The following is a 72,089-nucleotide window of genomic DNA, read 5'->3' as shown; positions in this document are numbered from 1 at the left end:
GAACTTCTATAGGTATTATTTTTCCATTTTACAAATGAAGAAGAAACTGAATCTTAGAAGGCATAATATTCCAAAGTTTACTCAGACCAGTGGCTCTGCTAGAATCTAACCCAGGTCTAAAAAAATTCCAGAGCCTGTGCTTCTCAGTCACTACATTGTACCCTTTCATGAGCCTAATGAGGTATCTCGAAGCAGTAAGCAGCCCAAAGTCACTACAAATTATTATTCCATGTGGCCAGCTTTGTCACACATGATTGTTGACCCTTCATCTAGAATAAGAAAACCTCAGTTGCTATATATTATAAAACAAACAAATAAAAGTAAATATCCATCAGAGAAAATAGAATATATAAAAATCCTAAACAATATAAACACAAGTGCTATGATTTCATGTGTGTTAAGCAGCAAAGATATACTCTTAGAATATTAATTTGACTACTTACGCTTACATTTTCTAGGGTAATAAAGTAAGTAAAGCCTTTCTCTTAAGTATACTTGATTAGAGCAATTAGAACATAATAATGAGCAGTTAACATTATAGCACGTTAGTTTACATCATAATTCTTTCATTTGTGTTATCTCCCTTGTTCCTGTAAATAACTATGTGCTGGGTAGGGCTGGCATTTTTTAATTTTCATTTTACATTGTGAAAACTGAGTTTTAGATTGTCAGAAATGGTTCTCAGACCCTTCAAAAAATCCTGGATGTGCATTCTGGCACAAGGCAGTCAGAAAAAATTGTTTTGCATTCTGACAGGTACATTATCTTTCTTCTATTGTGACTTTGACATGCTTCTGACATTACTTCATTATCCTAGCTGTCATTGCTTTTTGCTTTGTCCCTGCAACCTGATTAACCCTATCTGGGATTTGGCCTTTTTCTGAATTCATCCTTGTTGTAATGACTGCTGATACCATTTTGTCTTCTGCACTCCCAGCTTAAGCACTCATCCTCTGCCTCTTTGTGTGACAAGTCTCTGGAACTTTGTCATTCCCACTTCTGTTGTCTTCAGTACTCTGGCAAATAGCATGTTTTCATAATAGCTGAAGAAACCAAGGCTCAGAGAGGTTAATTAAATTATCTAGTACTACACTACTAGTAGGTGTCAGGATTGGAATTTTAATTTTTGCCTCTCTGACATCAAACTGTATATTCTTCCTATTAGCTGTACTACAAATTATAGTTATGTTCAAAGTCTTGAACGTGAGTATCTGCACGATGCTTTGTATTAATTCTAATAATGATGCTCCAGAGCCCAAGATAAACCTCACCTGTAACTTTTCCATGTTAAAGACAGAGAACAGTGGAGTTTAGTAAATTGTCAAAACGAGATTCTAAAGTGGACCCAAGGATCATTTACATTCTTACTTCTTGTTCCCCATCGACTAGTTGTTCCATCAACTAGAAGTCAGAATATCATCACAGCACGGATTATTTTAAAATTTACCTAACACAGTTGAATGAAGAACATGTCGCAGAGGCAGTCCCGCTCCTAAAGGAAGGTGTGATTACAGTGAAACAAGCTGTTTGCAAATAAGTCATGTTAATTTCCCCTGACACTTTAATATTTCCTTTTGTAAATCATTTAAATTTTGAAAATGTTAGCAGTACCACTTTTGCAATTATATATTAAAGAAAAGTAGATATCTCTTCAAATGTTTGTTCCACTCAAAACACGTTTGATCCCATCTGAGAACTTTGATTCCCTTTGTGATTGGCTTCCTATTGAGTCAAATTAGTGTAGATTAATTTTGTGCTTTTGAAAACTATAGATTAAAGTGTCAGTGAATACATTATTCTAATCACTAAACACACATTTCACAGAAGAAAGGCCACAGCTTTAATAAAACAATGCCTTGAGAGTAATGCTTTTAAATGTTTAACAAACACAACTTTCATAAATCACGCAGAGCAAAATTCCTGAGCAGGGCAGCTAACACAATGCCTCACCCAGGAGAACTAAACAAGGCCATTCTTTGGCCAAGCTTGGAAGTCTTTTAGATTTGTTTTTTGTGAAGACAAAGACTTTAGGAAGTGATTTGATGGCCAGCTCTGCTCCTGTGCGGGTTGACTGACTTTCTTGTAGTGAGTTTTCTCATTCATAAACAATTCTCGCTTTTAGCTGGGGGTTTGATGGTAAGCCTCTTAACTCTAAGTTGTGAAATAAAAGGTTTGCCCCTTATTAAAGGCATTTCAGGCAATAGTGTATTGTATTTGATTTTATTAAGTACAATAGATGTTACGTACCCATAGTGATTATATACCAACAGGTAAGTTAAAGCAGTGGTTAAAAGCACGGATTCTGGAGGGGGACTAGCTGGGCGTGAATTCTGTCTGGCACTTATTAACCATATGTCCCTAGGCAAGCTACCTCTTTGTGCCTCAGTTGTTTAATCTGTAAAATGGAGAAACTGACAGTACCTGTGTTATAGGTTTATTGTCACAATTGTGTATTAACATGTGAAAAGCATTTGGGACATAAACTGGTACATGGTAAGCACTCAGAAAGTGTTAGTTACTGTTATAGATGAATATGCTAGGTTAACATGGCCACTTGAATTGAAAAATCAACAAAAATGTATTGAGTACGTACTAGATATACTAAGCTGGCCTCACACTATGTAGTTTGCCCCTCGATCTTGTTTGTTTCCCTCTTGCTTATGGATTTAGTAGGCCAAGGATGAAGCCTAGGCTGACCCATTCCCTAAGATGAGTAAATTGCTTGGAGCTGTGATGTCAAATACGACAACCACTAGCCACACGTGGCTATTAAAATTAAAATTTATATTAATTGACATGGAATAAAATTTAAAAATTCAGTTCCTCAGTCACACTAGCCACGTTTCGAGTGCTCAATAGCCACATTTGGCTGGTGTCTACCATACGGAATGCTGCAGATACAGAATATTTCCTATTTTGCAGAAAGTTCTATTGCCTAGTGCTGATGGAGAGTTTGGTAGTGTTATCTCTTTTGTTCCATCTTAACATATAGCAAATATAAACACCTTCTAACTTACCAATGAGATGCATTCTGCAAGTTCATTTGCAAGTTGGTGGGAACTTTGAATAAAACTCCCTATGGACCAATTATATTAAGATTGTGGCAACATAAGGCATTTGAAGAGACAAACGACTAACAAACATAAGAAAATGTTCAAGCTTATTAGAAATGGAAATTATAACAATGAGCTTAGTTTTGATTATCCAACTGGAAAGATTAAAATAGTGGTCAGGTACAATGCTGTTAAGTGTGTATTGAGGCAAATTCTTGTGGCTCTTTGGTCAAACTTATCTGTAAAACAATTTGGCAATACATATTAAAAGTCCTAAAATTGTTTGCACTCTTTAGCCCTGTAATTCCCCTTCTAGGACTTTAATATAAGAAGATAATCAGAGATGCCTCTAAGATTCAGTACAAAGGTGCCCATGACAGCATTAAGTATAGTAACACTTAGAAACAACCCAAATGTCTTACAACAGGGACAGGGTTAGGTCAATTATGACTTTGATATATTGGAACACTGTATATCTATTAAAATGTTTTTTGTAGCATGTTTTACAATGTAGGAAATACGTAGAAATAAATGAAAAAATGATATTTAATACTGCCTGATATAATTAAATAACTACAATATCCTTAGGACACACTTGAAAAGAAACTAAAATATTAATAGTGGTAATCTAAGTTTTATGAGATGGTGTGTGATTTCTTTTGTATATTCTTTTATGCTTTCAAGTTGTTTACAGTGTGCATGTATTCCTTCTATCATCAAGAAAAAAAAAGAGTACATCAAAACTATTTCCTACAGATTGTTGATAGTGAATCCTGATTTGCTAAGGCTTACTAGTTGGCCCGATGTAATTATCAAGAGTTCCCTTTTTAATTCTCAAAAGTATCCCAGTTCATGTGATAAATAATACAGTCACCGTAAGAATAAGTGATTCTTTATTGAAGTAGGGAAGATATACATCATCTCACCTGCTTCTTTTCATATTGGCTTAGCTCAGTACATTCAATATTTCCCCAGGCCGATCATATCAACAGTATTTCTTTGGCTCTGATGGTTGGTCTCTCAGAGAAACTCTAGCTCTCATCTCCCCATACAGTTAACTCACTGACAAACTATTTCTAGGAGTCTAGAGATAGCTCACATTTGCTCAAAGACAGTTCTCTTTGCCCTTTTAATTATTGCAGTAAGTTGTATTAGTGAGAAAATAATTGATGCCCCTCTCTACTGAACCACTTCCAGGCACCTCTCTACTCACCTGTCCCTGTGGAACAAATATACTGTTTTCCCTACTGATATCAGGGCTGGCCACCACACTGGCACTGACCAGTGAAAGGTGAGTGGGAGTGAAAGTGATGCTGTCACTTTAGAACAGAAGTTTTAAGCACCAGCACCTTGCTCTTCTTTCTCACTTTCACTCTGCCCCAAGAACAGAACATTCCACATAGAAGATGCCCCTTCAGCTGTGGTACTCGAATGAAGAGGCTGTGGAACAAAGCCACCCCAAACCTCAAAGTAAGACAGAGACTTTTTTGAGTAAGCCACTGTGATTCTGGGATTATTTGGCAATGCAGTATAACCTAGCCTAAAGTGAAGGATAGTTTTCGGTATTTTTCATTTTCTTTCTCTTCTATAGTGGCTCTCTCTCGTGGTCAGCCTCTGATGCCATGAAAGGCACATACGGTTTTGAAAAGCCATTGATATGCTGGATCAGCTGATGCTGCAACACTGGAAATTGCTATAACAATGGAAATGTCTTGCCTCATATCTTCTGAGCCTGAAGTAGTGCTGTTGTAAAAGCTGAGCTGTAGTGGATACATGCTGTTTTTGTCTGATGTGCCTCCTCCCTCCTTTGCGAAGTGGTCTTCCTTTCCTTCAATCATGTTGTTCTATTGGAGGTGCCACTTCTGGATTCCTGCCTCCTCACATGGGAGTCAACACGTGACCTATGCCCACTCATTCACGGTATTCCATTCCCCTAGGCCCAGTGATTTGCTCAAGGGGTACATGTGGCTAAAGTCTTCTCTTTGGGGACTCCTCAGTTTCTAGCTGATGTAGAAGATGCTTTTCTTACTAGCTGTTGGAGCTAGAATGGCAGGTAGCTGGAACTGCTCGTGAAGTTTCACTACCATGTGGAGATTGTCTATATGTGGGCAGGGAGGGTAAAACCAAGCCAGGATAAGTGCAGCTGAAAGAGAACCATAGAAAATTTAGGGGAACAGAGTGGAAAGGAGTAAGATGGCAGGAGAGAGGGAGAAAGAGAAACAGAGCATCCACCAGTTCTGAACTGAGTCATTCCTGAATACCTCTTCACTTACTCTCTTCTTATTTATATAAACCAAGACATTTCTATTTCTCTCAAGCTGGTTTGGGTTGGGTTTTTGTTTCTTGAAATCGAAAGAGACCTAAATAATACATGAACCGTGCTGGGCAAAGCCACGCAGAAGCTATAGTGTTGCTGCACATTTGCCAGTATCATTGACTCTACAAATGCCACAGAACCTGTGATTGGTTCAGCTGTAAAGCTGAGGACTATCCTGCCCCCCTCAGCTTTGTGTGGCACAGGTTCCAGAGAAGAGCTGCCCCTCCAGCGTCTGACTGGGATTTTAATAGAAAGACTCTTCATTCTTACTTGGCCCCTTCTCTCCTTCAGGTTCAAGCATATGACTAGAGGAGCCGGATCAGAGGATGACTTGAGAGACAAGCTCCGTGTAGTATCCAATCCCAAACTCCCAAGCTATTAATCATAGCTCTTTTCCTTTTTAATTTTTAGCTAATTCCCTTTTGAACAGGACACTCATATTTCCTATTTTGTATTTTTCTTTCTCAAAGAGGGGCCTCATATTATTACCTTTACAGCTTCAACCAACAATCCTTTCTTAGGAAGAGTGAGAAACAGAGTGAGGGTAGCCACAGGGAAAGAAGGAAACATTTGCCACAGAAAAGCAAAGAAAAGTGCAGAAATGTCAGCTTTATTTCATCTGATCTAGACTCTTAATCCAGAGAAGCAGGCTGCTGAACAAAGTCAGAAAAACAAAGAGAATAATACCAGATGAAGAACTATGAGCTACACGCTTTCTCTCTGAGCCATGTCCATCTTTTGCTAGGGTATCTTCTCCCTCTGAAGGAGAAACAACAGAAGATGAAAGGAGATAACCCACTGGGACAGGAACACAGTAGACTTTAGGATTCTGAAAGTGATTACTGGAATTAAAACCATAACTTACTAGCTCCAGCCTCTCTCCCACAATATTCTTGAGCTAACTGCATATTCAAATATAACAGCCTCGTTAACAATATGATATTCAGACAGGTTCAACATGCGACCTTTCCTTAGATGCTACAGAACAGCAGAAAAGAAGCACGACAAGTAAATGGCAAGTGAAAAATTCACATAAGTGCAGTGATTTCTCCTATATGCAAGGGAATTAGACAATTCTTGGTTTCTAAATATCATTTCCCAGTAAAAGGAACTAGTCTCTTTGAAGAAACGATTGATAAAGGTTTGGGTGAGAGGAGGAACCAGGTGAGTGAATGTACTAGAAAGCAAGGAAGTGCACAAAGACTGATGGAGGCATTGAGGGGCTCCTACTTCCCAACTTTGAGGAATTTAAATATCTAAAACAATGTTTACATGGATTTTAACACATGGAACAACAACAACAAAAAGTTTCCAAGTCCGTAGACAAGGAGAAAGGGGAGGGAGAGGGAAAGTCTATTTTTACAGAGGAAGGCTCGATCAAAAATGTACAATTCAGGGGGCTGGCCCCGTGGCCGAGTGGTTAAGTTCATGCACTCTGCTTTGGTGGCCCAGGGTTTCGCCAGTTCGGATCCAGGGCGCGGACATGGCATCGCTCATCAGGCCATGATGAGGCGGCATCCCACATGCCACAACTAGAAGGACCCACAACTAAAAATACACAGCCATGTACTGGGGGCCTTTGGGGAGAAAAAGGAAAAGTAAAATCTTTAAAAATTATATATATATATATACAATTAAAATGGGGCTGGCCCCATGGCCCAGAGATCAAGTTCTTGCACTCTGCTTCAGGGGCCAGGCGTTTTGCTGGTTCAGATCCTAGGCACAGACATGACACTGTTCATCAAGCCACACTGAGGCGGCGTCCCACATAGCACAACCAGAGGGACCCACAACTAGAATATACAACTATGTACCAGGGGGGGCTTTGGGAAGGAAAAAAAAAGGAAGATTGGCAGCAGTTGTTAGCTCAAGTGGCAATCTTCAAAAGAAATAAATGTTATTAATGACAAAATTACAAAATCACCTTTTTTGCAATCACTGATATAATAATTTATTCAGGCAGGGATCATCGTCATTGCTCTAGCCATTGGGTGAAAGTTAGTTGTTGAATTGAATATTTATATATTCTCAAAGTATTTTTTTAATAATGTACAAATCTAACGAGGACCACCTTAATCAAATGATTAAACTCAGCACCCCTCTTGACATGACACAATGAGAAATATACAATGTTAACTACTTTATTCTGAGAAAAATGTCTAAACTCAACCTATTCGTAAGGAAATATTCAAACAAATCAAAATTATAAGATATTTTATAAGACAACAGGCCCAGATTCTTTAATAAAAAAAGTCATTATCATTTGAGACAAAATAATTAGGAAAGGGAACAGATATAAATAAAAAGACACTAAAGAAACGATAACTAAATTCAGTGTGTGAATCTTGAATCAATTCTGGATCAAAAAAGTGGTAAGCAGCTACAAAGGACATTATTTTAACAATCTGGGTAATTTAAATATATCAGCCATCTATTGCTATGCAACAAACCCAACCCCAGTGGCTTAAAAAATAATCTATTGTTTCTCAGGCTTCTATGGACTGGTTGGGTGGTTCTTCTGTTGATGTCGCCTGTACTCACTTGAGCAGCTGCAGGGACCGCTGGATGGCTGGGCGCCTCCTTTCACATGCTCTGTTATTCTCAGGGAGGCCAGTCTGGGCTTCCTCTGGTACAGCGGCCTTCCAGGAGGGCAGGACACCAAGTGCATAGGCTTATCTGGTCTCTGCTTGCCGCAGGTTCCCTTGTTGATGTTTCATGACTCTGGAGAGTGGGAGGAGAGGTTCATAGGGGCCATTAATGGGATAATCAACCACAGATATATATTAGACAATAGTTTTGGATCAATGTTAAATATTTTGGATGTGTTAATAATACTGTGGTCATGAAGGACAATATCTAATCTTAAGCAGTAAAGGCTGAAGCAGTTAAAGGTAATGTAATGTAATGACTTATGTCATGATTGGTGGAATTTACTTTCAGGTACTTTAGGGAGAAAGGAAGGCGGGAGGGAGGGAAGAGAGGGAGAGAGAGAGGAGTAAAGAGAGCAAAGTGTTAATAATTATTAGAGTTAGATGAGAGTATACGGGTGTTTATATTACCATCCTTTCAAATTTTCAAATCTGGGTTTGTTGCACAAATTTTCAATAGGTTTGAAACTTTGCAAAATAAAACTTGGTGGAGTTTAAAAGAACCCCTGGTGACCTTGCAAAAAGCAAGCCCACCCCTTTTCGACCTTTGAGATCCTACACTCAGTAGGTCTCGGATCTGCTTGTGTAACAAAGACTAAGGTGACTCTATGAGTCCACGGTCCATACTTTTAGAAACACTACACTACACTAGAAAAACTAAAATGGGCAAATACACCTTCTAAATTACAAGGAGGACAGAAGGTCAGAAAATACAGATTATATAGAGAAAGAGATGGAAAAAATGGAAGTTATTAAAAATGAAAAGATAACAAAATAAGATGGAAGAATGAAAACCAAATACAGTGTTTATAAGGATAGCTATAAATAGAATAAACTCATTTGTTAAATAAAAAGACTCTTACATTGGATCAAAAAGCAAAACTCAATTATATGCTGCTTACAAGCAACTCATGGAAAGTTAAGTGAAAAAAAGGCATTCAAAAGACAAAGGGTGGACTTTATAAAGAAAAATTTTACCTTCTGTAATGAAGATATAACTGGAATAAATCTTTCTGAACTAAGTAATATAACATGAGAATTCAAGAAGTAAACCCACAGTAAATACAAAAGGAAATTAATAGAAAAACAATACTTTCAGGAAACATTAATGGACAGATTAAATTAAAAAATAAATACTTGGTTTAAAGGGTGTGAAAAAGACAATATAAGGTTGATTTAATACGTACACGCTGAATTTAATAACCTGAGAACAGTCATGGCATCTTATTTTCAAGCTTCCATTAATTTACAATTTACAATTGTAAATTGTAATTTACAGTCATTTATAGAATCGATTCTATCTTAGTGCATAAAAACTGCTTCAATAAATTTTAATAAATACAAAGAATATAGATTACATTAATTATATGAAAAACAAAAATTATAAAAATAAAATTTAAAAACTTTAACCACCTGGAAAGTTTTAAATGCTATCTTCATTATTCTTGTGTCAAGTAGGATATTGAAACAGTGAAGAATATCGAGAAAAATGAAAATTAAAACTATAGATATCAAAACTTATGACTTGTCTACAACTATATTCATAGAAAAATTAATAGACTTAAGTACCTAGAAAAAGAAATAGAATAAAATATTGAATTAAGAATTTACCTCAGACTAAAAATAAGGAGGATTTAAATGATTGAAATACAAAAGTTAGATAAACAGTAGAATTGATAAATAAAACCAAGAATTAGTACTTTAAAACAATAATAATAAAATAGAAAAACACTCAGTAGCACAACCAAAACACTAAAAAAATGTGCAAGGATATTGAGTGCTCTTGAATAGGAAGAGTTAATATTTGAAAGATGTCAATTGTCCCTGAAGCAAATTTGCAAATTCAGGGGCTGGCCTCGTGGTGCAGCAGTTAAGTTTGCACACTCCGCTTTGGCAGCCCAGGGTTTGCCAGTTCAGATCCGGGATGTGGACCTACACACCACTTATCAAGTCATGCCTTGGCAGACATCCCACATATAAAACAGAGGAAGATGGGCACTGATATTAGCTCAGGACCAATCTTCCTAAGGAAAAAAAAGAAAAGAAAAAAAGAGGATTGGCAGCAGATATTAACTCAGGGCTAATCTTCCTCAAAAAAAAAAAATTACAAATTCAGATGCTATCCAATCAAAATACCAACAGATGTGTTGTTGCTGTTGTGTTTGTCTGTTTGCTTCAAACTTGATAGACTTAATCTAAATTCATCTTGAAAAGTAAACATTTAAGAATAGCCTGGAATAACATGAAAGAGAAGAGTAATAATAGTGGGCAAGCTAAATAATTTTAAGATACATCATTAAGACACAGTAATTACGATCCTATGGTTCTGGTACAAAAAATGATTATGTAATCCAGAGATCGAGTCAAGTGCCTACAGGAATCTGGCATACATTTAAAACATTTCAGACACGGAAGAAAAGCAGAATTATTCAACAAATAGTACTGGAATAGCTTATGAGGTGTTTGAAAAAATAATATAGGTAAATCTTCACTCCTTACTCTAAAATTAACTCCATATGGATTAAAAATTTAAACATAAAACATAAAAGTAAAAGTGCTAGAAAAAATAACAGAGATTAAAAAAATTATTATTGAGAGTGTGACCAAAGTCTGTTAAAGGGAACATTGGATACACTTCACCATATAAGGATTAAATGTATGATAATCATCAACAAAAACAAAATAAAAAGTAAGCTGGGAAAAATATTTACCAAAAATTACACCACAGGCAAAGAGGTTAATCCCTTTAATATACAAAGGGATCCTATGAATTATAATTTTAAATCCCAAAACTTCATAGAAAAAATTGTCAAGAGATATGCAAAAGAAGAAAAGTCACAAGAAAGGCAATTGATCCATTCTGCTCACAAATTCACACACACTTAGACACACTTACATGCTTAGATGCTGTTTTAATCACATCGTATTGGGAGATAATTAAGAAACTAATAAGCATTATTTTGGCAAGTATGGAGAATCTGTTAGCAGGGTTAAAATTTAGTCACAACTTTGGCAGAGCATTATGGCAATATCTACCAAAATTTAAAATGTGTATCTATCTCGTAATGCAATAATTGAACTAGGAATATGCCTTGTAAACATGTACACATAAGTGCATAAAAATACATATGCAAAGGTATTAATGGCAGCATTTTATTTATTTATTAACATACAGCAAATACCCTAAAGACCTCGTGTGTATGTGTGTGTAAGAGAGAAATTGAGAGATTGGGAGAGAATGAATCAAGGTGCTATTTAATTTTCAGTGTTTTCATTGTTTTTAAAACAAACTTGTTTTATTGATAAACAAATCAACCTACTTAAACAAAATCTATGTCCATTCCAGGGAGAATTTAGATGGACATCCTAAGCTACATTTAAAAAAAAAAGAACCACATTTAAATTCGGGCCGAGTGGTTAAGTTCACGCGCTCTGCTTCTGTGGCCCAGGGTTTCTCAGGTTCAAATCCTGGGCGCCGACATGGCACTGCTCATCAAGCCATGCTTGGGCGGCATCCCACATGCCACAACTGGAAGGACCCACAACTAGAAATATACAGCTATGTACCAGGGGCCTTTGGGGAGGAAAAAGGAAAAAAATAAAATCTTTTAAAAAAAAAAAAGAACCAGAATCTTGCTCTTTAAAGAACTTTTTAATGTAGTTTTAAACTCCGAACGACATGAATAGCAATTTATGTTGATTAGCTTCTCTCTCTCGGGCAAGTAAACTGCGTAAGAATGCACCATTTTGGCCCTGCTGGATATCTCAGAGCCTTTTCTGAAAAGCTTGCCTGAATGAACAGTAAGTCAAACAGTTGGGGCTGCAGAACCCAGCAAAAATCACACAAAAGCTTAGGAAAATTACGTTTTCTTCCTTTGATTTATGACCTTGAAACATTTTTTCAGGAGGATAAATCAATCCCGCAAAGCATCGAAGTTAAGCAATAATTAGACATTTAGAATTTTTGCAACAGCCATAGAAAAGAGATCCACATGTACATAAAATAGCGCAGCATGGAGAGAGAACCTGGTTTCTGCCAAAAAACCCCTCCTACATCAAAGTGCCCATACCAAGTTGCCTTCCCAAATTCCCCTCCCAATAAAATGCACAAAAATCTATTGGAATACATTGTGAGATTTAGTTTGATATATATTTTCGTAACACATATTTAAGAAACATGTCACATTTCCATATTAAAGTTGATGGTTTTATTACCAAGACAACGCATATAAGTGCTTTTAAATTTCACTTGAGGGTCTCAATAGAAAGCCTCACAATGAAGATAAGTGAAGAGACAGGACTCTAAATGATTTTTGTTGTGTAAATGAAGAGAAATGAAGATTCCGGAAAATATTTCAGCTTATGATTCGAGCATGTTAGACGTGTCCAACTTTCCTATCTCCGTGGAATTTGTTTCACGGTAATTTTCCACTAGTCATTTCAGAGCTAAAATAAACATCAGGCTCGTTTGCTGCCCCACTTTGACGTCAACCACTACCTTAGTGAAACATCATTCTGAACCCAGGAAACAGGAACTGAGGACCCAGCTTTCTCAAGCCAGTCTACCAGTGCTGGTAAAACCCTTGGAATCCATATTCAGAGTCCATCCAATTATAGCAAATGATTACTTCATAGCCTACTGGGAAAACATTCCAGGCTCTCGGTTCCAAAAAGTTCTTCAAAAATAACAGGGCAAACAGTCCCAGGTCTCTGTGACCTACGATGTCTAGTGAAGCCGAAGAATTATTAGAGCATCTTAGAGAAACCTGAGGCCATTCGACCCAATGATTTAGTAATGATGTCTCTGTCATTGGGTCAGAGAATAATGTGGTCACTAGTTTAGTATTTATTCAGTAATTCACCAGAGCTGGTAGCACTGGCTGTGAGAATTTTGTCCTGAATATTCTAAAGCAACACAGTCTTCTGTTTAAATAACTCTAAAAAGGGATTTATTTTCTGATGTGTTCAACTTCTAGGAAATTAAAACGAAAAGCTCCACATAATAAAGTCAAAAAGTAATGAATTACCCAATGACTAAAAAGCAGATGTCAGATTGGGAAGTAGACTGATACAAATGAGATGTTAGATAGATAATAGTTTTCTCTCAGTTCAGATTTTAAAAGTCTATAAATAGCAAAGTATAGTCATTTCAGAGGAAAGATACAGAGTAGGGGAAAAGAGAGAAAGCCCAAACTTTAAAAAGTTTACATTTTTTTTTAGCATAAAGACTATCCTAATTAAACCTACACTGGCCTCTGGTGGTCAAATTTGTAAATGTATTTATACAGATACATTGAATGAATGATTATTTAATATACATCACCAACTAAAGGTTAGGCAACCAGATACCTCACTTTGACTGTTGCATTTTAACCAACTCACCCGACTGCATTTCCTCTAATTATTAAAGTTGAATAACTCCTCTTTGGAGAGGTCCCAATTCTTTGAAACTTTTCAACTTACTGCAGGGGCCATCAGCAGTAAGTTGTATCAGATGATCCTACTTATATACTTGGGATTTGGGTATTCATGCTTGTTACAACTTACGCAGAAATAACAGGAAAGCATATTTTTCTGGATTTCTTATACTGAATTTTAAGAAATTTCTTACACTACTGAATTATTTAATGCCTGATATTATCATACATGTTAAAATGAAAATTTTAGGAACACAGACATATTACCATTATAGAATATCAGGATTTATTTAGTTTTTTTTTTGAGGAAGATTAGCCCTCAGCTAACATCTGCTGCCGATCCTCCTCTTTTTGCTGAGGAAGACTGGCCCCTGAGCTAACATCCGTGCCCATCTTCCTCTACTTTATATGTGGGACGCCTGCCACAGCATGGCTTGCCAAGCAGTGCCATGTCCTCTCGGGATCCGAACTGGCGAACCTCGGGCCACCAAAGTGAAATGTGCGTACTTAACCGCTGTGCCACCAGGCTGGCCCCTAATATCAGGACTTAGAATCTAGCAACCATTCCTAGTGCTTTTGGGGGGTTACTGTGTGTAAACGTTACACACATCTTACAGTACTGATCCTTAAGAGAAAAAAGGATCTGTAATTCATTACAGCTTTAAGAAATAGAACATTTTTATTCCAAGTTTACTTGGAATAATTTTTCTATCTAGAGAAAATCGAAGCCTGCATTCTAGCAAGGTTTTCTTGGTTGTGTAGTTTTAACATCATCTTGGATAATTTTACAGGGGAGCCAATAAAATTTCTTTTCACTAATGTACACCTTGAGGCTCAAAAAATAACGCAGAAAAATGTATAAATAATTTTGACTCCTCTTTTTATTCTAATCATAAAACATCCTTTTAACTAGGGGAGATATGACAGAAATTATGTTTTACTTTTGTTCTTCCTCATAATTAGAGGATTTAACATGGTTTTCTGTTATACTTTATAGTTTTTATCTACCATATTAATTGGATGTGAGCTATTATTAAAAGACAGTGAAATTGTAAATTGCCTTGAATTTTAACGTCTTAATTTTTTCTCAAATAAATTGTGTCTTTCAATGTGAAAACTAAGCACCAAATGAGGCCTTTAGGATTTGGTTTGTTTTAATTCATTCAGTAAACACATCTTGTGTATGTACTTCATAAAAATATTGTGTTGGCTCCCTGAATCAGTGAGGGGAAACTACAGAGATAAATCAGAAATGTGCCTTGAGATTAAGATGCTTGTAGCTTTGAGGAGAGACGAGAAGCATCTGTGATAACGAGAGTAGAAGGTGGAAGGTGAGGAAATGGGTAAGTACTGGAGGAGAAGTTTGAGATGGGAGGGCAGATGAGGTAAAGCTTCAGCAAAGAAATGACATCCAAGCGACTAGCCAGGTGGCGCAGTGGTTAAGTTTGCATGTTCTGCTTCGGCAGCCCAGGATTCGCTGGTTCGGATCCCAGGTGCAGACCTAGCACCACTTGCAGGCCATGCTGTGGCAGCATCCCACATATAAAGTAGACGAAGATGGGCACAGAGGTTAGCTCAGGGCCAGGAAGATGGGCATGGATGTTAGCTCAGGGCCAGTCTTCCTCAGCAAAAAGGAGGAGGATTGGCAGTAGTTAGCTCAGGGCTAATCTTCTTCTTCTTCAAAAAAACAAATGACATCCAAGCTGGGTACATAACCTGAAATATATGCTTCTTTTGAGGAGTTTGGCAGATGATAAGCTAGAAAGAGGAGCATATATATTTTTTTAGAGTACATGCAAATCAAGAAAAAAATTACCATTTTAATAGATTAGAGGATAATGAAATAAAATGTCAATTCATTGAAAATTACAACTGAAAAATGTTAAAACAAGGCAAATTAAATGAATGACATGCTATTTTTAGTCTACTGTATATTAACTTTTTAAAAGTGTTTTAAACTTTTTATTAGGGAAAATTTCAAACATTTATGATTGTGCAAATGATAGTATAACGAATCCTAAGTGCCATCAAACAGCTCCACGTTACCAGTGAATGTCTGAGTTTGATCACTAAAAGCCCCACCCACTTCACTCCACCCCTGGATCATTCTGTAACAAGTCCCAGACATCATTTCATTTCATTCATAAGTAGCTCAGTTTGAATTTCTAAAAAATAAGGACTCTGTAAATAAAATATCATTATCAAACCTAAACATATTTAGAGATAACTTCTTGTTTAGCCAGTTTTCAAATTTCCAATTGTTTATTGTTGAAATCAGGATTGAAATAAGGTCCAGGTAGTGCTTTTGGTCGACATCTCAAAAGGTGTTTTCAATCTATAGACCCTTCTCTTTCTCTCATGTATGTACACCTACACACACATATGTGTGTATATATATATGCAGCTAAATACCCAATATCTAATATATATGTACACAAATATATGTGTATACACACACACACATTTGTTGAAGGAACCAGGTCATCATTTGTCCTGCAGTTTCCCACACTCGGTATTTTGCTGATTTTATCCCTGTGGTGTAAAGGACACAATTCTCTTTTCCCTGGTTTGTGTATATTGGTAATTAGAGAGTGTTAGAAGGGATATCTGAGGAATGGAGTTTGTGTTAGGTGTCTTTTGGGGGAGGGTTAAGGAAGTGAGGCTTCGCTCTGGATTGGACGCTGTCAGAAAGTGGGGGTAATTCTATGATCTGGTGTCCTTCTAAATCTAGGAGGCAGGATGACTAGAGAATGGCTCAAGCTGTACTTGGTAAAGCAGCAGCAGTCACTCATCTCAGCCACGAGAGGTATTTTGTGGTTTGGACAGTATTTATGGTTTGTCAGGTCACAGGGGGGCCTTGTCTAATGTTGATGTTCTGTGAAATTGTCTGTTCAACAGGAGAACACCAAAGGCCGAGCTGAGTACCAAGCCAGCTCCTGGATATCAGGGCTGCTTTTTTCAATATTCACCTACCTCGATCCAGCAATTCAACTCCTCAGTAGATGCCTAAGAAGAATGAATGCACATCCATATCCACAAATAGTCTTATACAGGAACGTTCATAGTAGCTGAAAACTGGAAATAATCTCATGTCTATGAACAGGAGAATGGATAAACAAATTGTGGCATAGTCATCAAACACAATGGAATATTACTCATTAATAAAAAGGAACGAACTATTGACACATACAACAAAATATTTGAGTCTCAAAAACATTATGTAGAGAGAAAAAAGCCAAACACTAAAGAAACATATTGGGTGATTTCATTATTTGTATTGTAAGGACAAGCAAAATTTGTGACAAGAGAAATAAGAACAGTGTGCCTGGAGCGGTTCGTGTGTGTGGTGGGCTGGGGTAGGCGGTGAGAACTGGGAAATTGACTGCGAAGAGTCTTGAGGGAAATTTCTTGGGTGACGGTAGCAATGCTTTAAACTTGATTTGTGCGATGATAACACAAATGTATAACTGAAAATTTCTCAAAGTGTGCATTTATTGTATGTAAATTGTGCTCAGTAAAGAAAACGTAATATTCAATTAAAAATTTCTATTTGGGGGGCTATTATTGTTGTCTCCCAACATCCATTCTAACCTTCACTTATTGTGTAGCAGCTGTGAAATTTGGGAGACAAAGATCACACATACCATGAGCTTTGGACCTAAGCCAATAGCAGAAAGCTCATCTTCCTTATTTCAATAATTCTGGGAAGATATAATCAAAATGGTTTGAGAAAGCAGTCTTCCGTTTCCCAGATGTGACCACAAGATGTGCCCTAATTGCTTCTAAGGGAAACCAGAATGACTCTGAATCTGAGATCTGGAAAAGGAGTACTTCGATTGGACAGCACTGGGTCACGTGCTTACTTTAGCAGCCTCTGGGAGAAGAAGATAGAGCATGAAGATAGTTCTAAACAAACCAAACTCGCACCGAGTAGAATGGGCTCCAAGTAGAATGGCTCTCTACAGAAAAGACAGGAGTTTCTAATTAAAAGGAATGGCCAGATGCACCCTCTCCCCCCCAAACAGGGACCATACAAATATGCTATGTTGTACTTGGGAATGATGCTGTCAAAATTTGTTGATAGACATGAAAATATGTCCACAATATATTCAATAAAAAAGCACTTTTTCAAAATAGTATACACAGTATAATCTAGTTTTTGCAGTCTAAGCATATGTATATATCTAAGCAGAAAAATTTTGGAAGGATTATATCAATATTTTATAGTTGGTTAGATAACTTTTGATCAATAGTTTTAAAATTTTCTAACTTGAACTTCATTACTTTCATAATAAAAAATACTTTTTTTTTTTTGAGGAAGACTAGCCCTGAGCTAACTACTGCCAGTCCTCCTCTTTTTGCTGAGGAAGCCTGGCCCTGAGCTAACATCCGTGCCCATCTTCCTCTACTTTACATGTGGGATGCCTGCCACAGCATGGCGTGCCGAGCAGTGCCATGTCCGTACCCGGGGGCCGAACAGGCGAACCCCAGGCCGCTGAGAAGTGGAACGTGCAAACTTAACCGCTGCGCCACAGGGCAGGCCCTGAAAAATACTTTTTAAAGAGAAAAATATTGCAATCAAGAGGTATCAAGTGATGTGCCCATGGTTTCATTGCTGGTAGTATGTAGGTGTCCCAAAGCAATACAATGATTTCTCTATTGTCTGCCGATTATGATGTATTTTCTATCACTATCGAAAATGTAACATTTCCTTTGAACCTGCTCTTCATTAAAATGTGCTGTTCCAATTTGCTTTCAGTCTCATCTCAGGTGCTAATCATTTTGGGGTGAGTACTCAGGCACGGGGCTTTAGACACCAAGCCCTCACAGTTTCTCAAAAAGAGTTCTTCTTGACTACCTTTTCTCTAGCACGTCACTGGAGTTAGTAGTGAAAGTTCCACTCTGTTCACTGGGGCTCTAAGACAGAGATGAGGAATCTTCTCCATAGATATCTATACATCAGAAAGGAATGCAAAACTACTTAAGAACTGATTGCAAGATTAGACAAGGGCAACTATCCACTTGCTCTTTGCCCGCCTCCCTTCCTCACTACAAGACCTTGTTAGTAGTTGTTGCTGAAGAGGGATAACGTCAGTTCACATAAACCAGAGCATCTCTTATCCATGTTCCATCAACCCGCAAATTTCACAAATCGCCTCAATAAGAGTAATCCTCAAGGCTCCCGCCAAATCTTTGTCTTACAATAGAATATTTTGAACCAAATATAAACATTGTTTTTGAAGATTGTCTTGACATGGTTTTATTCCTCTTAAAGTTTATGGAATTTTATTTTATCTCACAATAAACTATTTTATGTATTTTAAAAATTTGTCATGAATGAATTGACCACCCACCTCATAATGCTGTGCCCAGTTCAAGTAAATGACAACTTATTCTACTTCTTTGTCTTTCAAGAGCTATACATCATGTTTCAGATCAGGTATGATCCAGAGGAAAACTTCCCAAGAATTGCACGTTCCTTTGTGTGCTTATAATCAACATGTTTCTACTAAAGTCTCAGACACATTATAAAACAATCTCCACAGAATAGTACTACCAAACAGTGTACTCAAGTGTTTAAACTCAAATTATTTTTATGGTTGAAGAGCTAAATACCATAAAATGGCTTACAATATGTGTGACGGTTAATTTTATGTGTCAACTGAACTGGGCCACAGGGTGTCCAGGTATTTGATTAAACACTATCCTAGGTGTGTCTGTGAGGGTGTTTCTGGATGAGATTAACATTTAAATCTGTGGACTGAGTAAAACAGATTGTCTTCCCCCATGTCTCCCCCCATGCCTCATCCAATCCATGGGAGGCCTGAATAGAACAAAAAGGCTGAGTGAGAGAGAACTCACTCTTCATCTGCCATCTTTGAGCTGGAAAGTGGGTCTTCTCCATCCTTTGGAGGACCTAGCCTCAGACTGGAACTCAGAGCACTGGCTCTCCTGGGTCTCAAACCTTCAACTCACTTCCTCAGGCTTTTGTACTTGGATTATATCTACACCATTGAGCTCGCCTGGGTCTCCAGGTTGCCAATTGCAAACTTGGCACTTCTCAGCCTCCATAATCATGTGAGCCTATTATTTATAATAAATCTCTCTCTCTCTCTCTTCCTCTTCCTCTCTCTCTCTATAAAACTCCAGCATCAAATAAACAAATGATGAGTAAGTCACATCCCACATATTAAAGTTATGTTTTTTAATTTTATTTTTCACTTTCTTTTGGATTCTTAAAAAGACAGAGTATAGGCATACCTTGGCGATACTACAGGTTTGGTTCCAGACCACTGCAATAAAGCGAATGTTGCAATAAAGCAAGTCACACAAGGTTTTCTGGTTTCTGAGTGCATATAAAAGTTAAGTTTATACTATACTATAATCTATTAAGCGTATAATAGCATTACGTCTAAAAAAAATAACATACATGCCTTAATTAAAAAATACTTTATTGCTAAAAAATGCTAACCATCTCTGAGCCTTCAGTGAGCCGTAATCTTTTTGCTGGTAGAGGGTCTTAAAAAAATGCAGTATTTGCAAAGCACAATAAAGTGAAGCACAATAAAACAAAGTATGTTTGTAATTGTCTGCCAGAGAGACACTTTGTCTTCAAGAGGGAAAAAATGATATGGGTTCCCACTTGAGGACTTCAGTTAAAAAACAATCGAGTTCATTCTGATGTCCTCTGTTTGCTAGAAGAATCTTACTGTCAACATCAAGAAACTTTTGAAAAAATCCTATTATTTTTCTTATCTGATTTTTGTCACAGCTTGTTCTGTACAGAGATGTCTGCCTACAATGCTTTACGCAACGGTCCAGGTTATCTGGTTCATTTCTTTCTTAAAAATAAAAAACAAACAGAAAATCCCTTGACACATTCTATTTTATTTCACAGAGGAAGAGAGGTATGCCCTGACCCATACTCTCTAAAGATGAAATGCTCAACTCTGTTGAGGCAAAAAACTACTTTCTGAGAATTTGCAACATGTAATTTTTCTGCTTATTCTATGTTTGCCTTGCAGTTTAGCCAACATCTCTATCTTAGCCGTAGTACTGCCAGTACTGAAAGTCATGGGTTGCTTCTGCACATCTTATTTTGTGCAGTGTCTTGTATGGTCCCTGGATTAGATACCTGTATTCATCTCCTAGAGAAGCCACAACAAGTTACCACAAACTTGATGGATTAAATAACAGAAATTTATTCTCTCACAGTTATAGAGGTTAAAAGTGTGAAATTAACGTCTTGGCAGGGTTGGTTCCTTCCAGAGGCACTGAGGGAAAAGCCCTTCAATGCTTGTCTCCTCGCTTATGGTGGCTTCCAGTAATCCTTGGCATTCCTTGACTTGTGGTTGCATCACACCAATCTCTGCCTCCATCTTCATGTGGCTTTTTCTCTGTGTCTCTGAGTGCATCAAACCTCCTTCTCCTTTCTCTTATGACAGCAGTCATTGGATTTAGAGTCCATCCTAAAACCAGGATGATCTCATCTTGAGATCCTTAATTTAATTACATCTGCAAAGACTTTATTTCCAAATAAGGTCACATTCATAGGTACTGGAAATTAGGACTTGGAAATATTTCTTGAGGGGCCATTATTCAATCTACTACAATGCCTAATTACTTTTTGATGCCTAATTATTGTTCATGAAAATGTGACAAAAAATAAGTTGAAATTAAAATGTAACAGAATGCTAATAAGAGAACTTCTGCTTTTGGCAAAGATGGAGTAATAGGAATCAGGTTAATCCTTTTACCTTAAAGAAATTTAAAAAATGGGTAAAATATGTGAAACACTGGACCACAGGCAGCACAGGACAGTAATCCCTCTCAGAACAGGAAACAAATAAGTCGAGTCCTACAATTCTCCAATTTTACTGCCTAGAGAGAGTTTGCAGGCTGCAGTGCAGTAAGGAGGAACACAAACAGAGCCCATGAGTAGAAGAGACAGACTTGAGAATTTGGGGAGGTTGAAGCAGGTAGAATATACAGGGTAAAGTACTAGAGTTGGGAGAGGGAGGAGAGGGAGGAGACAGAGAGAGTGAGAGAAAGACAGAAAGAAAGAAAGATCAATCTAGAGATCTAGGGATCCAGAGATATGTAGAGGGTTTCTCAATCTTCAGCTGACTAATGATCAGCACATACAAGGGAGAAAATATTAGAGACTGGGCAAAGAACCATGGAAAAGGAGCAGGTGGAAAAAAATCCCCCAAATGACCTAGGTCTTGGAAGATTTCATATGCACCACAGCCAAAGTAATAAAAACAAAGACCAAAAACAAACAAAAAAAAACCCCCCAAAACATCATAATTTACGAGGCATCTGAGTACCAGAGTACTCAGAAGAGAAATACACAGTAATGGGATAAATAAGCCCTAAATATTGCTATGACTCTACCTAACAAAGCTTAAGAGCAAGTTGTGAAAGGATCAAACCATTTCTAAGAAACTATACTGGGTCCTAGAACAAAAGTCAAAAATAAATAAATAAATAACTAGCATTCAACCACAGAAAAGGTACAACGTCTGGCATCCAAACAAAAATTAGCTGGTATACAAAGAAGCAAGAATATAAAACCCATAATGAGGAGAAAAATCAATTTACAGAAACCTACCCAGAAATGACTTAGACGATATGATTAATAGACAAGGACATGAAAACAGCAGTTATAAATACCTTCACATGTTAAAGACAGTAGAGGAAAGCATAAGCATATTAAGACATACTGAAGATATAAAAAGGCCCAAATAAAACTTCTAGTAATGAACATGTGTAAGATGGAACATACACTGAACGGAATTAATAATAGATTGGACACTAAAGAAGAAAAAATTAGTGAACTTCAAGACAGGGCAATAGACATTATCCAAAATGAAACAGAGAGAAAGTAATTGAATAAAAAGTAAACAGGAAATCAGCAAGATATGGGAAAAATTCAAGCAGACTAACATATGTGTAATTGGAGTTCTAGAGGAAGGAGAAGGGAATAGAGAATAATAGCAAGCTAAAAACCTAAAGGAAACAGAATAAATAATAGAGAAGAACAGAAATCAATGAAATAGAAAAGAAAAATACAATAGAGAAAATTGAAGGAAATCTAGAACTAATTTGTTGAATAGATCAAGAAAATTGACAAACTTTTAGGTAGAATGTTCAGAAAAAGAAAGAGAAGAAACAAATTACTAATATCAGAGATGACAAAGTGGACATCATTATGGATGTTACAGATATGAAAGGGAGAAATAATATGAAAAATATTATGACAATAATTTCTATAATGAATATGAAATGAGAAAATTCCTTGAAACACATAAACTAGGAAAGCTCACTCAAGAAAAAATAGATAACTTGAATCACCCTATATTTGTTAAAGAAAATGAGGCCTAGACAGTTTCACTTTTGAATTCTACCAAAAATTTAAGAAAGAATATTATTTCCTAACAATTCATTTGAAGCCGTACTACTCTGACATTACAGACCAATATTACTCATTAACACAAAAGCAAAAATATTAAACAAAATTTTAGCAAATTAAGTCCAAGAATATACAGAAAGGCTAATAAACATGACCATGTAGTGTTTATCACAGGAATGCAGGGTTGGTTTAACATTTGAAAATAAATCAACATAATTCATCAGACTAACAGAGAAAAAGAAAAATCATATGATCATCTCAATACATGCAAAAAAATTTTCACAAAATAGAACATCCTCTTGTGATGAAAATTCTCAGTAAAATACAAACAGAAGGTAATTTCCTCAACCTGATAAAAAGGATCTGGGGGGCCAGCTCTGTGGTTAAGTTCGTGTGCTCCGCTGTGGCGGCCCAGGGTTCAGATCCTGGGCGCAGACATGGCACTGCTCGTCGGGCCACGTTGAGGCGGCATCCCACAACCCACAACTAGAAGGACCTGCAACTAAGATATACAACTATGTACGGGGGCGGGGTGGGGGGGGTTTGGGAAGTAAAGCAGGAAAAAAAAAGAAAAAGATTGGCAACAGTTGTTAGCCTAGGTGCCAATCCTTAAAAAAAAAAAAAAAGAAGATTGGCAACAGTTGTTAGCCTAGGTGCCAATCTTTAAAAAAAAAGAAAAAAGCATCTGGGAAAAATGCTACAGCTTACATTATATTTAATGGTGAAAGATTGAATGCTTTCTCCCTAAGACTGGGAGTGAGACAAGTGCGTCCCCTTTTACCACTTCTATGCTAGATGCAGTGAAGGTCATAGCCAGGGCAATAAAGCAATGAAAAGGGAGGAAAGGTATGTAGGTTGAAAAAGAAGAAGTAACACTCTTTATTTGCTAACATGATTCTCTATGTAGAAACCCCTAAGAAATCTGAAAGAAATCTATTAGAGCTAATAGTTGAGTTTAGCAAAGCTGCAAGATACAATCTGTGCTTTTTAAAAAGAAATACTATCAAAATAGAAATCTTTCTTACACTTCTTTTGGTTTCATTATGAGCAACGAGTTTGGCCTTATTTTATGGATTATCTTTTATGATCAGGTTACCTTACTATATTCCCTCACAGTCCCCTGTAATTTTTCTTTATAGCCCTGTAAGATTTTTATTTGATTTCTTTGGCATTTTCGGATTAAGCTCCATGGCTGCTTTATTGATGGATCCCAATGCCTACCCTAAGTCTCAGATGCAAAGAAACCACTCAATATATATTTAACGAATGAATAGTAAATTACTAAGGATCCATTTTAAAAGAATTATTGGCTAATAAATTTTGGACTATAACTTTAAGACATTCTTCAAAGTACATAGCAGAGTACATGTTTTTTTCTTACGTGCCATGCACTGACTACTAGGTTCTTGAGACACAAAGACGAATAAAACAGCTTCTGCTCTCAAGGAGTTCACAGTAATTTTAACTATCACATGCATATAAAGCCAATGAAATTCCCAAATATTCCTGGAGAAAAAGGAGACAAAACAGTCTTCTCTGTTGGGAAAAATTATTTGAGGTAAGTTTCATAAAATCAAAACTTTGAGGTACATGTGAAAGATTTATGCATTCTTTAGTTACGTAAAGTATGAATGAGTTATAAACAGTGCTTACAAGTACCTTCTTGGTAAGAGAAGGAAAAAAACAGTCAATGTCTTAGCAGTACTTATTGGGTTCTTCAGGAAACCATGTGGAATGCTTTAAAAAATTAGGCTGTAGCTTATTACAGCCTGCCGTCTCCACTCAAAAAACTACTGTCACCTTCCTCTCCAGTTATTTCCAGTGATTTATTCCATTAGGTCTTGTAGGAAAATCTTCATTTGGAAATTGGGATTTTTGTTTGTTTATTTTCATGGGATTTTGTCAACATGAATTTTTTAGAGATTTTATTTCTGAAAAAGAAATAATTAGTCTGCAGAATCTGAAGTTAAAATAGACCTGGCCAGGGGCCAGGCCTGTGGCCAAGTGGTTGGGTTTGCACACTCCACTTTGGTGGCCGTGGGTTTCGCCAGTTCAGATCCTGGGTGTGGACCCAGTGCCACTCCTCAAGCCAACTGAGGCAGCATCCCACATAGCAGAACTAGAAGGACCTACAACTAGGATATACAACTATGTACTAGGAGGCTTTGGGGAGGGGGGGGGGGGGGGGGGGAGGAGGGGGGGGGGGGGGGGGGGGGGGGGGGGGGGGGGGGGGGGGAGGAGGAGGAGGAGAAGAAGAAGAAGAAAAGAAAGAAGAAGAAAAGAAAGATCGCAACATATGTTAGCTCAGGCACCAAACTTAAAAAAAAGACTTGGCCATCAACCTCTTGGAGATGATTCAATATGTGGAAATTAAGAGCTTTGAGCCAAAAAAGAGAGACAATATGATGCCCAGTTATTATTTTATTATTTTTTGCAGAAAAAGTTCCATTTAAATAGATTGGTTTTAAGCATTTCATTTTTTTCTCCTAAAACGTCTTCACAAAATCAAATGAATATCTGTTCTTTTATTTTCTCTCTCTTTCTCTAGGAGTGGAAGACAGAAAATTCTTTTTTATTTGTAATAGCCCAGTTCTTCAAAATATTTTAAATATTAAGGTATAGATAATGAATACAAAAAATTTAGAGCACAAGTGTGATAAGAATCATCAAGAGTATTTGTAAACCCTGCAAATTCACACTTTCCACCTGCAGAGATTATAATTCATGAGGCCACTGCAGGAAATCCAAGCACATACATTTTTCTCAACATGTAGAAAATGGAGGTGATCTAGTTTAAGCAGTTTAATATTTTACAACCCCTCAAAAGAGAACGTTATAGAATGGAGATGGACTCAAAGGGTAACTAAGAATTCTTCTTAATTAAACCATTAATTTAAAACATAGTGAATTTCTGGAACATGACACATCACACATTTAAGTATAACAATTCCAAATGTTAATCATTTTTGCTTTAGTTGTTATTCTGAATACACACATATGCTTTCTTCCATGAGGGAATGAATTATAATTGCTTTAGATCAGTAAAAATTGTTTGAACATGCCTATAAGATAAAAGAAATCAAACACAGAAGGGTACATACTACATGAAATTTTAGAATAATCAAAGGTGATCTAGAAAGAGGGCAAACAGATCACTGGTGGCCTGGGGCAGGGGGTTAATTACAAAGGTGCATAGGGATCTTTTTAGATTGCTAGAAATGCTCTACGTGTAGGTCATGGTGGTGATTACATGAGTGTACATATTTGCTGAAGCTCATAGAACTGTCCATTTAAAATGGGTGAATTTTATTGGATGTAGATTGTACCTCATTACAGTTGATTAAAACAGGCTATAAGAAATGTGTGTGTGTGTTTTTTAATGAGGTCAAATTTCTAAAACAACTTTATCAGGTAGCTCACTGAATCTCCAGCATGACTAGCAAATTGGGCTTGGAGGCCACCTGGTCAGGAACAAACTTACATCCTAGCTGCAAGGGAGGCTAGGAAAGTGAGTTTCTGCCTTCTACCTTTAGGAGGTGGGAAGCTTAAGTTGCAAAATTTCTCAACTTTGTCTCCATCTTTGTCTTTTTTGCATGTACATGCTTGTTTTGAAGTTTTCAAAAGTACTAAAAAGAATAAAGAGGGCAGAAAGAGAAAGCAAGAATACAATCCCATTTACAGCCACAACAAATACAATAAAATACCTAGGAATAAATATAACCAAGGAGGTAAAAGACTTGTATGCTGAAAACTAAAAGACGTTGTTGAAAGAAATTGAAGAAGATATAAAGAAATGGAAAAATATTACATGCTCATGGATTGGAAGAATTAACAGACTTAAAATGTCCATATTACCTAACGCAATCTACAAATTGAATGCAATCCCAATCAGAATCCCAACGACAGTTTTCAAGGAAATAGAAGATAGAATTCTAAAATTCATATGGAATAACAAAAGACTCCAAACAAAGTAATCCTGAGAAAAAAAGAACAAAACTGATGTATCACTCTTCCTGATTTCAAAATATACTACAAAGCTATAGTAATCAAAACAGCATGGTACTGGCACAAAAACAGACACACAGATCAATGGAACAGAATTAAGAGCCCAGAAATAAACCCACACATAGATGAACAGCTAATTTTCGACAAAGGAACTAAGAATGTACAATGGAGAAGGGAAAGTCTTTTCAATAAACAGTATTGGGAAAACTGGACAGCCACATGCAAAAGAATGAAAGCAGACCATTATCTTACGCCATGCACAAAAACTGATTCAAAATAGATTAAAAGACCTGAAACCATGAAACTCCTAGAAGAAAAATAGGCAGTACATGATTTGACATCAGTCTTAGTGGCATCTTTTCAAATACCATGCCTCACTAGGCAACGGAAACAAACGAAAAAATAAAAAGTGGGGCTACGTCAAACTAAAAAGCTTCTGTACAGAAAAGGAAACCATCAACCAAATGAAAAGACAACCTAACAACTGGGAGAAGATATTTGCAAATCATGTCCGATAAGGGATTAATATCCAAAATATATATAAGAACTCACACAACTCAACAACAACAAAACAAACAACCTGATCAAAAAGCAAACAGAGGATCTGAACAGAGATTTTTCCACAGAAGATATACAGATGGCCAACAGGTACATGAAAACATGTTCAACATTGCTAACTATCAGGGAAATGCGAATCAAAGCTACAAGGAGACATTATCTCATGCCTGTCAGAATGGCTTTTATTAAAAGAACAAGAAATAACAAGTGTTGGAGAGGCTGTGGAGCAAAAGGAACCATCATGCACTGCTGGTAGGAATGAAAATTAATGTAGCCACTGGAAACCAGTATGGAGATTCCTCAAAAAAACTAAAAATAAAAATACCATATTATCCAGCTATTCCACTTCTGGGTATTTATCCAAAGAACAAGAAAACACTAATTTGAAAAGACATATGCACCCCTATGTTCACTGCTGTATTATTCACAATAGCCAAGACTTGGAAGCAACCTCAGTGCTCATCAATGGATGAATGGATAAAGATGTGGTGTACACACACACACACACACACACGCGTGTGCGCACGCACGTGCAATGGAATACCAAGCCATAAAAAAGATGACATCTTACCATTTGCAACCACGTAGATGGACCTTGAGGGTACAAGCATAAGCTAAGTGAAATAAGTCAGACAGAGAAAGACAATTACCATATGACTTCAGTCATATGTGGAAGATAAACAAATAAACACACAGATATGGAGAACAGATTGGTGGTTACTAGAGAGTAAGGGGGTTGAGGGGAGAGTGAAAGGTGTAAAGGGTCATAGTGTAATGGATGACAACTAGACTTTTGGTGGTGAATGTGATGCAGTCTATACAGAAGTCAAAATATAATGATGTACACCTGATATTTACATAATGCTATAAACGAATGCAACCTCAATTAAAAAAAATAAAGAGGAAAATAACATTCATCCATATTCTCTTTATGCAGACTTAATTATTATAACATTTAGACACATGCTTCTGAGATTTTTTGCTGTTGATTCTTTAACACATATTAAAGAACATGTATATGAATTCATTGCCATAAAAATTAGTGTTAGAGCTTTCTCTCAAGATCATCTTGACCCCAGTGTCCCCACTCTGATCTCATTTATCCTCACTAGAAGCAAAGTTTTCTTGTATATGTTATTATTATGAGTTTGGTGTATATATTTTTCTAATCTTTTGCATATATATGCATTTGTAGAAAATACATATTACTTTGATTTTTTTCTTTTTTTTTTTGAGGAAGATTAGCCCTCAGCTAACATCTGCTGCCAAACCTCCTCTTTTTGCTGAGGAAGCCTGGCCCTGAGCTAACATCCGTGCCCATCTTCCTCTACTTTCTATGTGGGACGCCTATCACAGCATGGCTTGCCAAGCAGTGCCATGTCCGCACCCGGGATCTGAACCGGCGAACCCCGGGCTGCCGAAGGGAATGTGTGCACTTACTGCTGCACCACCGGGTCGGCTCCCATTACTTTGATTTTTAAAATTGACCTAAATGATATCATACTGTGCACGCGGTTCCAGAACTTGCCTTTTTCACTCAATGTGTTTTTCAGGTCTACTAACACTAATACATCCGGGTCTAGTAGTTAGCAGCTCTGAGTATAAATAGACCAGTACAACAGGAATTAAAGAAGAAGTGATAGCTCAGGGGAAACGCTGTATTCTTAATTCTTTAAAAGTCATTACACATTTTTGTTCTGATAGTAGAAAATTCCCGTAAGCCGGATACCAGCCTCATTGGGCTGCTAATTCTCCACTTAGTGCCGTGCTGCCTCTGTACACAGAGGGCAGACTCTCTTCAGTAGGGATAAGGTGCCCTTCCAGATCAGGTGAGACAGAAAGCCAAGCCAGAAAAAGTTAAAAGAAACACAAGAATTTGGCCATGCTAGACAAGAAAAAATAAAACCTCAAAACCTCGAGAGATATAGGCATTAACTTCCTAAGGCAAGCCAAGAACGTGGAGATCTGGCAGATGCCCGTTCTGACTCACCTCTACGGGCTAAGCTGCTTGGTAACCATTTTGAGAAAGCTTGTTTTCCCCACACCGCTCGTACTAACAGGGACACTGGCATCGTCTGGTAACAGAAACTGCATAATGGTGAAACATTTTTTTTTATTTTCCTTCTGCAGTTGCTTTACTTCACATTTAAAATTTTACACGTAATTGGGCAATCTCAACTGAAGAATAATTAATTGCTATCAATATGACATTTTAAAACATATTTAAGTGAGAAAAACAGCTTTTGTATCATGTCAATTTATTCAAAGTTATCAACCTAATTAATGCCATTTCCGGTTAAAATTAAAATGAGTCTTCGTAAGATGTTACAGTCAAAAGTTTATTTATATTAGCAATTCATCAATTAAACAGGGACTCTAGTACCATCTTTCAATCGCATTCATATAGAGGAACAGTAAGTGGTTGTTTGGATGGGGTAGTTGGAGGGCAATAGCTCTTACAAGGTATTCTCCTATCTGTAGACACATTTTCTTTCTCAAACAACACATAATAACTGCCAAGAATTATATAATATTTGCCAACTGCCAGACACTCATGAACATACTTTACAGATTTTAATTATTTGAACCTCACAGTAACCATGCGAGATAGATTCTAACATCATCTTCAGGTTACAGTGAGGAATCTGATACAGGGGCTCAGGGACTCACCCAATGTCACAGAAGCATGATGAAGCAGAGGTGGGTTGAAACCCATACGGGTTAGCTCCAGCATGCATACACTTAAGCAGAATGCTATTCCGTCTCTCCCGCACAGCCAGGTAACATACTATCAGGGGGGAGTGGGTGAAATGTACACTTCACTAAGGCTTCTATCTTTCTGAGAGTTTGGGATCCAGTGTGATTAACGTTGTACTAGCAGTTCCACTTCAGTTTTCTTAAAGAAAGGAAACCAGTGTGTCTGTCATTTTCTTTTGCCTGGTGGAAACCACCAGTGAAAACAGGAAGAGAACCTCCAGCTAAAACAGGGACTTTAGAAAAGTATATTTCATAAAAAAAAAAATAAATTATACATGCAAAGGAGTGTTTGGTCCCTTTAAATTCTCACTCTGATAAGCTAGAACCTCACTTCAAAAACTGTAGCATTTCTCTCAAATTTGGAAGGGTACATACATATATGTGCATGTATTTATGTGTGTGTACTTGTGTATGCATGTATGTGCATTATACACATATTCTCAATACTGGGAAACTTTTGTTCTCTGAGGATGGGTTTTAACTGGAGAGAATCAAAAGCATTTTGAGCTAAGACGGGCGGGTAATGTAAGGTTGGGCAACATTAATGTGAAGTAAAAATAAATTTGGGCTAAATATAATGAAATGGCCTTTTTAACATTCAGTTACCAACTCTGACATTTGCTTTTCTAGCAAAGGATCCAGATATGTTTGGGGTCTAATTCTATCATAAGGTCATTAGGTAAGTCTCCTCCTCCCTCCTCTCGCCCTCACTTTTCTGCCTCTCCTCATTAATGAGGGTAATTTGTTGGAAATTTGGACATATATAGAATTCTTTGTATGTGAACTCCACCTTGTTTTCTAGATTATGCAACACTAAGTACATACTGTGGTAAACGGAGCGCCCTCCGATGTAATGCTATAAGAATGTAGACATTTTAGTCACCTAGTAAAGTCCTACCTTCATAAATAGTTTATTAGAAGAATTTTTCATTTTTATATTTGACTGAAACTCAGTTTTCCTTTATTCTCACATTTATGGGATGAAAAAAATCATTTACCCACTCCAAGACAGGCTGAAATCCATTTGCTGTATGAAAATGAACTCTGTTCTCAGCACAGCTGTCTAGCGTCCAGCAGCGGTGTTCTCTTAACCACTGCTGCCATCTGCTGGTCGTGTGATTGTTAGAGTTTAGAAAAAGCAGTGCATAGCGCTCCACTCAAGATGATGCAAAATGCAAGTATCATTAAGAGGTAGTTTTGTAGACCCTGAATAATAAAAAAGAATAACCGTAATCAAGAAAATCTGAATCAAATACACAAAAACTACGGATTCTCAAGATTGCTAGGGACCTTACTAAGCATCGCTATAGTCAACTGTATGCTTTTTGCTCTCCCTCCAAGTAATCATCCAAGTTCTCATGAAAACCCACAATAACCTTACTCATTCACCCATTCAGTAAACACATGTGGGCTCCCACTATGCATCAACAAGTGCTAGGGTTAACATGGTGAGCAAAATGTGCCCTTATTCAGCTAATGGTATAATACGAAAGGCAGGAATAAAACAATTATAGAAAAGAATGTTACAAAGTGAGAGGAGTGTTAATAAAAAAACAACATGGTTGTTTCTGAGTGTGTTGCAAAGGAATCTTAATGAGCTGTTTTGGAGGGTGGGGAGTTGAGCTTCTGACTCTAAGTATCAACGAACTGGGTAGGGAAAGAGGGCAGCGGGTAGAGATGCCCGGCAGAAAAAATTTTATGTGCAAAGCTCTGCTGTAAGAGAAAGCATAATACTCGCCAGAGACTGAAAGGTCAGTGTGACCAGAGCATGAGAGTTAAATGGAGCAAGATGAGGTGGATGGGCTATGGGCCCAAGTATACAGGGATCTTATAGGCCATAGGTTCGACTTTCGAGATTTATTTTTCCAAGCAGTGGGAAGACAGTAAAGGAACAAGCACAGCTGGATGGGGTGAAGAGATCGGATTTGCATTTCATAAAACCCACACTTTTTTGCAGATGGTGAACAGATTGGAGTGGGCCAGAATGGATGCAAGCAGACCAATAAGGAGGTGACTAGAGTTTTGGGGAGTGATGACGAAGTGCAGATGGAGTTAGAGATCGATTTAAAGGGTGAGGAAGAAACAGAGAGACTAAGTTTGATTCGTCCAGCTATGCATGGGTGCACTGGTCCTAAAGATGGGAAACACTGAGAACCACCTCCCAATGTAGGCAGCCCATCTTTAGATTAATAAAGAAATACCTTCCTGTGTTAAGTAGAGATATTTTATTTCCTGTATGTTCTATCTCAGGGGTACAGATAGATCAATTCTAATCTCTCTCCCACAAGATAAACCTCAAATCTTGAAAAATAACTGTCTTATACCTCTGAAGCATCTTTTTTCCTGGTCAATATTTAAGCTCCTTTGATCATTTTTCATATGGAACGGTGTCAAGCTCCCTCAGTGTCCTGGCTGTTCCCCTCTGAGTGACTGCCAGGTTGCCTACATCCCTCTAAACACAGACCCCAATACTCTCAGGAAAATTTTGAACTTCACCAAGTAAAACAGGACTAGCATCTCTAATTTTAGATATATGGTTTAAAATTGCATTGAGATTGCCTGACAGTCAAACTATATAATACTATTATTAGCTCTTATTAAGAGTGATGCCAATTAACACATAGCCAAAACACCAAAAAATGGATATCCTCTTTTTTCAAGTTAATAAAGAATTGGGTTACAGTGGATTAACCAGCTTCTGTTTGATGAGCACAGAGAGGTCTTTGCAAGTTGAGTTTGGGCCAGTTCAACTGTATGATTCTCTGTGAGCATCAACACTATCAGAAGTCACTCTCCTCCACGTTCTCCAAGTGAGTGACAGCACCACAAAGCCTTGTCACGTATGGAGCAGCTTATTTACACACACACACACACACACACACACACACACACTCCCGCAATAAGGTTTTAAGGTTCCCTGACATCTTTTCCTTAGTTTTAAAGACCTGCAACCTTTAAGTGCCTACCTGGTGCAGAGTAGGCACTTAATAAATATTGGTTCAAAGAATGAATACATTCAGGTGATTTCCAAATGTGCTTTCTGAATTAGACAATTGATGGCATCACTGAAATAAGAAAAAACAATATATGGAGCCTCAATTATCAGCACTTTACAATTTAATTATGTGAATACTTTGCTAAGCTTTCTATTTTATTGTCTATGTAGACAGAAGAATAGTTCTCAGGAGTAAAATATTTTTCCCCTTTAAGAATCTGCCCAAACTGCCTAGTCTCCTAGAAAAAAAGATCTATTATATTTGGGCAATTGCAATAGGTTTCCTCTGTCAAAGGTGAATGTCAACTCTTAGAAAAATCATGTTAACACACTCCCCAAAGCCAAAAGGTTTTAACTTGGATTTTTGAAGCAGCTACTAAAATAATGAGTCATCTCATTCTTTATCTGGGAGTAGCTACCGACCTATAAATTGTTGGGGCAATAATCCCCCTGTGTTGGTATTACTATGGACATACTGACTAAAGTTTGTTGCTAAAAATATAATGGCTATCTAGCTTAAAATAGCTAAATAAAAAATTCTAAAACAAATTTCCCAAAGAGGAAAGGATATGAGATATAAAAGATTGTCAGAAGCGCAGAGCCTCCAGCTGGAGCAATGATGGTATTAAAACGAAATAAAATCATTAAACTGTTTCACACACAAAGTGCGTGGACTCAGATTAAGTCCTTACTGCTAAAGGTCGTAGACTTTGTGTCTCTTATGTGTCTTTGAGGACTGCTTCAAGACACAACTGAGATGACCTAAAAGTCATAAAGATAAACGTTTTGCTTTTATTTTCCTCTAGGGTTTTATCTTGTTTCTAAGAAAAATAATTTTTAAAAAAATTCAGATAGGATTTTGGTTTCACTGTTCAGCTGATACCTCTTAAACTAGTTGGCATGTAAAGTACTTAAAACTTTCCTTTAAATCAGCTGTCCAGAGGCAAGTAGGCATCTGCACTGAATAAGTGTCACTGGACACGCCTTAAAATTTGTTTGTAGACAGATTTGTAAGGTTTTTTTTTTAACGCTAGAAAGATCAATAAAACTCACTCTTTGCTTTCAGCTTGGCCCTCCCTCTCTTTATTTTTACATTCATACTTGGCCAAACTTGAGAACTCACTCTCAAAATTCCAGATAGACCACCACTGGGACTTTACAGGACTCTACTGAATGTAATTGGAGACGACCGCCTGGTAACAACCGTGAGTTGTTCCGTCAGGAATACGGTGAGTCTCCTCATTCGTTCTGATATTCTTGTGTGTCCTATGGTAAACTGCTGTAGTAAAGTAAAAGGTTTTATAAATCCAGCACATTCCTTGTTATTTTCTTATATTTTTATAGTTTTTGTAGGTATTAATAGCATTTATTTTTCTCTTTTTAATTGGTTATTTGTGGTATATTAGAAAGCGATTGATTTCATATTACTCTTATATTTCAGCACTTTACCAAATGATGTTATTGGATCTCAAGATCTTCAGCTGATTTTTTTTTCTTTTTTTTTTTGAGGAAGATCAGCCTTGAGCTAACATCTGCTGCCAATCCTCCTCTTGTTGCTGAGGAAGACTGGCCCTGAGCTAACATCCGTGCCCATCTTCCTTTACTTTATACGTGGGACACTTGCCACAGCATGGCTTGATAAGCAGTGCATATGTCCCCACCCAAGATTCGAACAGGCGAACCCCGGGCTGCCAAAGTGGAGCACACAAACTTAACCACTACGCTACCGGGCTGGTCCTGATTTTCTTAGACTTTTAAAGACAATAATGTCATATGCAAATGACAGTTTTCCTATCTATATCTATTCCTCTTATTTCTTAATTTTATCCTCCCACACTGGCTAAGATCTCCAGAAAATACTGAATAATAGCAGTGATGGAAAATTCTTTGACTTCCAAATTACAGAGAACTTTTTTTTTCAGCTTTATTGAGGTATAATTGATAGAGAACGCTTAGGTTTCACCTTAGTTATATATTTGCTAATGTTTTTTGATAGACATCTTGTATCAGTTAAAGCTTCCTCCTATTCATAGTTTTACTAAGACACTGTCTTCTTAATTAAAAACTGGTTTTTAATTTTAATAAATGCCTTTTGGATATATATCATCTAGTTTTTCTGTTTATCTAATATATAATAAATTACATTAATTAATTTGCATATTATGAACCATCTTTGCATTCTTGAATTAAACCTTACTTGGTCGTGACATCATTCTTAAAAGTTCCTCCTCTATTTGGTCTGAGCTGTCTTTTGAAAGATACCTTTAAAAATTTATTTTTAAATGTCTTTTAGCATCTTTTTAGAGGACTCAGGAATTAACACTAGGCTCAACGGTTAGGGATTGTCTCTCTCAAGGGAGTTCTTGTCTCCAGGGAAGAGAATTTTTAATTCAGTATTGTTATGACTGTGGTAGTGACTAAAACAATTTTCAAATGCTTTATAATAAATCTATTCTTAGTTTGTGCTTCTTTATACCTATCATTGCAGATAAGGTATGGTCACTCACTTGCTTTTTTCTAAGGCGTCAGCACGTTATACTGCATAATACCCAATTCTTAAATAGAAATTATTATCCTTTGTGAGGCAGATGAAATATCTGCAAAGAGATTTCCAGTGTGTTTTGGGCATAAAATTATTATTTGTGGGGGACCAGCCTGGTGGCATAGTGGTTAAGTCCACACACTTGGCTTCAGCAGTGTGGGGTTCACAGGTTTGGATCCTGGGCATGGACCTACACACTGCTCATCAAGCCATGCTGTGGTGGCATCCCACATACAAACTAGAGGAAGACTGACACGGATGTTAGCTCAGGGTCAATCTTCCTCAAAAAAAAAAAAAATCTGAAAAAATTATTTGTGGAAAGCAACCCTATCTAAAATAAGTGAGAAACATGTGCATGGAAGTAACTTATGTGTCTATAAATATTTTAAGTTGTCTCATATATTTAAAAAAGAAAAAATTAAGATCATGATACAAATATCTTCTAAACAAATTTATTATTTATTTAACCTAAGAATCTTCCTTGTACTATCAAATTATGGCTTTCTAAATCAAAACATTTCATTTAACATGAATGAAACGATGTTTTAAATCTAAAACTGAATAATCATTTTAAGTATTAGCCAGGGATACAGTTCACTTTATGGTTCCCAGAAATTAGCCACATCAGCTCTTCTTAGAACCAGGAATTATTTGTTATTACAGCTGCATATTAAGACAGAAAATATTATGTCTATGCTGCCTTGACAGTGTCTCTGGATTTATATTGTTTTTAATAAAAATGATTACAAAATACTCTTCACACATATTCCTCAACTGAAGAATTTTTCTACAAATAGAGGTAAGTGGAAAAAATTCTAAAACAATTTTTAATGAAAATATACACACACACACCTTAGAACTATTTGATGAATGCAATTTTAAATCATCATCATTCACGCTTGAAAGGGAAGTGGTGGTTGCTACCTGTTACCATAACTGTTTTTCTATAAAGTTGCTGGTTTGATATGGAGGCCTCTGGAAGGCACGAGAACCAACAGAAAAATCTATTCCTAAATTCCATCTGCCTCAAGGATATTGTAATCTTTGAGATAAAAAACCTTTCATCTTGTTTATCTACCATATTTTACACTAAACAAAATTTCCTGCTATCCCATTTCATTGTATAATTTAACCAAAATCTCTTAAGGGAAAATAAAGTCAACTAAAGCATTTTTCCACTGGGAGTAGGGTGGAGAGAAACACGTTTCATAATTATCATATCTTTCACGTTTTCTTTCCTAGTTAGGGATGATAACATTTTGAATATCTGACCTGTCAACTCCATCCACATGTTTTCTGCCCTGGACTTAGGAGTCACAGTTTTCAGAAAAATAATACAAATGCAATATTAAATACTCTTCTTATCTGGATCTATACCTGTTTTCTAAATCCGTCCTTTCTTGCACATACCTGTATTTCCTTAAACATGAAGACACCCCACATTGCAGCTATAAATCCGGGACCCTTAAATAAAAATAAGAACTTGAATTAAATTGGTTATGACTATACTCTGAAAATATAGCAAATTGAACAGCTGACTATGTACTTAAACAACTTTCTATCATAAACACAATATAACAATATCGTCAGGGAAAACGATTCATAATCTCAACCCTAACTCAACATTAAGTTAAATTAAGTAGCATTAGGTAAAAAACAAAGAATTTTTTTATGTAATGTTTTCATTTTTATTATAATATTTTGGGCCATATAATGCTTTTCTTTAGTATAATCTATTTATAATAAAATATTTTAATAAGCAGTTTTTTTTTTCTAGTGAACTAGTCCCTTAGGATACTAGAAATGGGAGTAATAGGAAAAGTTGCAAATTTATAACTTTCTTTGGCATGAGATAATCTCATAACTGAAGAAATTTTAGTGTGTACTTTTGACCCTGACAAATAATGTACATACAGAAGTAGCATGTACTTAAAAAATTTTTTTTAGCTGATACTACTGCACAGGAATCAACTATGTGTAACATTAAACTCTAGTGAATGTTGAAGGTAGTATTATGGGAAGATAGAAAAACCACGTAAGGAAAAATAAACAATGGGTTAGTGGCAAGAGACAAAGGCAGCAATGAAATAATACAGGACACAGGAAATGAGGAGAAATAAGACAGAAAAAAAGGATGGTTCTGCAGTTTGAAAACTTGAAGCTATTGAAGTTTGTTAATTTTTTTAGCTGAGAAGGGAAAAATCTGGCATTTGGATTAATCGTAGTCTTTGTGGAGAAGGTGTATTGTATCAGCATTTTTATGATTCCTTTTCAAGTCCTGCACAAACTCTGGAAGAGTTCAAATAATTCCAACATGTGTTTTCCCCCTCCATTTCTCCAAGTGTCTAAAAGGCTGGGTCAACAGTTTGACTCCAATCCTGGTATGTAAGCGAAGTGATAAAAATACATTACTCTCTGTTTATCAGCATGTGGAAAAGTCAGTATCAAAAGAGCCAGAGAAATAGGTCAAAGGAACTGTCTTTTATCAACGACGTAAGGTCCTAAGCTTCCAAATTCAAACCAAACAAGAAGCATCTGGGTCCTCTAGGCAATTCTGTACTAACTTTGGGCAGGACAGGTGGAAACAATAGAAGAGAGGATAAAATATTAATGTTATCATGCCAATTGCTCAAGAATTTTATCCTCTTTAATCTGGAAATTTATTTCTCTTCAAAGAACACAGTAGAAAACAATATCAAAAGGTATCACTGACCATTGAGCCTCTTTGGCTGATGATCTTCTTTTTTTTTTTTTTTTTTCTACTCAAACTATTTAGTCAGAATGATTTTATTTTATTTTTTTATTAATGTTATGATAGATTACAACCTTGTGAGATTTCAGTTGTACATTTTTGTTAGTCATGTTGTGGGTACACCACTTCCCCCTCCGTACCCTCCCCCCATCCCCCCTTTTCCCTGGTAACCACCGATCAGATCTCCTTCTCAATATACTAATTTCCACCTATGAGTGGAGTCATATAGAGTTCGTCTTTCTCTGACTGACTTATTTCGCTTAACATAATGCCCTCGAGGTCCATCCACGTTGTTGTGAATGGGCCAATTTCGTCTTTTTTTATGGCTGAGTAGTATTCCATTGTGTATATATACCACATCTTCTTTATCCAATCATCAGTTTCTGGGCATGTAGGCTGGTTCCACATCTTGGCTATTGTAAATAATGCTGCGATGAACATAGGGGTGCAACGGACTCTTGAGATATCTGATGTCAGGTTCTTAGGATAGATACCCAGTAATGGGATGGCTGGGTCATAGGGTATTTCTATTTTTAACTTTTTGAGAAATCTCCATACTGTTTTCCATAGTGGCTGTACCAGTTTGCATTCCCACCAACAGTGTATGAGGGTTCCTCTTTCTCCACAACCTCTCCAACATTTGTCGTTCTTGGTTTTGGATGTTTTTGCCAATCTAACGGGGGTAAGGTGATATCTTAGTGTAGTTTTGATTTGCATTTCCCTGATGATTAGCGATGATGAACATCTTTTCATGTGTCTATTGGCCATATTCAAATCTTCTTTTGAGAAATGTCTGTTCATGTCCTCTGCCCATTTTTTGATCGGGTTGTTTGTTTTTTTGTTGTTAAGCCGTGTGAGTTCTTTGTATATTATGGAGATTAACCCTTTGTCGGATAAGTGGCTTGTAAATATTTTTTCCCAATTAGTGAGCTGTTTTTTTGTTTCAATTCTGTTTTCCCTTGCCTTGAAGAAGCTCTTTAGTCTGATGAAGTCCCATTTGTTTATTCTTTCTATTGTTTCCCTCAACTGAGGAGTTACAGTGTCCGAAAAGATTCTTTTGAAACTGATGTCAAAGAGTGTACTGCCTATATTCTCTTCCAAAAGACTTATTGTCTCAGGTCTAATCTTTAGGTCTTTGATCCATTTTGAGTTTATTTTGGTGTGTGGTGAAAAAGAATGGTCGATTTTCAATCTTTTGCATGTGGCTGTCCAGTTTTCCCAGCACCATTTGTTGAAGAGACTTTCTTTTCTCCATTGTAGGCCCTCTGCTCCTTTGTCGAAGATTAGCTGTCCATAGATGTGTGGTTTTATCTCTGGGCTTTCAATTCTGTTCCATTGATCTGTGGACCTGTTTTTGTACCAGTACCATGCTGTTTTGATCACTGTAGCTTTGTAGTATGTTTTGAAATCGGGGATTGTGATTCCGCCGGCTTTGTTTTTCTTGCTCAAGATTGCTTTAGCAATTCGTGGTCTTTTATTCCCCCATATGAATTTTAGGATTGTTTGTTCAATTTCTGTGAAGAATGTTCTTGGGATTCTGATTGGGATAGCATTGAATCTGTATATTGCTTTAGGTAGTATGGACATTTTAACTATGTTTATTCTTCCAATCCATGTGCAAGGAATGTTTTTCCATCTCTTTATGTCATTGCCTATTTCTTTCAAGAAAGTCTTGTAGTTTTCATTGTATAGATCCTTCACTTCCTTGGTTAAGTTTATCCCAAGGTATTTTATTCTTTTCGTTGCGATTGTGAATGGGATAGAGTTCTTGAGTTCTTTTTCTGTTAGTTTATTGTTAGTGTATAGAAATGCTACTGATTTATGCACGTTAATTTTATACCCTGCTACTTTGCTGTAGTTGTTGATTATTTCTAATAGTTTTTCTGTGGATTCTTTGGGGTTTTCTATGTATAAGATCATGTCGTCTGCAAACAACGCGAGTTTTACTTCTTCGTTACCTATTTGGATTCCTTTTATTTTTTTTTCCTGCCGAATTGCTCTGGCCAGCACCTCCAGTACTATGTTGAATAGGAGTGGTGAAAGTGGGCACCCTTGTCTTGTTCCTGTCCTCAGAGGGATGGCTTTCAGCTTTTGTCCATTGAGTATGATGTTGGCTGTGGGTCTATCATATATGGCCTTTATTATGTTGAGGTACTTTCCTTCTATACCCATTTTACTGAGGGTTTTTATCATAAATGGGTGTTGGATCTTGTCGAATGCTTTCTCTGCGTCCATTGAGATGATCATGTGGTTTTTGTTTTTCATTTTGTTGATGTAGTGTATCACGTTGATTGACTTGCGTATGTTGAACCATCCCTGTGTTCCTGGTATAAATCCCACTTGATCATGGTGTATAATCTTTTTGATGTATTGCTGTAATCGGTTTGCCAAAATTTTGTTGAGGATTTTTGCATCTATGTTCATCAGTGATATCGGCCTGTAGTTCTCCTTCTTTGTGTTGTCCTTGTCAGGTTTGGGGATCAGAGTGATGTTGGCTTCATAGAATGTGTTAGGGAGTTCTCCATCTTTCTCAATTTTCTGGAACAGTTTGAGGAGAATAGGTATTAAGTCTTCTTTGAATGTTTGGTAGAATTCTCCAGAGAAGCCGTCTGGTCCTGGACTCTTGTTTTTGGGGAGGTTTTTGATTACCGTTTCTATTTCCTTACTTGTGATTGGTCTATTCAGATTCTCCATTTCTTCCTGATTCAGTTTGGGGAGATTGTAGGAGTCTAGGAATTTGTCCATTTCTTCCAGGTTGTTCAATTTGTTGGCATATAGTTTTTCATAGTATTCTCTTATGATCTCTTGTATTTCATTGGTATCTGTTGTGATTTCTCCTCTGTCATTCCTGATTTTATTAATTTGCGATTTCTCTCTTCTTTTCTTGGTGAGTCTGGCTAGGGGTTTGTCAATTTTGTTAATTCTTTCGAAGAACCAACTCTTTGTTTCATTGATCCTTTCTATTGTCTTTTTTGTTTCAATATCGTTTATTTCTGCTCTTATTTTTATTATTTCCCTCCTTCTACTGACTCTGGGCTTTGTTTGTTCTTCTTTTTCTAGTTCTGTTAGGTGTCGTTTGAGGTTGCTTACGTGAGCTTTTTCTTGTTTAGTGAGGTGAGCCTGTATTGCGATGAATTTCCGTCTTAGGACTGCTTTTGCTGCATCCCAAATGATTTGGTATGTCGTGTTCTCATTTTCATTTGTCTCCAGATAATATTTGATTTCTTCTTTAATTTCTTCAATGATCCATTGTTTGTTGAGAAGCGTGTTGTTTAGTCTCCACATTTTTGCACCTTTCTCTGCTTTTTTCTTGTAGTTGATTTCTAGTTTAATAGCGTTATGATCAGAAAAGATGCTTGATATTATTTCAACTCTCTTGTATTTATTGATGTTTGCTTTGGTTCCCAAAATATGGTCAATCCTTGAGAATGTTCCATGTGCACTTGAGAAGAATGTGTAACCTGCTGTTTTTGGAGCAAGTGTTCTATATATATCTATTAAGTCCATCTGGTCTAATTTTTCATTTAATTCTATTATTTCCTTGTTGATTTTCTGTCTGGATGTTCTGTCCATTGGTGTTAATGGTGTGTTGAGGTCCCCTACTATTATTGTATTGTTGTTGATGTCTTCTTTTAGTTCTATTAAGAGTTGCTTTACAAATTTTGGTGCTCCTGTGTTGGGTGTGTATATATTTATAAGTGTTATGTCTTCTTGGTGGAGAGTCCCTTTTATCATTATATACTGTCCCTCTTTATCTTTCTTTATCTGTTTTGCTTTGAAATCTACCTTGTCTGATATTAGTATAGCGACACCTGCTTTCTTTTGTTCATTATTAGCTTGGAGTATTGTTCTCCATCCCTTCACTCTGAGTCTGTGTTTGTCTTTGGGGCTGAGGTGTGTTTCCTGGAGGCAGCATATTGTTGGATCTTGTTCTTTGATCCATCCTGCCACTCTGTGTCTTTTGATTGGGGAGTTCAATCCATTTACATTTAGAGTGATTATTGAGACGTGGGGGCCTACCACTCCCATTTTGTGTCTTGTTTTCCGGTTTTCTTCAGTTTCCTTTGTTTCTCGTCCCATGGTTTAATCTGTTCTGATGTAGAGCTGCTACTCTCTGTTGTTGTCCTTCTACTTATCTCCTCTGCTCTTGGTTTTGTAGCCCCTTTCCTTTTTTGGATTTTTCAGGAATGAGGGTTTTCCTGAGGATTTCCTGAAGAGGAGGTTTTGTGGCAATGAACTCCCTTAATTTTTGTTTATCTGGGAAAGTTTTTATTTCTCCATCGTATTTGAAGGATATTTTCGCTGGGTAGAGAATTCTCGGCTGTAGATTTTTGTCCTTCAGATTGTTGAATATATCATTCCACTCTCTTCTAGCCTGTAAAGTTTCTGCTGAGAAATCTGCTGATAGCCTGATGGGGGTTCCTTTGTAGGTTAGTTTCTTTTGCCTGGCTGTCCTTAATATTTTCTCCTTGTCGTTGACTTTTGCTAGCTTCACTACTATATGCCGTGGAGTTGGTCTTCTTGCATTGATAAAGTTTGGAGATCTATTGGCTTCTGTCACCTGAAGATCCATCTCCCTCACCAGATTTGGGAAGTTCTCAGCCATTATTTCTTTGAATAGGTTTCTGCCCCTTTCTCCTTCTCTTCTCCCTCTGGTATACCTATAATCCTTACGTTGCATCTCCTAATTGTGTCTGATAATTCTCGGAGAGTTTCTTCATTTCTTTTAAGTCTTGCTTCTCTCTCCTCCTCTGCCTGCAACAATTCTATATTGCCATCTTCCAAATTGCTAATTCTTTCCTCCATATTATCGGCCCTACTGTTCAGTGCATCTAGATTTTTCTTAATCTCCTCTATTGTGTTCTTCATTTCCAATATTTCTGTTTGGTTCTTCTTTATTGTATCAAACTCTTTTGTGACATAGCTCCTGAACTCGTTGAGTTGTCGGTCAGAATTCTCTCTTAACTCATTGAGAACCTTAATGATGGCTGTTTTGAAGTCATCATCATTTAGGTTATATATCTCATTTTCTTTGGGATTGTTTTCTGTGTATTTGTTACTTTCTTTCTGTTCTGGAGATTTAATGTATTTTTTCATATTGCTTGATGTTGTTGATTTGTGCCTCTGCATGGAGATAGAGTTTAGTTGCTCCTTTCACTTGTTTCAGCTGCTGCGGTGGGGGGAGCAGCTGTTTATACTTCACCAACCAGGAACCCTGTCCATAGTTGCTAACTGGGCCTGGGCCCCTCTTCGTAGCCACAGTGGCCCTTTGGATTCCCTCCTCTGCCGTGGGGGCCGTCACAGGGGGGCTTCAGGCTGCAGGTGCCTACTGTTGCAGCCCACCTAGATGTGCTCTCTCCTTGGGGTCTGCAACGGTGTTATGGGCTTTTCCAGCGGCCAGGGGTGGGATCACTTACATTTGTCGCTCCGTTGCTGTCGGCACCCACCGAATCTCACTTGTCCTCTATGGGTCGCAGGAGAGCTATTGGCATCTTCTACAGTCTGTGGTTAGTACACCTAGCTATGCTGCTTTTGCCCTGGGGTCTTCCAGCCTTGTGGCTGGCGGCTGGGTGCCTTCTACTGGTGCTGTGCAGAGGCTTTCCCTAAGGCTGCTGTGAGCCTGTAGGGTTTCCCCCTAGGCTACTAAGCTGGGTCTCTGGAACTCTCTCCAGCCCCAGTCCTCTCCCAGATCTCCAGCAATCCCTAGTCTCACGGGGCGGGCAACGGCAGCTGGGGGTCGCCCCGCCCTCTGGGCTTCTCTCCGGGCCTCTCCCGGGAGCCCTGAATGCTGGGCGTGGCCCCTCTGCTAACGGCACACAGAGAGTTTTGTCTGCTGCCCGGGCAGAGCTCCGGCGCTTCCCCTCCGGGTCGCAGAACCGGCCTTTTGATGATGATCTTCTAAATATTAGTTTAGACATGGCCTAAGGGTTATTGTCAGGAGTGATGGGGTCGTAGGAAATGGTGTTTTGCTAAAAGTAATGCAAGCGTAAGTCAAAGTGTATGCCTGAGTTAAAGAATCTGCATACACTTTGACTTACGCTTGCATTACTTTTAGATAACAGACACAACTGTTGTGGCAATTGGGATTGTATATTTTCCTCTTGTAAATTAATATAAATTACACATTTGTAAATCAGCCTTTGAGAACAAGGTGAGCTTGAGCCATCTTGAGAAGCTGAACCTTCTGGATAAGCTGATTCAGCTTTGAGACTCATCAGGGCAGACCTGGAGCAGAGGTAACAAGCCCTTTCTCCTGCTACATGGGTTTTTGTTTTTTCTTTTGTTCCTTTTTTTGTTTGTTTTTTAATTGATTATTTGCCAATAAACAATATAGATGCTGCTTTCAAGGAACTCATAGTCTAGTCTCTAATGGATATGTAACAATGGAAATATACGTACCTGTGGAGCACAGCACTGCTGGGATTTGAAATGTACTCTTTTGAGAAAATCAGATTGACCATATTCATAACTGTTAAAGCTAGGGGATGGGTATGTATAAAATTTTCCATTAAAAAAAGTTAAAGTTAAAAAATCTAGCTCTATAAAGAAAATAAAGAAGAATATAAGATCCTTGAGGATAGGGACTAAGTCTTTTCTGCATGTGGATAATGTTGTCCTTGACCAGAGTAACAAAATGGAAACCAAGCAAGAACCTTGTAGCAATAAAGATAAAGCAATAAAGGGAATGCCCTCACCTCCCCGAAATACCTGTGCCTCCCAGGTAACAATCCCCAAGCACTAGAGGAAGCTACACCTGGTGCGTGAGAAGACTTTGCTTATATCATGGTGGTTTGAGAATAATCCTTCCAATGGGCAAGTCTCCAAAACCACAGTGACCATTCTCACCACCCTCAGCCCACATTCCACCTACCTTAGCAATTTATTTCCACTGAATTAGGCTTGAATGTTTTGCCTTAAGTCTTTACCATAACTTAATACAAAAAACAGTGGTAGGAAAACTGTATCTCTGTCTATAATAAAATTTTTGTGAAGAATATTATTTATTGTTGTTCAATGTCCCCGTAAAAGGCTCCATATGGTAAATTCTATTAAGAATTTAGTGCTAGAAAATAATTGATATTTTCTGAGGAAATAATGTTACTCATTAAAAAGAATTAGCTACCGCATTGTATTACCCCCTTTTGTATGCACAAAGCAAAACTTAATGTTTAATCACCAAACTAAGCTTGGTGCTTTTCGCTTCCTTTCACATTTTTATCCTAGCTTTGATTTTCTATTTGTGTTTCTATTTCTATTTATTTGTCTTGTGTGACTTAATTCTATCTGTGTATCTTATATAAAATTGCTCCAAGCCCTTTTTGGACAACCCACATTTGTTCAAGAACATAACTTGATTAAAAGACAAAATCACTAACATGACAAAGTTTCAATTTGATGGGATTAATGAGTTGATCTATTTTAATAAACATTATTCCTCCTTGTGCAGTGGGATATAGCTGTCAAACAACATTTGCATCTCTAGTTGAGGAGCATATCATGCTGCAAACTTTTCTCTACAAATGTACTTTTAAGCATTTAACTGGTAAGCATTATACCTCATGGTCCATTATATTTCCTGGTGTTATATAGTGACTCCTAGCATTACATATACTTGAAATGATGAGAAACAAACCCTTTTTGGAAAGAATTTGGGTTCTTTGCCATTCCAGTGACAAGGACTTAACCCTAAAAAACTTCCTTATAACTTGCCTGATTTTGATACCAATTTCCCTCAGCAGAGATCAAGAACGTCAAAACGTGGGCTCTTTAAATTTAAAAAACCCTTTATTATTTGAATTTAGTTGTTCTTTAAAGTGAACTATTTTATGAACACAATAGAACTGTCAAAAATATACTGTTTGAAATCCAGAATTTATATTAAAATTTAAGGATGTTTTAAATTTTTACGCAATGTGTTTTAGACTAGACAACGTGCTTTTAAGAAGTTTTCTAGGTTTGCACAGGTGTGGTGCTAAAATGTTTTAGGCAAGTTTTGTTGATGATGATGACGGTTTAGGAAGCAGGGGATGCAGGTGAACGACCTAAGGTGTCTAGAGTAGACACGGGAGCCCACCATTAAAGCAACTAATTCCCGTGTGGGTGTCAGTCCCAGTGCCAGAATGAACTCGAAACAAACTCTAAATTGGATTCTGTACTGATGGCACAAGGCAGCACTGTGCACTGGAAACTCTGTACTCAGAAGCCTTGAGAGTTCCACTGGCTGTGTCACTTCAGACAGCGCTCTCAGCCATTGCCTCAATTTCTCATCTTCAAAACGGGGACAATCCTATCAATTCTTGTCCTGCCTAAATCAAAGAAAACATTTTTGCTTTTCTCTTACCTAACTATGTGCTAATAAATGGCACCTAAAAAATCAGATGAAGCAAACTGTATTATGTATGCTACAATAGACATCATCCAGAGACAATACTTTGCTTTAGCACTTTCTGAAAGCCTTCCTTAAAAATACTGAAGTACCGGGGCTGGCCCAGTGACACACTCTGCTTCGGTGGCCCTGGGGTTCACGGGTTCAGATCCAGGCGTGGACCCACACAGTGCTCATCAAGCTATGCTATGGTGGCATCCCACATAAAAAGAGGAAAATTGGCACAGATGGTAGCTCAGGGCCAATCTTCCTTAACAAAAAGGAAAAAAATACTTAAATACCATATGAGGAGAAGGCTGAAGTACTTTCTGTCTCACAAAGTTGTCATGAGATTCAAGTGTGATAATACACAAAATAGCATTTTTATATTTATAAACTGTTATATAGAGATGAATATTGTTATAAATAACAAATTATAATGTATCCAAATCGACATTAGACAAAACGGCCAAACAAAAACTGCAAGGATATTAAAGATTAACCAACCTGGTAAAATGAGGTTAGCAATGTTCCCGTAGCAATCAAGGACATAAGATTAGAGGGCATCAGTTTATCTACATGAATCTATTATATTAATTGTATTCCTTAAAAAAATCAAACTCTATGATGGTCTGTAGTGATCTGCTAAGAACGCTTCAGAAAAATTATATTGACATTTGGAAAATAAAAATTTGGAAAAATACTCGAGCTACTTACAGCAGTGATTATCGGGAAACTGACCACAGCGCTGAGAGAGTGGTTAGCTATGAACCAACAGCAGGTGGCTGCTGCCCAGAGGACCCCTGACACGAATCCTGAAACACACACAGACACCCCACATTTACAAACCACGTGCCTCTCCTGAAAAGGTACACTCTAGGTAGAGCAGGAATATTCAAGGGCACATATTAACGCCTTCCTATCAATACTGTTGGCCAACATGCATTTTTGAGCTGTGTTTTATGACCATTTTGGAAACCACATGATTTCTCTGATCTTGACTGCTGTGGGTATAATTATTAATCCTTTCACTTTACTGACAGTAAATAAAGTACCCAAAGTAGTAATTGAGGCAAAGATTGGATAGTAGAGAGGGGCTTAGGGAAGACACACGATCTGAACATGCTCTGCAAACACCATTTACTCTAAATCATGAACACATAAAAATGTATAAATTCAGAATGATGCTTATAGCTAAGGAAAAAAAACTCCCAGAATTTGAATGAAAATACTAGCTAAAATTGTCAGGATACTTTAGTTAGGCATTGAGTAAATCTTCTACCGTTTTCTATACTGGTAGAGTGGCACACTTGGCTTAAATGAATCAGGCACTCAGAATGAACCTCTGACATATGCTTTATTTTGTTCTTTAAAAAATTTTACTTGTGGACCTATCTCCAAATTGACTTATAGCAAACTCATAAGTGAGAAATTAAATATATATTTTTACCATTAATGCCTAATGGATTAAGTCCAAAAGTGTGTGCATTTAACATATATGTGTTTTGAACTCTAAACAATTTCTCCTTACTTTTTGGAGAAAGTGTTTGTTTTCCCAAGTGACTGCAGATTCCTATTTGTTGATACTTTTTCTTTTTTTCAATAGAGTCCCAGGACTCTGACTTTTAATATCAATCCTTAGATAGTGAAGGAGAAATAATAAAGGCTGATGGTCAATAGACAAGATGTTTTGATACAGGAAATGATCTTAGATTCATCAATCGAGTTTTAGCTTCTGTAATAATGACCGGCATTTCATATCTAGTTTCATGCATTTTAAATCCTTCATATTTGGTGGTAAACTGGGCCAAAGTAATTCAGAGAATGAACACACACACACAGGTACACACACACACATACTAAGGACGGCTTGGCTTCCAGAAAACTATTATTCAAGCTAAAGGAGTAGAGAATGATACTTCCAAGGAGTAAGAAGATTTTCTGTAGTACAGATTCTTACCTGGCAAGACTGCTTTAGGATATAGTTTAGGATTATTTTTCATGGCTATACTGTAGGCCAGAAAGTAGACCGTGCTTGTAAGAAAGATGCCGCTGAAGTGTGCAAAAACATAGTCTAAATCTGAAAACACAGATTATAAAATTCTCAAGTGTATTATTTTAATCATTTCAAATATATTTAAAGTTCTAAAAATAAACTTACCAAAATTAACCTCAAAAGTAAAGGAACCATCAATTATATTTTATCATCCTAGTTTTCTATATACTGATTATATAGAATTTTAATTAATAGATTTAAAACCTAGCAATATTAAGCAGCAAATTAGTTACTACAATCAAATCTAAAAGGCTGGTTTTCATGATTATCTTGGAAAACTAAATAAGAAACAATAAACATTATGTGAATATGATGTTAATATCTCCTTTTTAAGAATAGGTATTCAGACCTAATTTTGCTAATGGTTAAAACAATTGTAGCAAATCTCCAAGTGGGCTGTAGTGGGGTGTGTGTGAAAAAATTCGGGGAATGCTAATTTTATATAGCCTACAATCAATCTGGAGACCAGCATCTCTGCTGTAGATATCAGCTATACAGAAGGATATTCAGAAAATTATTCCAAAGAGGGTTTTTATTCAATTGTTTATTATAAACCTAATTACATGGAGGAGTTAATGAAACATGATGGTGGCCTAAATTCTGAGAAACCCCAACTCTACTGACTATTTAAGCAGACGGTGCTTTGGCCATACACATGGGTTCACTACAGGTTCTTGGCTGGGAAGGCCACATTGGACTCAGGCTTTCTCTCAACTAAAAGTTTGACAGAGGTGACTGGCCAGGTTAAGGGAGGAAAGGTTGATGATCAAAGAGTTTGTCTATTCTTCTGAAATCTTAAATCCTACTTCTGAATCTCATAAGAGCAACACATTCCTCTATGGACCACCACAAAAGGCAGCATAACATAGTGGTTAAAAGCACAGACCACCTGGGTGGGAATCCTCAACCCACTACTTGCTAACTTTGAGACATAGTTCAATTATCTAATCTCTCTCTGCCTTAATTTGCTGAATTGCAAAAAAAGGATAATAATGGTATCCAGCTAGTAAGGTTGCTACGAGAGGCAACTGAGTCAGGACTGTAACGTGGTTAGAATGGTGCCTAGCACAGGCCATGTACCACTTAGGTTTTGTTAAATAAATGAAATAAAAAATTATGCCCCCCCTCCTCAGTATTATTCTTGAATTGACATAAAGTGTGTTCCTATCAGGCTGCATTTGAGTTGTCATGAGAAATATCCCTAAGCACTGATTGTCCTATTCATGTTAAGAGATTGTCGAGGACATTGTTTATTATGTCCTAGTACCAAGAACAACTGTACCCTTGAACAATTAGTTGTTTTCATCTGGAGTTCGCTGAATTGTGGGACTGATCTGATTCCCCTAGTGGCTATAAGAAATCTCAGAGCCGAATTTATGGCTAGTTTCTAGCAAGTGGTGCAATTTTTAGACTCATTCCTGGTTCTGTTTTATTTTTCACTCTTGTTTTTCCTTCTCTTTTAATTTATCCTATGTCATTCTCTTTTTATTAGTTTTTATCTTTTAAAAATGAAAAAAATACAAAAAGTATTTGTATAAAATCTTAAAAAAAAGACAAGTTAATAAAAGGTTTGAGTATTGTTCGTGGGGCTGAATATTAAAAGGAAGAAAGAAACTATGGTATCTACTCAAAGTCTATTCACTCATTTAAAGTTCAGATCCCAGCTTCTTCATCAATCTTTCCCTCGTGACTTTTGCCCTCCAAACTTCTCTTTTATCTGAACATAGATCACATCAATTTTCTGCACCATCCATTATTATCTATGATCTCATTCACTTATCATTTCATTGCTGTAAACCACGTTTGAATATAATCATAGGATCCCCAAGTAGACACTCTTTCATGTCGTCTTGAGCTTGTACTAGGCTATTGCACATAGTGTTGAGTTTATGCCTGAGAGATTAATTCTATCACTAGAAACTGAGATAATTAGAGACCATTATGTTGAGCCTTTCACTGCACTACTCTGTGCTTGAAAAATAATATTTGTTGACTGAATAGGCTATACTTTGAGCTTTAGGAGGGCTATACTTTGACCTTTTTCTTGATTTTAAAGTACAATGTACTGCACTTTAGCTTTTTTTTAGAAGAAGAGAAGAACACATATTTTCCCAGAGATGATCTTAACTGGAAAATAATCTCTAAATCTTACTATAAAGCCAGAAACCATGTTTTAAGATCCAAGTAGCAGAACTGAATCCTGACTAAAGTTGATTATATTTGTATGTTAAAGATCATGTGAAAATACTGAAACACTCCTTTATTACTTTTAGTCTTCTGTGACTTTCTAATTCACCACTTACAAGGAAAAGTAAGATCAAATCTATGCACCAATATTTACTACAGTCACATTCTTTTTATATTCTTAAGTAGAAACACAAGTATCGAGTTTATTTAGAAATAACTTTTTACTCTCACCATACTGGCTTGCTCCTGCATATATACTGTCATTTCTTTTGCTGTGGTCCTTGATATAAATGATTGGCACAAACGTTGATCCATAGAGTATTCCAGATATCACTGCAAGACTGCAGCCCCTTAAAAAACAAATAAATCACTATTAATCTTGGTCCAAAGCAATATTTCTGACAAACACACAGATGCAGTGATAATGAAAGCATGCTTCCAAATGTAAATCACAAGCAATTATGCAGATATCACCCATCCATCTCAAGCTCTGTGACTGGCAGAAGTTAAAGAAACATCCTGCAGGGTCAAAGTGGTGTCAGGACTAAGAGTGAAACTTCAGTCCTCCACTGTCTAATTTTGGAAGTACATGATTTACAGAAGTTATAATGGATTAAGATTATAAATAGTCATTAGATAGATGAGAAAAGTGCCATCATATTATACAGTCTACATAAATAAACTTGGCTCTCTAATTAAATTATCAAGTATTTATGGACTGACACTATGCCCTATGCCTCTTTTTAAAACACTATCATATCTAGCACAGGGCTAGGGGAGAGCAAGCACTAGACACATGTTTGTTCAAAACAGCTCTTGAGATCCATAGACTAACCTATGTCTTAGTTGATGGTGGCATGGTCAAGAGGAAGTGCTGATTTAATAAAATCATCTGTACATTTCAGGGAAAACATTACTCTTTGTAAGAAGAAAATATTTCAGGGGCTGGCCCAGTGGCATAAGGTTAAGTTTGTGTGCTCGGCTTCAGCAGCCTGGGGTTCACAGGTTCAGATCCCCGGTGCAAATCTACACACCACTCATCAAGACACACTGTGGCAGCATCTCACATACAAAATAGAGGCAGATTGGCAAAGATGTCAGCTCAGTGACAATCCTCCTCAAGCAAAAAGAGGAAGATTAGTAACAGATGTTAGCTCAGGGCCAATCCTCACCAAAACAAGACAGAGAGAGAGAGAAAACATTTCATTTTAAGCACTTGGAGGCAAGTTGACTCCTCGGACTTGGGCCATATCTGTACGAAGCACAAGTATTTCCAACGATTTTGGGGGGAGGTAATCAATATTTTGGAACTTAATACAAAGGATAATGGATGAAACAGGAAAGAGTTTTAGGGAAAAACCACTCCCTAACAAGCTTACAAACAAATCCTTAAAGTCTATTTTAATAGTGCTTTAAGGAATATGACACTGTAGGAACTCCCAGGGCCAACTTGGCAATGAGCTCTATTCACACTGAAAACCCCTGTGTCATGGTGAAGCCTAGACTTCACGGTCCTGGAGGATTATCCCAAACACAGACCAGACTAATAGTCCAGGCCCAGCTAACAGACAACTAAAAACGTTTTTAACAAACATTCCCTTAACAAAGGAGATGCTTTGTGAAAAAAGGTTTTGTTTGAGGCAAGCTACATACTATTACATATTTTCATATTTCTTTGCCAGTTCAAAAAAATGTGCCGCCACACCCTAAAATATAGCTGATAATAAAAAAAGCTGATGTTGAGCTTAACTCTCCCAGTCTTTATGAAGCCGGTGGGGGGGGGGGGGGGGGGGGGGGGAGGGTGGATAGGACCTACATGGAGACAAAATATTCTACTATATTTGACAATGAATATGTGCAGTGGCTTAGCAATTCCTTAAAGCACTGAGACCAGGGATCCTGTGCCTAAAAATTCAGCAGGGGACAAGAAAGTCTCTCCATCATGGAGCTAAGGAAGTCAAGCTTGGGTTACCATTTTCTTCTGGAACTCAGACGAGTATCACCTGACGCTGGCAGTCCTTGCTTTAACCAAATATGAAAGAGAACAACAGAAGCTCTTCTTACACTATGCGCTGTTGCAGTGTAGAAAGCTTATCCACCCAGGAGTAATCGCGGCTGGGATCTTGAGCCCTGTTGATCGCCTGTTGAAAACATTGGCACAAACCAAAACAAAACAGCATTCGATTGATAACCGCACTGGGGACAAGAAGATTTTCAGTGTTTTCCTTTTCTCTCTCAAACCTACTTTAAACTATGAACATGTTCTACTCGGCATTCTGATTCTGTGGCCGTCTCTAGACTCAAAGGTTTCTGATTCTGTTCCTCTTTCATTCAGAACGGTTTGCAGTTGGCAACTTCTCTCTTTAAATTTTTTCACAGTTTAATATATGGCTATTTTGACACACCTACCCAAACTAGCAAAGTTATTAACATGCGTTTCATTTGCATATTTTAATAATCTGTAGAGAAATTAGAACCAAGGAAAACTCAGACTCTTCTACCATGGAATGCCTAAGATCAATAGGCATTTTTTATTCAGATTTTTTTTTTACTGAATTAGTTAAACATTTCCAGTCATGTTTCAAGATTAGGCTAGTATTCTGAGTCAGAAAAAATTATGTGCAAATTCATAATATTTCTACTGTTAAATGTAATCATCTCTATCATCTTTGTCTCTTAGCTGAAGTTTCCTTGATGTTATACTCTCACTGCTTTTGTAAGAAATAAGAAACTAGGTTTGAATTCTTTGTCATGTGCTAAGTCCAGTTTTCCTTTGGCAATAATGCTTTCTTTTACGATGGGGAACTCAGGATGTATGGTTCATACTAACCAATCATGTTGTTTGTGTATCTTTACACTTAGTTTGTGTATATCATTTCATCTTGCCTAGAAAAATCTAAGACAGTTGGCCTACTATGTACGTTTTACAAAGCTGCATTTATTTTAGTTTCTTTTTTTGTCCCTTTGTGTGAAGGGTAATTGGTTAGGAGGTATCTGGATCCAGACAGCTTCTCCCAGTCTCAATTCCTCCATTCTCTCTGAAACATTTCCCTGATTAGAGATGCCTATGGATTAATAAATCTCTTTTCTCTTACACTTGAGCTAATTATTATTTAACTTTGGTGTCAATTTAATGTTTCAGCCACCATAATTGATAAGAGTCTTGATAAGGGAAGAAGGAAGGGAAAAGAAAAAATTAATTTTGAAGTAAGGATCGAGGCAATACCTCCCAGGGAGGCAAATATCTCAGTGGGGGTGTGGGATGCTGGATTCAGAGGGCAGCTAGGGTCACTTGGCCCTTGGTGAGTAGAAGAGAGACTTAAAATAGGAAGGAGTAGACTCTGGGCTCATGGCCACGGGGGTTTGCCCTGAAACCACTTTAGTATTTGTAGCCACTGGCCCTTGTGCTCTCTCCAGATCTCTTTTAAAGGTTGTCCCTATTTAATCTAGATTTGCCATTCCAGACTAATTTAGGTTCTTCAAGGTCAAAACAGTGACTCCCTACATATTTCCTGTCTTTACCTTTGAGAAGAACAGGATATAGCAGAAAAGAGAAATAGGAAGAAATTCAAGTGCAATTCCTACTTCATTTGACTTGATTTACCCTTTCACTGGCTTCCTTTGATCTATTCCCATGCTCTCTCTGGGCCTACTTTAAAACCTCCTTCCTCCTCCTTTCCAAAGTAACTTTCATACTTCTCTTCAGTATTTGGGGTTCCCCTACTGTAGAAATCCTAAGTCATTCCAAAATATGGCTCGTATGCATCTCCTAGCAGGGATCTACCGTTAGGAAAAATAAATAGACCTTCCCATTTGCTGAGAAACTTAACTTTGGAAGCATTGATTGACTGCTACCTAGACCCAGCCATAATAAATATGCTAAGATATTTCAGATGGTCCTGATTGAAAACAAAAACAACAAAAACACCACCTTCCCATCTGTTTCAAATCTATGCATTTTCCTTTTATGTTAATTTTATGTTTTAAAGCAAGCTGTCTCTCAAACGATACTCACATGCTCCGTTATTAATGGTGTGGTGTCCACAGAACACGTGTTATTTGGTATTTCACTTTTGATGAACAAAAATATGAAAGCACTGTAAAGAAAATAAATTTTAGTGATATTTATCATAACCCTGGTTCATATAAAGTTGCCTGAATTTTAAGAGAAAATGCAGCTTCAATCAAGTCCTAATGATAGGATGATTTCTTACAAACTGCCTCGTCAGTGGTCCTGCCATTTCTCCAGGACTGCCACTCTCATTGATGTCTCTCATTGTGCTTAATTGCAACAGTTAAAGCCAAACTCATAAGCTTTCCCCCCAAAACAGATCTTTCTCCTGATTTTCTTTTTTCAGTCAATGACCCCATCTTTCTTTTTATTCCTGCTTAGCCCTGAAATCACATGGTTAAAAAAATACAAACAAAAACTACATTGAAATAGTATTTCTCACCCATTATATTGACAAAACCCCAAAAGTTTAAGAACATCCTCAGCTGGACAAACTATAGGGGACATGCATCACTTATGTGAGTGCAGAACTATATGACCCCCATGGAGGAGACTCTGGGGCCATCTACTGAAGCCACAGATGTGTCTACTCTTGACATTACCAACCCTGCTCCATGCCCTATAACACAGGTACAACCACATTCAGGAGAGATGACCTTCAGAGTCACACAATGGAATATTATACAGTTGTAAAAAAGGAATAAGGATGCCTTCCGTGCTCACATATGGAAAGATCTCCAGAGTATATTTTAAGGATAAAAACACACACGCAGAAGCCTAATGACTTTTTCCCCTTTAACGTCTCTTTCATAAGGCACTGTCTATTCATGTCCAGTGTCTTTGTAACAAATGCCTCACTTACCATTGACTTTTGAACCATGCAAATATGTTAAAATGTGCTAAAATATTAAATGAATGACTTTGGTATACATTTGACATTCCTTTTTTAATACTTTTGCATGGTTTGAAAGTTAAAACAATCTAAGAAGTTTTCAAAGTATACACAAGGCTGAAATAATGTAGGTAGCTAAGTGCAGAATAGTGCATATGATATGCTATCTTTTGTATAAAAATTTAAAATTTCCTAGTTAGCTTCCTTGGTTTAGTCTCCTATTTGCTTTAAAAACTTGAATGGCTCCATATTCCCTTCCACAGGAAATTTAACTTTTCTTTTTGATTTGTACTGCTCTCTGCATTATGCTCCACCCAACCTATCTCAACATAATTCCCCTCATGGACTTTTCTTTCTGACTAGTCCCTGCTCTGAGCTCTCCTCCTTTCCCAAACTTTCACAACCGCCTGCTCTTGCTTATGTTTGTTCCTTAGCTGGACACACTATGTACTCTCCTCTTCTTACTCAAACTAAAGAAGAGTTGAAGGGCTGAATGTGAGAAGAGAAGTTTCCCCCAGGCCAGTCCCCGCCTAGTCTTCTCCTTCTCTGAATTTCCACAGCACTGAGAACAGTCATCACAACATCCAAACCATCTGCCACGAGTCCATGTAATCTTTTTTCTCCAAAGATTTTCTAATTCAATAGAAGATAGGACCCACATCTTATATCTCCTTCAAGGTCCTCTAGGTACTTAAGGCTCAGTAAAATTGAATGCATAAAACCTAATTACACTTGTATATCTTAATTAGTTAAATATGTGTGCACATGCATGCTTATATACATGTTAATTTGCAAAGCTAATATTAGAACCGCAATTGCATTTTCTTCTCAAAGTTACAATGAAAACTCTCTACTTTATGTAGACCAGTGTGTTTTTCTAATAATACAGGGTGATATGTCAGAAATATCTGAAGGATACAGATAAAGGTCCTTGAGTGTTTCTTCAAATAACTGTATAACCCTCCAACAAATCATTTAACTTCTCTGAGCCTCAACTTTTTTCATCTAGAAACATTGGAACATACCCACTTTACAGAGTTGTGACGAGAATAAATAATAACGCATACAAAATTCTCAGTGTACTTTTTAGCACACAGTCAAGTCTCAAAGCATGTTAGTAAACAGAGAGCTTTCACTACAAATTGGATGGGAGAGGGGGTGCTGAGTATGAGAAAGAAATCAGGACTAAGAAATCAGTGGTTGCAAGCCGTGTGACTAGTGCTAATCACAAAACAGGTAAGTCAGAAAGAATCTCAGCTCAATAGGTCAAGAGGGGATGTGGGAGCACTAAGTTATGACAAGGCAATGAATGGGATTTATGCCATGTATGTGAACATAAAACCAAAGAGATCACAAGGTCTTTGGGCTACAGACTTAAGGAATTTGGTACAGTGTGTCAAACACAAAGTTCCATGAAGTCTATGAATATTGTCAAAAGCATAGGAAACTTAAAAAAAAAAATCAATGTTATACCCATGGGTGCTTCTGGACATTTTCAACCTATCCAGTTTTGCTAGATCTGCAACCCTAGACATCTTACTATTAGTAAAATTCGTGTGTGTGTGTTTACACTGACAATTGAACTCAACAAGCATTTACTGAGCATCTATTGTGTGTCAAGTACTGTGTAGCAAAGTCTGATGGGGATGGTGGGAGGGATGGTGTATAAAGAAAATAATGGACCTTGGCCTTCAGGTCCTCATAGTTCAAGGATAAAGAGCATGGTATGAATAATACAAAACTGACCAAGAGACCCTGAGAATTTCGATAATAGAAGAAGTATAAAATGCAATGGAAATTTAGGGGCAACTCACTCTAATTACAAAGAAGGAAATCAAGAAAAAAATCACATAGAATGGAAAATCTCAACTGATATTTAAGAATGGCCAAGGAGGCTGAGGAAAGGGCCTTTTGAGCTGAGGGAAGTGTCTGGGGCATGGTGTGATAAATAATCCTGGGTAAATGAATTGACAACACAAAGAGAAAGATGTATTAGGAAGAAGGGCTCAATCTGTAACTGTGGAGGGCATGCCAGATTAAGGAGACAGATTTATTCTGAATCCGATGGGAAGCCTTCAGAAGTTCTTAAACAAAAGAGTGATGATGTGATTTGATAGCAGATAGAAGTAAGTCATACTAGCAAAAGGAAAGAATGGAACTGGGGAAATTAGATGTGAGATTTTTACAATCATATACAGGTGGGTAGGTAGTGAGGGACCGAAGGAAAAGAAAAGAAGAACTTGTGAAAGATTCAGCAAGAATTTTACAGGATTAAATATAGGTGGGGCATACAAAGAAAAAAATTCAAGATGACTGAGGTTTTGAACTTGAATGACTGTGGCTAATACCTTCTATGGAGAGAAGAATCGCAGGAAGGGGAACCAATTTGCAGGGAAGGGTAAAATAGGAAAAGGAACTCTGACTGGGAAGTGTTGAAGGCAGCGAGGAAGAAACTAACAGTCTAGCATTTGTGGAGAGCTGACCTTGTGCCTGACCCAGCAGGGTCCCTTTCCACATGTCATCTCACCTCAGATTGAATAGTGGGTACATATACAGAGATGTCTAACCTGAACGGTAGTTAGAAGTATGGACTGTGGCTCTGAAGCAAGGTAATGGCTAGAAACAAAGATTTGGGTTTCCTCATAACACAACTCTCCAGAGAAAGTAAGTGAAGTGAGAAGAGAAAGCAATGGAGAGCAGACTCAAGGATAATCCAGAGCGTGTTTCTTAACTGCAAAGGAAATCTGCCTTTTTATGAACTCCAACTCCTGGATCTTCATTAGAGCACATTTAAGAGAGTGTCTTGGACAGTGTTTCATGGTGTCAGTTCCACTCCCACCCTTATAAATTCTCTTCTGAACCATGGGGCCTAGAAGACTGAAAACTAAGTTTTCCCAAACTGTAGTGGCAGCTAGGTTTTCTCAATGGGAGGCATAAGATGAAAACGTGGGAGGAGCCATTGCATTTTGGTGGCGGCTCCCATAGTTTCATCAGCAGGGTAGCTCAGGACAGTGCCAGCGGTTATGGGGCTCCAGGGCTTTGGGTGCTGACCCCTTCCTCCTTTTGCTTCCCTGGCCCTCATAAGACTTTCGTAAACAATTTCCTGCGTTAAACCCTCTGCTGTTTAAAATACCTAGAGTGGTTTTGGTTGTAGATACTGACTGATGCTTCCCTTAGATATCACATCAGGAAAATGCAAGGCTAGAAATGACCTAACCAATCTTTTAAAAACTGAACTGTACAGAGGATAGGGGCAATAATTTCAATTTTGAAAAGAAAAGCAACTTCCTAAAACAATATAACCATAGTCCAAGTTTCCTTATACTGACCATGAAACTCCAAGCTTATTCATGAATGCCCTTCAGAACAAATGGATTTAACTGAGTTAAAACAATGAAATGAAAGGTTCCAGAAATTCCTCTCCGTAAAGAAACATACAAGGGAGCTGGGTGCACTATAGGAAGAGATCATTGCATTTCCCCACCAAAGACCAAGCTCCAAACAAGCTGCACGATTCTGCGGTGCACTGACCAGGTCACCATAGAGTCGGACAACACACAACCGACAGGGGAAACAGTAATTGAACATGAAATACTTATGATTAAAAATGATTATCATGGGGGCTGGCCCCGTGGCCGAGTGGTTAAGTTCGCGCGCTCCGCTGCAGGCGGCCCAGCGTTTCGTTGGTTCGAATCCTGGGCGCGGACATGGCACTGCTCATCAGGCCACGCTGAGGCAGTGTCCCACATGCCACAACTAGAAGGACCCACAAAGAATTATATACAACTATGTACCGGGGGGCTTTGGAGAGAAAGAGGAAAAAATAAAATCTTTGAAAAAAAAAAAAAATGATTATCATAATGAAAATACGCAACATATAGAGCATTAGCCGTGTGCCTAGCACTATACAAAGCACTTAACATATTTTATTTCCCTTAATCCTCAAAATATCTTATGAGGCTGGTATAATTATTATTCCTACTTTATGCCCAGATGAAGAAACCCAAGCTTGGAGAAATTAAGTGATTTTCCTGGGGTCACACAGGTAGAAGTGGTAGAACATAAATAATTTGCAATTTTAGAGAATGTAACTTTCTAAAGAAAGGAGATACATGAAGAAAAACAATGCCTGATTGACTGGGTAAATTGGCCTTACATTACAATTAAGTCAAAACTAAGGCATGCCACATTACAATTTTTGGGTGTAAAGAAATTGTGTTTGAGTGAGCTATTCAAAGCTAGAATGCTGTGTGAATTGTATAAAATACATAAAATTGCCTCTAACCAAAAATGTCAGGAATCTGCTATTTTAGAACAATCTATGTTATTTCTTCTCCAGTTGGCCTGGAACCACTCTCTATGGCAACATTTTAATGACAAAGAGATTGTTCATGAATGTGGCTGGGGAAAAGCCATCATTGCAGGACGAAGAGAAATATAGTGCTCTTTCCCTGAAGAATAAAAAAGTACTAAAATCTTTGCAGGCAGCGCTATCCATTATGTGAAGCACTGACAGGGAATATAAATGTAGTCTAGAGAGGAAAGGGGACTGAATTTAAGGTGACCTAATTCCTGTTAGAGTTTTATTGACTGAACCCTGCTGTACAGAGACTCAAAGTCATTTTCATCCTCATTCATTTAGTGCATACAACTAGGCACAGATAGAACCGAAAACAGGTATTTAAATGAGTGTGTTTTCATAGGTGACGGAGTGGTTATCTAACCTGGTTAAGAAGAGTTGAGTGAGGTGACGGGAAAGTGGAAACTAGGCAGCAAAAAGTGAATAACAAGAGAGAATCAATGGCTATTTCAGGGGCATCAGGAAGCCAGCGTCACATCTATTTATGTACCATTTTTTAGATTGCAAAATACTTGAATGTGCCGTTTGATTCTAATTTATCAGCTACGTGTGATGATTTTCTAAATATTACAGATAATGAAAGCGAGCGGCAAAGCAGCTGAATGATTTTCCCAGGGTCTTAGAGTTTTTGAGAGCTAAAGCCGGGGTTCCTGACCCCAGAGCTGGCACTTCTTCTCCTCTAAAGCCAAGTCTGTCAATGTAAAGGAGGAATCTGAGGAAAAATCATGTCGATCTTATGAAATTCAGTTTAAAAAACATAAACACATCAGGATCTTTACAAAGCATTCTAAACGTTGGGAAGAAAAGCTCAATCGTTAGAAACGGCCACGTACCTTAATACTGAGAGCCCGGCTCCAACGTAATTCAGCAGTGGTTTTGCTACTTCTTCTGCATCCATTCCAAACCAGCCAAACCTGGAAACGGAGAAAGTCCCACCAAAGTGGATACTGTCGAAACTGTGTTCATCACAGTGTTTAAGGACATAACCTCAGGGTCAGATTCCTGAGATGAACCCCAGATCCTTCACTTACTGACTGCGACTTGGATAGATTAACTTTCTTCACTGTGCCTCAATTTCTCATGTTTAAAATTTACCCTACAGGTTTCTTATGAAGCTTAAAGGAGATAGTAGATGCAAAAGTACTTGTGAACATTCCAGTCTTATTAAGACTAAGGAAGAAGGAAGAAAACATAGATTAAGTGGCAAATTGAATGCTAAAGAGTTGGCTGCAATTTTGTACAGTATTTGAAATAGACTTTTAAATAACTGCTTGGTTAAAGGTCCCTATTCTTTGGCCTCACCCTAAATTCCTTTCTTTCATGCCTTGACATCGTAGTGATTGTTACTAACCATCACCGTAAGGAGGCAAGAGAAAAGGAGGCAAGAAGAAAAAGAAAAAGAAAACAGTGCTGGTGGAAAGCAGGGAAGGAGTGGAAAAAGGACAGAAAGGAAAGGATGGGAGGTTAGCTTGTTTTGTTATTACTGAGGTTGTTGTAGTGCTTTGAGTGGGAAGAGGAGCCCAAAAAGTAAGGTAAGAGTAACCGCCTCCCTGCTACTCATTTTCCCAAACTCAGCTTGAATGTTCATCTTCATGCTGATCAAGGGCAGAGCAGTCTAACAGCACTTTCTGTGATGATGCGGCTCTCCGCAGCTGCACTATACGGTAGTGTAGCTTCTAGGCAGATACGGCTATTGAGCACTTGAAATGCGGCTAGCACAACTGAGGAACTGAATGTTTAATTTTATCAATTTTTCATTAATTTAAGTTTAAACATAAATGGCCACATGTGGTTTGCAGCACCCTTATTGGACAGCCCAGCTCTTGAGCTGAGGTGGGCAAACTCTTCCTTAAAGGGCCAGAGAGTAAATATTTTGGGCTCTGTGGGCCAGATGGTCTCTTGCCACTACTCAGCTCAGCCATTATAGTGTAAAAGCAGCCACAGACGATACTTAAATGGATGGGTTTGGCTGTGTTCCAATAATACTTTACTTACAAAAATGGTTGGAAGCTGGGCCATGGTTTGCTGACCCTGACCACCAGCCTCTAGAGGGAAGAATATGTGCTTTAGAACTAGAAGACCCGAGTTTAAATCCTAGCTTATTAGCTCTGTGACTTTCAGCAAGTGACTCAACCCCTTTCTGTATCAGCGCTCTTGTAAAATAGCGCAAACCTCATATATTTGTGAAAAAGAGATGAGGATGCATATAACATGTCCAGCAAATTGTCACATAATAGAAAATGAAAATGAACATCAGTTCCATTCCTCTCTCCCTACTTCCATTCCCTAGAGATAATGCTTTACTATATCTTGATCAAATATCTAGATCAGATACTAGAACTTAGGGCAAATAATAATTAGAGGTAGCATATTTTATGCATCTGTCTTACCAGCTGTAATCTCTGTGAGGGTAAGAATCCTATGTTGTTTCTCTCAGCTAGCCCAACCCCCAGCACTTGCCTTACATAGAGTATGAGCATAGAGAATGTTAGTTGAAATTGTTTGCTTTGTGTTACCTTGAGCTTGCCCAGCCAGTTAAGGCATTGAATGATCCCCAGATTAAGATTCCAAGGCCTAAACCAATGGTTTTGATAATTGGGACAGCAGCAATGTTCCCTGTGGATGTCACATACAGAAGCAAGACATTATTTCCAATACAGAGAATACATTTATAAGTTAATTTTTATTTTAACTTCAACTGAAGGTTATGGGATTTGGAAAAATTTAGTAAAGCACAATTCCTCACTTTTTAAATAAAATAACCACATTTTTGGGCATTAAACTCATGAGTATGATGGCTAAAAGCACTTGGCTTAGGGCAAAATCCTACAAAGAAAAATGTTGAGTTAGCTCCTTGCCTAAATGCACCAATGCTCTTCATCCTTAGCATAGGTCTCTGTTCTATGACTTTTTGCAGAAGCTGTCAATGATAAAATTAGTAGTGACCATCCTCTTAGACTCGAACCAGGGCCAACCACTGGTAGAAGTCTTTGGCCCGATATGACCCCAGACTGTGGTTTTTCATGCTCACTGACTTCCCTTCTAGAGTTCCACATTCATGGCCTTGTGCTCTTGAGGGTCACTCAGGGCAAAACCATGATTGTTTTGTATGGTTCTTACTGCCCCAGCAGTCTCGCCTCAGTCCTGCAGTCTCCTCTTGAAAAGTTTACTCTCTTGGCTTCCAAGTTGCCTTCATCTCCTGTTTCCCTCCTGTTTCTCTCTTTAGCTCTTTCTCTGGCTGCTCTTTCTCATCATACCTTCTGGATTCAAGGGTCTCCTAAATATTTTCCCTAGAACACATTCCTTCTCTTGCTATATTCTTCTTTGGGCACTTGATACTTGATACTTGGAATTCTCTTTGCTAAAGAGAAGAAAGTTCTCCTGGGGTGCATTTATATTAATAGAAGGAAAGCATTCCTGATTGGCCAAGCAAAGGCATAAATTCTAGTTATGTAATTTCAGGAATTGGTAACACAAGTGAGGGAAGATTTCTGTTTGCTTTTGTTTTTCTGCCAGTGCTTTTGAAATGAGTTTGCTTACCTTTAAGGAGAAGTCCTAAAAATGCTATTAGTAGAGACTACTATTTAATGAATATTTTCTGAAGAACATGCTAGAGAAAGAAAGGCCAGAACACTTAAACTAGTATATGAGTTATGCTTAAACAGAGCGCAATTGAAACATGTTTGCTATATTAATTTTCTATCAGGAACTAAGATAGAAACTACTGAGAGGAAACAGTCAGGAAATGCACCAAAAACACTTACGGAGCATCTGAATAAGAGAAACTAAAGTGTTAATTTCTAGTAACTATGACTAAAGATTATTCAGAATTTGTGCTATTTCCTTCTATTATGAACCAGAATTATTTTGATTAAAGTATTAAATGATAAAAGAATAAATCATACCATACATTACCTGTTGCCCATATGCAGCCCCCAACCATCGCAAAAGGCCAAAATTTAGGGCAACGTAGTATCAGATTGACCACCAAGGCAACCAACCATATGGCAGCACAAAGTACCCACTGGAGAAACATTCCTAGAAATAAAAGAAATTGGCGTCAGTTGATTGACATCAGATTACACATATTGATTTGAGAAAATTAATACTTGGGAATATCAATGCGATGTTATTATAGGAACGGTCACAATTTATTGAATGCCTATATGCCAGGCACTTTGCACATTTACTATAATTCCTACAAAATACTCTCCACCATAACTAATTCTAGTTTAAAGATAGAGAAAATGAATCCGAGATGAAGCAACTTGTCTAAACAGCTAACAGTTCACAGAACTGAAATTTAAACCCAAATTTGGAAATTTGACTCCAAAACTTTCTATATACAGTACATTCCCCTATGTAACATTGTATTTTTTCATCTATTAGACAAATCAAGAATTTTCTACCAAAGAGTATTGGCAAGACCAAGTCTTTATTTTTTATTCAGATGCCACATCTAGTACTATCCCTCACAAAAACATGGCACTAGGAACTTGGGAATAGCGTAACGGTGATTTAAACCTTTGAGGATCATTTATGCACCTTTGGCATAAACACAAACTCATTTATGGCCACCTATAGACCCCATACAGTTAGAGTTGAACGCCTGCGATGAGCCAGACATCACAAACCTGAGGATTAGCCTTCTAGGTCGGGGTTATTCTCCTTTCTATGCTCTGGGAGCCATTTGCTAGTTATCTGAAGATCACATGGTGATGTGGGGAATAGCTGTACCTTTCTGAGCTTCTGTACCACCAAGGGTTTAGGGATTAACAGGACAAAGAAAAAGTCAACATTTGAAGAAATACTAAGGCAGTCATAACTCAATGTAGCACTTCTGACTCTAACTTTGGAAGATTTTAGCCTATTTCTATTCAATCTTATGGTGGAGGAGAGAAAAAAATGGCTGTTAACATCTGAGACAAAAAAGCGGGATCACTGAGATGAAAGGAAACTTCATTTACAAGTTCTTCATTTTACAAGTGAGAAACTGAGAACAAAACAGCTGGTAAGTCTTGCTCAGGATCGCACAGTTGCTGTGAAATAACTTCAAAGCGAAGCCCTCTACCCCTTAGCATGTTTTTTGTTCTTCTTTTATTAGTTTCCATTCCCGTCTTAACTCAAAAGGAAACAAGAAGAAAGGCTCTGGAGGAAAAAGATTTGTAATCCTATTGTCTAGGTCGTATCAAGATATAAGGAACTGGGGTGATAATGCATCTGCTTCCCAATAAGTGTTGACCACAACATCTCCGATTCCTTCTCCTGGCTCTAATATGAACGGTAGGTAGATAAAAAAAAAAACTGTCGCTTCTCCTTACCTAAAATTCACATTACAGTCAGTACTACTATCATGTGACCACGTGCGTTCCTAAAAATCACTGCACTGTGCAAAACCATGCAATAAAGCCACAGAGCTCATGGGGAAAATGGGGCTAAGGGCACCACACAAGAAACTTCATCCACAAAGTATTAAAAAAAAGATAAGAACCTAACAAAAATGGTAGTACACTTTTATACTGGTTCAGTGGTTAAGAAATTCACAAGTGCTACAATAAATATGGCACTTGAACTTGAAAAAGACCTGAAATTGGGTTATGAAGTGGGCATTGGAACTGGTGCAGCTTGTGAGTTACTGTGAAGTTGGAAGATGGAGGGTTCTGACAGCTGACGTGGATGGGTATGGTGCTGAGGGAGCTGGTGGATGTGTGAGGGGTGTTTGTGAGCCCATTTTGTGTATTACTATGCATCTTTATCCATCTGGGTGCAGTTTTCTGTGTTTACCTAGTGTTTTGTCAGAGTCAACACTGCAGTAAGCAAACACAAAATTCGTGTGATACTCAAATTGTTCTCTATTATATCAATCGTGTTGGAAATTTGTGCTTTCAAAACATCTGTTATTAGAACTAACTTCCTTCTTTTGTAAACATAACAGATACGGCTACAAAGCTTTCCTGACAGCATCCATCCTAGCTTCACCATGAAATACAATCTTAAGGTTATCCTATACTGACTAACTCTTGGATAAACTGGCATGGCCATTATTAAATGATTTATTCTAAGCTCTATTCATTTGGCATCAGGTTCAACAAAATTTACTTTTGCAGCCTTCATTATAAAAAGACCAAACAGGAGAATTTCATATTTAAAAATAATTTAAGGTTAACAATGAAAGAAAAATAATTACCATCACCGGTATCATATTTTTTAAGCGGTACATAGTTTGAGCCATACAAAAGGACAGCAACAGAAGAGGAGATGAAACCAATGGTCAAGTCTGTTCCATTAGCGCTCATGGTTCCAGCCCTGCCCGAGAGTGAACTGGTTCACTTTAGACTTGATGTACTTTTCAAGAGCTTCTGAAACGAAAGAAATAAAAATGAAACAATTAAGAAGTTGTGAACCTGTGAACGAATTTTGATTAATACATGCTATTTATTGTTTTTCAAAAGTGTGCTGATTCCTTCTTCCAGTAAAGAGTTAGGACATTATGAAATTATGTACTATGTTCACACTCCATGTTCATTCATTCACTTTTTCATTTATTTTATCAAGGAATGCTTTTTGATCACTAACCTATAATTAAAAAAAAAAACAGGGCTGGCCCGGTGGCGCAGCGGTTAAGTGAGCACGTTCCACTTTGGCAGCCAGGGTTTTGCCGGTTCAGATCCCAGGTGCAGACATGGCACCACTTGGCAAAAGCCATGCTGTGGCAGGCATCACACATACAAAGTAGAGGAAGATGGGCACAGATGTTAGCTCAGGGCCAGTCTTCCTCAGCAAAAACAGGAGGATTGGCAGCAGATGTTAGCTCAGGGCTAAACTTCCTCAAAAAAAAAAAATTTAAAAAACAAACTTTGTCTTTAGAGCTTAGAAACTTAACTGCTTCCAAGATCTGAATACAGTTTTTATTATACTATGAAAAAATTCTCCTGTGTACGGGGACTGGTATAATGAAAAGATCTATGGACTAGGACTCTGTTTACTTCAATTGGTTGTCACGACAATCACATGAGACAGCACGTGTGAAGAATTTCAGAATGATCAGTGCCTTACAAGCAAAGCTTCTGTTATATTTCAGACATAAGCTTAAAGACACCTTTAGGTTGTATTGCCGCTACATACTCAGGATCTCCTTGCGATAAAGGCACTCTTCTTCATCAGTAGTATCCTCACAGCGTGGATTAAATACTTCATGAAACCCTATATTTTTACGACTTTTTAAAAAACTGAACAGCTAGAAGAATCTCCTAAAGATCTCTTTGAGAATGGCCTAAATCTGCTTAAGATTTAGATTTTTGGAGAATCTCTTCAGGAATCTCCTACAGTATAAGATCAGCAGCGGCGTGTTGCGCAATAGCATTAGCCAGCCAGCAGAACAACGTGCTGTCAGCTATCTGTGCCATCTGGTTGCCACTAGCCACATATGGATAACTAAATTTTCATTAAAATTTAGTAAAAGAAAAACAAATCCAGTTCCTCAGCCACTCTAACCACATTTCAAATGCTCAATAGCCACATATAGCCGGTAGCTACCAAACTGGACAGTGCAGATTATAGAACGTTATCATCATTATAGAAAGTTCTATTGGACAACCCTGCAAAGGCTATTAAAAAGTTCTGGTTTCTCCATGAAGAAAAGGACCAATCCCACAAACAGTCAAGAACCAGCCATTTTTCATAAGACAACATTTGGAAAAGGCTACTGAACACAATCCATCTTTTGTAGCTGTACAAACTACATGAGAAAAAAAATAACACAAAAGGGTCATTTGGTCACAGGAGGTAACCAGAGTCTGCCCACAATACCATCTTGAATTCATATTTTGCACATTGACCTTTGGGTTCACTTCACCGTTTAAGTCCTCTGGGATGGAATGGAGGATAATCCAGTCTTTTTATTTCCCTACAAATTTAATGCTATAGTGATAATTTCTTGTGGCTATGTATTGAATAAAATATATCTGTAATCACCTTTCCTTGTTATTCTATTTTACAGTGATAAATACTTACTTTAAAGGTGTGTCATTTTTCCATGTATTGCTTTTAAATGTGTTCTTACAGAGAACACAAATATACAACTACCTACAATATATGTTCTTTGGCGTTATTATGATTATTTAACTGAAAACAGGGATAACTTCAAAACTGCTCAATAAATTTTAGTAAGAAAAATTATTTGAAATTATGTGCGCTTTCTTTAAAAAAATCACAAACAGACAAGAAACACTGCCGGTAAGACAACATCCTCCATGGGAATGTAGTTGAGAAAGAGAGACTGAGGCATATTAAACACTAACAGTAACACTATTTCAATAAAATAATAGTTTAAGTGTTAAGCTGAAAGAAAGTTCTAGACCTGTAATGGCTCACAGGGGCTACTGCTCAAGGGTCAAGCAGGTAGATTGCTGCTAAGATATCTCAGTAGCAAAAAGTCCTAGGGGCAGGAGGTATCTGGGAAGGATATCACCAGACTAAAAAGACACAGGACGAGCTGTCAGCTAAGAAACCATTTTTTCCCCATTTTAATTAAAATAAGCAAAGTGAAACAAAATCTTTATAAGCACATTGATAAGAGAATGCCTAACCTTCAAAAGTAGCAAATTATTTTAGGGAAATAATGGCTGTATTAAAGAATATTGACAACCCCAAACCTCTCAGAGTTCACCCACTGAAAGAATAATTTGAAGTGCTAATCAGAGCACGTGAACTGCATTTTGACGGGTGAATGAACTTTAGTGTTAATTCACTTGAACTGCATTTTGACGGGTGAATGAACTTTAGTGTTAATTCACTTAAAGTTGTCACCTGCAGATAAATGAAGTTTATTGTACACAGCTCCGGCACATTTCAGAGAGCAAGTGATCTAATTTCAATGCAGATTGGCAATACTTACTATCTTTAAGGAAGAAGCTACCACTTTCTAAATCAATGAAATTTTTGTGGAAAAGAATATCATTATCATCACTCCCAATTCTTTCTAGTGCAAACCTGTGGAGTTAAACGAGTTGTCACGCTACTTTTAAATACAAGTAGTTTTTAATGCCTACTTTTGTGTCCACTGACATTTTATTAGACTATATTCATTCAATTTTATTTTAATACTTTTGCTTCATTTATCAGTCAATGTTTTCTCTGGAAATTTCTCCAAGCAATTTAAACTTCTATGCAGACTTTTTTTGTTGTTAGTGTTTGGTATATTCCGATCAATACTGCTCGTTCTACTTCAACTTAGATTTCAGTTTTCGTTTCATGCTAATTTCCTCCTATCTTCCTGGCAAGCTCTTCCGGTGTCTTGGCTAAAATTAGCACTGCTTGAACGTACTTATTCGGAGCCTTGATTTTCTGTTTAATCATGAGCACGTTTTGAAAAATCAGGAGACACTCCCCCCGCAAAGCTGCTTGGGCTTCCTTTTGAGTTGCTGTACTCACTGCGCTGCTGGCCGGCGGCTGAACCTCCCTCCTGCTCAGCATCGGAGCTATCTGCTTCCACCTCGCCGCTGCGGAGGGTGCATCCGGCTTATTCCCTCTGCCGCCCGGGCGGCCTGGACAGCCTTTACTTCCTGCCGGGACTATTACCTATGCACCGAGCGGGAGGAGAAGGGAGGGCTCTTGCACCCATGACCCGGAGCCATCATTCCCTCGGCTTGCCCGGGCGGCCTGGCCAGCCTTTACTTCCTGGGGGACAATTACCTACATACCTGGCGGATGAAAAAGGGAGGGCTCTAGCGAAGGAGACCAGGCGGTTTTGTCCAGGGCAGCAGGTTGAGAAACACCTTCCTTCAGCTGTTGTCCCGGAGCGCAAGGTCATGTGACCTGTGCCTCCGATGAGGAGTCCTTAGGCCCTTTGTTAACCAGTAAACTAGAAAGACTTTTGTGTATTTTAAGAGGTGATTATTGAGGGAACTCTGAGCATGTCACCTTCTCCAAACGTCACAGAGCTAACTATTGTTTATCCTGTTTATGGATAAAACAAAAGGCCGAGGAACTTCACACAGTTGAAAAGATTATCTAAAGTTGATTTTTAAATTTTTTTTACTATCAAGAAATTCATCTGAACCACTAACCTTACTAACGTCTCTTGTGACATAACGAGATTTTACTTGTAGTCACTAATCCTTTATAAATGCACGTAGATCATTCATCTGTATATTTATCTGATATGGACTACGCCATTTAAGAACATCTGTCCTAGTTGTCTCAAGCTTCACTACACATTACAATCGCTGGGGAAGGATTTTTTTGTTTTCTTCTGTTTTTCAAAATACTAATACCCACCCAGACCAACTGAAATAGAATCTCTGGGGATGTGGCTCAGGAATGTTTTCTTTTAAAAGCTTCCTCCAGGTGATTCTAATGTGCAGCCAGGCTTGAGAACCACATTCTAGGTCAACAGTTGTCAAATTTTATTGCCGTTCCTAATCCCCTGGGGAATGGGTTAAAATGCGGATTCCTGACATTTAGATTTTAGGAAACATTGCTCTAGTCCCCCACCGCCTGATATGTAGCCACTAGCTGCATATGGCTACTTAGGTTTAAATTAGAATAAAAAATCCAGTCGTTCGTGGGACACTTTTCAAGTGCTCAGCAGCCACATGTGCAGATTATAGAACATTTCTGTCATTGCAGAAGGTTCTGTTGGACGGCACTCTTCCGGACTGTTAGCCCTAGGGGTGCAGCAATGAGCTTCACAGAGCCCTACATTAATGTAGCTTCCAGAATAGCAAGTGACACAGACATGAACAAATAAATTCAGAAAGGGGAAGCACTGGGTTCTGTCCTAGTCTAAGAGTTTAAGGAAGGCCCCTCTGAGGAAGTGACATTTCAGTGAGATGATCCAGTGGTTGGTAATGGTTGTGGAGTTACAAGAAAGAAAAACATAAAGACTGTCCAAAGACAAGATATCCTGGAAGGAAGTCCTGCTTCAAACATTACTCACATTCACAAACTAGAGCATGAGATAAGCAGATGGGAAGGGAAAGTATGGCACTTAAAGAATTAAAGAAGCTAGGCTTTCCACTTAAGGGAAGAGATCAGTTTAGCAATTCAGAAAAATTTTGAAGAAATAAGTTCCCCTTTCCACACATGGACTCTCACAGATACATACGTGAACTCTCTCTCCCAAGAATATAGGGCCTAATTCCTACCTAGAATTGTTTCACTTTGTGATTATAAGAGACTTCAGTGATCATGTGGTTTGCTCTTGCTTCAGATTTGCACTGAGAAACTGAGGCTCACATTGTTGATTCCTTAAAATCTAAAAGTGAGTTGGGGCTGAGTTAGACTTGAGGACATTTGATACGGAATATCCCAGTTCAATGCTTTTTACACTGTACCACAGAGCCAAACTAAATATACGTCATCCTCTGCTTAGACTAAAACTTTTCTTTCAAATTGTTTCATATTGTCCATGCAAAATAACCAATAGCCATTCTATAGATAAGAGAGATAAGGTGAGTTTTCCTTGAGCCGAACGGAGGATTATAACCTGGGAAGAACTTTTCCAGAAAGGAAGGAAGCTCTCTGGAGAAGCATGGTTTTCAGTACAGTCTTACATCTTTTTAGAACAAAAAACATACAGTAAACATGACCAGGGTAAGTAGTCATCAAAGTTTCCAAAGAGATATTCAGTTGCAAATTAGCAAGTCGACATGACCCTGATGTCCACAAGGGGACTGAGAGGGCATTACCGACAGAACATTACAAATAGGGCGTTACCAATAGGGCATAGGAGGGGAACTATGCATTCTTATCTTAA

At 37.7% G+C, this 72,089-nt stretch overlaps 1 protein-coding gene across 3 annotated transcripts; it reads right to left on the bottom strand.

Moving 5' to 3' along the window:
- Positions 1 to 29,731: 29,731 nt before the first annotated feature.
- On the bottom strand, positions 29,732 to 70,100 carry TMEM144 (transmembrane protein 144). 3 transcript variants are annotated; one of them, XR_006887972.1, is made up of 13 exons: positions 69,764 to 69,951; positions 66,519 to 66,690; positions 64,247 to 64,369; positions 62,848 to 62,947; positions 61,165 to 61,245; positions 55,083 to 55,164; positions 53,132 to 53,208; positions 51,299 to 51,417; positions 48,785 to 48,904; positions 47,542 to 47,639; positions 37,118 to 37,171; positions 33,137 to 33,235; positions 29,732 to 31,376 (listed from the first exon to the last, which is right to left on the bottom strand). XR_006887972.1 is itself a non-coding variant. In XM_046656758.1 (12 exons), the coding sequence occupies exons 2-12, from the start codon at positions 66,625 to 66,627 to the stop codon at positions 31,293 to 31,295; spliced, it is 1,047 nt and encodes a 348-aa protein (XP_046512714.1). In that variant the 5' UTR covers positions 66,628 to 66,690; positions 70,033 to 70,100; the 3' UTR covers positions 29,732 to 31,292. The 3 variants fall into 3 exon arrangements, 2 of the variants coding, with proteins under 2 accessions (XP_046512714.1, XP_046512713.1); XM_046656758.1 differs by lacking the exons at positions 33,137 to 33,235; positions 69,764 to 69,951 and adding an exon at positions 70,033 to 70,100; XM_046656757.1 differs by lacking the exon at positions 33,137 to 33,235.
- Between the last annotated feature and the right edge of the window lie 1,989 nt (positions 70,101 to 72,089).

The sequence above is a fragment of the Equus quagga genome, chromosome 3, assembly GCF_021613505.1.
Source record: "Equus quagga isolate Etosha38 chromosome 3, UCLA_HA_Equagga_1.0, whole genome shotgun sequence".
Taxonomy (NCBI): domain Eukaryota; kingdom Metazoa; phylum Chordata; class Mammalia; order Perissodactyla; family Equidae; genus Equus; species Equus quagga.
This window is presented reverse-complemented; position numbering and strand designations above follow the sequence as displayed.

What these genes read in the sequence shown, in the direction of transcription:
- TMEM144 (XM_046656758.1), bottom strand. Translation starts at nt 66,627, where the DNA reads ATGAGCGCTAATGGAACAGACTTGACCATTGGTTTCATCTCCTCTTCT. An exon ending in GCCGGGCTCTCAGTATTAAG is followed by an intron (nt 55,165 to 61,164) that starts GTACGTGGCCGT and finishes TTTTCTTTACAG; the next exon opens with TGCTTTCATATTTTTGTTCA. An exon ending in TGCAGGAGCAAGCCAGTATG is followed by an intron (nt 48,905 to 51,298) that starts GTGAGAGTAAAA and finishes CTGTGTTTTCAG; the next exon opens with ATTTAGACTATGTTTTTGCA.